General features: G+C 38.1%; 1 long non-coding RNA gene across 2 annotated transcripts; it reads right to left on the reverse strand.

Moving 5' to 3' along the window:
- Positions 1–16181: 16181 nt before the first annotated feature.
- LOC119788246 lies at positions 16182–50740 on the reverse strand. 2 transcript variants are annotated; one of them, XR_005281439.1, is made up of 6 exons: positions 49921–50740; positions 22013–22174; positions 20698–20826; positions 18816–18914; positions 16306–16504; positions 16188–16217 (listed from the first exon to the last, which is right to left on the reverse strand). It is a non-coding gene; the product is annotated as an uncharacterized LOC119788246 (long non-coding RNA). The 2 variants fall into 2 exon arrangements; XR_005281438.1 differs by having other exon boundaries at positions 16182–16504.
- Positions 50741–72089: the final 21349 nt, after the last annotated feature.

The following is a 72089-nucleotide window of genomic DNA, read 5'->3' on the forward strand; positions in this document are numbered from 1 at the left end:
TGAGAACTTATTATCAAAAAATCGCAGGCTTTGTCATTACATTTAATGTTTATTTCAACAACATTTACAATTTGATATCATTATTGATATTGATATCTTGATGACAAAGTTTTCCTAATACCAAGATAAACATTTACATCTTTTGGTTGTATTCTGGTCTGAATAAACACATCACACAATGTTGATTTCCAACCAACATGGCAGTGTTTAGCATGGTGCATTCACTGATCATAAAAAGATTGGGTTTGTGAGTGTAAAATAACCTGCATTTAGCAGGTTATATCAAGGTCAGGTTACTTAAGGTCTCCAGTCAGTTTTTCTCATTTATTTATTTTAATTATTTTGCTTATCAAAAATGAAAAATCTTTTTTTTTTCAGTGCACTAATTTATTGATGACGATCAATGTAAAAAATACATCTTATTTACAAGCCCATGTTCGGCCACCTTGAACCAGAACATAGGCTTGTAAAAAGAGCCAGTGAGAGATCATGATGGTGCATCATATGAGACCAAAAAAGCCTTGTTTGAGGAAGGATGTCACATTTTTTTAAAAAGACGTTAGGCTCTCCTGCATGGTTTTATCTGTTAATCCTTTTATTCTTCCGCTCTCCTCCCTCAGTTGTTCACTTACACACGAATGTGCCCAAACAGCACACCATGTGAGGCTGTGGGAAGAACTCAGGAGGTTTGGCTCCAGCAGCACCAACATGGAGACGTGAGCTGTTGGACTTGCTTGATCTGGTCTGAATGATCCACTTCTGCCTGGTGATGGCAGGAAGGAGGGGGCAGGTGATAGGCTGCTAAAGAAGAGAAGGAGTTGTTATTAAAAGGCGGTCTGACTAGGGTTTGATCAGGAGTGTGTCTTTGTGTGTGTGAGTATATGTGTGTGTATCTTTGCTTTGAATGGAGCTTTTTGTTCCAACGTGACTCACCATGCTCTAGCCACGGTTGGTGCCTGAAGGGAGAGATGAAGGGAGAGCGAACAGTGCAAAGCAGAGAGACTTGATGTGGTTAAGTCATTCAGAGACTGCCTGTTCTCTAGCTATGTCAGACTTCGGCCCGCTTCTCTTATTAATCAATACGCTGAATCCCTGCCCGCCTGTAATCCACACACACACACACACCAAGGATTGGAGTGCATCCACAGTCACGGCAAGGAGAGAAACTTTCTTAGTTCTCAGGTTTCAAATAAAAAAAATATGCTCTTACCAGGACTTAACACAAGATAAGTATAAACTAGAGAACAAGTTACCCAGTGAGCAAAAACAGAGAATGCATTTGGACCAATGTTTGCTCTGGATGTTGTAAAGCTGTTTGATCCCTCTTTATAACCTATAATGCCACATGAGACGCAAACTGAGAATTGCAACAGATTTCCTGTCAATGTGAATATCATTGTAAAGACTTCTACTCCGTTAGCTAATAATAGAGTTTACAGCTACTGAATCTGTCAACACAATAGACCTTAGTGTTATTTCACCCCAGTATAGATCCAGCTGTTTCGTTATGGCCTCAGAGGTTTGTTAGGAAACACAGGAGAACAAACACCATCACCAAGAGCAAGGAAACATATCGAAAAGTCACGGAGGACTTAGTAGAGTAGTTTAAAGCAGTTAGATTATGAAATAAAATCACAAGCCTCGGAGAGCTCATAGAGCTCTGGTCAATTCATCATCTGACAAAATAAAATATTTTACAACTAAAAACCCATTAAGAAATGACCTGACAGCACAAAGTGTCAATCAGAGACAAAACCCAGAGGTTTATGGTAACTTTAGCATGCCCAAAGTGCCCTTAAAGTCAAAATAAGGCATCTAATTTCATAAAATAGAGGCATTTGTTCTTTTCAATTGTACAAAGTATTAAAACTGCCTTACAAATGAGTTGTGGGCTTTTTATGTATATGTAGAGAACTGCAACTTTACCTTTTGAAATACTTCAAGGTATATGGGAGGATGTTCAAAATAAGTGGTCCTTCTAATTGTTAATCAGTCCCAAGATGTGTTAACGTAAGGCCATCCTACGTGCTGGTCCCTGTTTTCACTTACCGGTGTTGTAATTGGTGGAAAAATTGCAAATGCTTCTTTGGGAAAGTAAGCTTGTATTAGGCGATGCAACCAGCAACTTTTAAACAGAGCATGCATGTTGAAAAATAGGCTTGCGCATGCTCTCACAGCATGCGTTTAATAGGCACTCCCTCTCAGGAGCAGATACAGGGTGGTGCATGTGCATTTTTTCTTTGAAGTGGAGAGGGTGGGTCTTTTTGCAAAATCATCCACTATACCTTTAATAAAACTAAAGTGCTCCTGTATAAAAATGAGTTTGACACTCCTGGTCTGCTGAGATCATTGGCGGCAGAATTTGATTAGAGGACAACCAATAATCCACTGTTTGTAACATGTTGAGAAGTCAGAAAAAATTAAGGTGTGCTGGTCAGATTGGAAGAAAATTCTGTTACTCTGCTGAGATGCAAAGGACTACACATTGTGAAAAGCAGATTCAAACACAGCGTCTCCTCTGTGCAACATGATGGCAGGATCTTGCTGTGGGGATGCAGGCAAGAGGTCTGTGGTAACTCTGGAGGAGCAGCAGAGGTTCTCAGGTAAAGTTTGACATACTGTTGACTGGACAAGTATTAGTCCTACACTCTACATTGTTCTTATAAAACTGTAGCACAAAGAAGCTACCTATGAATGAAGGCTGATAAGTTTGAGCACCTTTACACAGAAGATTAGAAAATAAATGTCAGTTTCTAGATACAGTGAATACAGCTATAAGACAGACCTTATATACAGTATGCTACCGGTCTTTCATCTGCTTTTCAATTTTCATTATTTTAATACAATGGCCTGGATAATCCGTCCACTTATTTACTGAATGAGTATTCTGGCTGTAGTGAATGAAAAATCTTTTGGCCTGGTTTAACGCCTACTGTCTAAGTTACAATTTTTCATAACTTGAATAAAAAACACTTGGCAACAAACAAGACAAAATCATGAGTTCAAATGTGGTCTGGAGGGTCTTCACCTCTGTCTTAAAACTGAGGATGGCTGCTTCACTGTATACCACCAGTAATCTAATGTTGCTTATTGTGTGTAAAATTTTAACTTCTACTGTAAATTAATAAAAAAAAAAAAGGCTAATATGTTAAGGTAAAAATTTAATAATCAAAGTAAAAAACTTAAAAGGCTGATTTAAAAGGTTTAAAAGCTAATTTAAAATGGTGACAAGCTAGGTTGAAAAGTTAATAAGCTAAGTTAAGAACTTGATAAGCATTTTTTTTAATTTTTTTTTATTTTTTTAAGTTAATCGGTTAAACTTTTTTAAAAAGTTTTAAAAGGTCATTTAAAAGGGTAAAAAGCTAAATTAAAAGTTAAAAAGCCAAGTTAAGAAGTTATTAAGATCATTTAAAAAGTTGAAAAGATCATTAGAAAAGGAAAAAGGCTCATTTAAATAGTGAATAATCTAAGTTAAGAATTTAATAGGCTATTTAAGTCGTTGAAAACTAAAAGAGTTAAAAAGCTAAAATAAAAAAATTAATAATCTAAATTAAGCAGTTATTGAGTTCATATAAAAAGTTAAAAAGCAAAGTTAAAAAGTTAATTTAAAAGGTTGAATAGCTCATTTAAAAAAGTTCATAGACTATGTTAAAAAGCTAAAAGCCTACTTAAAAAGTTGATAGGCAATGTTAAAATGTTAAAAATCCTATTTAATAAGTTAATAAGGTAAGTAAAAGGTTAAAAAAAATAATTTTAAAAGTTGAAAACTAATTTGAAAGAGATAAAAAGCTAATAAAACTACAACTTTCTAAGTTAAAAAGTTGTTGAGCTCATTTCAAAAGAGTAAAATGTCACTAAGCTAAGCTAAAAAGTCCAAAACTTAGGTAAAAAGTAAAAAACTAAGTTAAAAAAGCTAATTTAAAAAGTTAAAAAGCAAAGTTAATAAGCTAATTTAAAAGGTTTTATAGCTCATTTAAAACAGTTAATAGACCATGTTAAAAAGCTAAAAGCCTACTTAAAAAGTCATAGGCAATGTTAAAAAATTAGAAATCCTTTTTAAAAAGGTAATAAGGTAAGTAAAATGTTAAAAAAAAATAATTTTAAAACTTGAAAACTAATTTAAAAGAGATAAAAAGCTAATAATAAATGAATATTCTAAGTTAAAAAGTTGAGCTCATTTAGAAAGTTAAAGAGTTTAAAAACGTACAAATGTCATTTAAAAGTTAATACGCTAAATTAAAATACTCATTTAAACGTCACTAAGCTAAGCTAAAAAGTAGAAAACTTCGGTAAAAATTTAAAAACTAAGTTAAAAAAGCTAATTTAAAAAGTTAAAAAAGCAAAATTAAAAAGTTAATCTAATTGAAAAGATTAAACAGCTCATTGAAAAAAATTTAATAGACCATATTAAAAAGCTAAAACACCTACCAGTACTTAAAAAGTTGATAGGCAATGTTAAAAAGTAAAACAAATCCTATTTCAAAAGTTAATAAGGTAAGTAAAATGTTTGAACCTCATTTAAAAAGTAAAAAAAGTAACAACTTTTAAAAAGTAAAAAAAAGTTTTAAAAAATTGCATTTTAAAAGTGTAAAGGCTCATTTAAAAAGTTAAAAGTGAAGCAGAAAAGTAAATTAGCTAATTAAAAAAATTAAAAGTGCTCATTAAAAATTTAGGAAATCAGGACTCAGAAAATCTATTTTCATCTCTTTGTCAGTGAAACCTTTATAATGAACCTTCATCATTGTTTTTTTTTAGCTTGATTTTACCTGAAAATATGCTCATGCAGATTATCTCCTTGCATCTTCACCATCAGGTTGGATTTCAGGTTTAAAGCACAAAACAAGACATTTTGATAAGGGCTTCCATCCCAAAGACTACGCTGGATTGAAATGAAATGAAATGATAGATTTACATTTTTACATTCTTTTTAAATAGTTTTTTGCTTATCATTAAATAACTAAATCCAGATTTTTCAAAATTTTAAATCCTCATTAACAGCTAATTTTATTATTGATTTACATTTTTCCACCAAATATTTTTTAAACTTGAGGTTCAGTCTGACATGATGGGGAGCATCTCTGTAGAGGCTTCTCAAGCCCAGGGAATTTTAGTTGGATTAAAGTCTGGACTTTATCTAGCATGTGAATATACTTTGATGTAACTCTTGTAATCAAAGATCTAGTTGGGTTAAGGTTCACTGTTCTGCTGAGAGATGAACCTCTGCTGCAAGTATTGTGGTGCGTCCGATCGGTTTCTTTTAGGATTCCCAGGTTCATCCCTTTTGTCATCAACTAATATTGACTTATTTGTCCGTGCTCATGAGATGCATCCCACTGTATGAAGTGAACGCTTTGTCAACCATAAATTTTGGTTCAGAGCATTTGCTATTAGCTTGTGGCAAACTAAAAAAAAAGAACTTCGACAACTTTAAATTATGCTTTGTTTTGTTTTTTTGTCAGATAAAAAAAAAAGGAATTAGAGAGTGCACACCCATCACATATAGATAAACTGTCTCGCATGAGCTGAGAATATCTACAGTTCCTGCAGAGATACCATGAGTCTATGGGCTGCTTCTCTGAACAATGCTCTTTTTCTAACAAGTCTATGGACTATTTACTACCGTAATAATGAGGTGTGTTGGTTTTCTTTTCGGGTTTTGAGGGGGAGGGATGAACAAAAGGCATTCCAAACTTTTTAGATTTGAGGTGGTAGCCTGCCAAATCAGAGAAAGGTGTTAGAAATGTCTATACTTTTAGAAAACACTGTAAATCTATCCGGACACACAGTGAATCTGGTGTTTTCCACCTGTTGCTTACATAAACTGCCATCTGTCTGCAGAATCCTCCCCTTCCTCAAACACTCATTGTCACCTTTGTGTAAACCTTCACTCCGGGCGCACCCGTGACCACCAGCCTCGAGGCTCTTGGAGAGGAGACCATGCACTTGCTGCCCTCTTCGCCCATTCCCTGCTGCAACAAATACCATGGATGTTTCAAAACCATCTGACCTGGCTGTGCTAATGGGTGGCTATTTTGGGGAGAGGGATGGTAAAACCGTCTGCTCTTCCTGCGAAGCACTGGGGAATAAAAAAGAGGGTTTGTTAACAAGAAGGTCCTCCTGTGTGTGTGTTGGGGGGGTGTCTGTTCCCTGCCATCTTTTCCACTCACTTATTGCAGCGTTGGGTCATATGTCACTGTGGGCCAGAGTGAAGTCGCTGCTGTAACCCGAGAAATCTTGATCTTGCAAAACTAAAACGTTGAGTTTTATTCTCAATCCCTTTTCACCCATATCATTATGAAAGTTCCTGTTTTGCAAAATCCATGTAAGCTTCTGCTCCTTTTGGATGCTGTTTAATGTGTGCATTTGCACAAGGCTCTTCTTGGACATGGATATTTTTGAGTAAAAGGGAAAGTCTTGCTGCAATTGCTTGGCAGAAAACTGTCTGTTTCAGTTGCCTCTTTTTCAAAAACAGCCAAAAGTAATTTTCAGTATTCAAGAGCTCTGAGGAAGAAAGAGGCCTGATAAACAGGTTGAGCAATGGAACATGTAACTAAGTGAGCATGCAGCTCTCTGTTTGCACCCGAAACATCATCTCTCTCAGTGGGACCTGACTAATGCACACCACAAGACGTGTGAAAGTTAGAAGGTGCTGCAGTTGGTACTTTTGAATTAGCAAACAGAAGCAAAACCAGGGATTTATACTAAAACCACACTGTTTAACTTTCTGTTTTTATTGGGATCGTTCAGAATTTTTCAAGTCATACTTTTCTGAATATTTCTAAAAAGGGAATGTATTTCCACCAATAGATAACTCTCGTCATTTTTTCATAGTTGGTCCAACAGGCTGATGCTGACAGCTAACATTCATGTATATCTAGGGCAGATGTCAAGGATTATCGGACCGCGGTCTGGATCCGGACCCACCTGCTGGCTAATCCGGACCCAACCTGATTTATAACTTACCGCAGTGCCTAATTGCACTTGCACCACTTTTAATACTGTTTATACTGTAAAGCCCTCCAGAGCATCCGGCATCAGGCTACATGTGATACAAATTAGTCAATGAGCTGTGTCAGTCTGGGTTGCTGCTGCTGCTACTTAGACACAGCAGGTAAACCTGTGGTAAGCCGGACCATGGGAAAGAAGGAGAAGATGATGAGAAAAAGTGAAAGAAAGTGTGGACTGCTGGAAAAACTGTGGTGAACTGGTGAAATGGTGTGCTCAAAGATGACCCTGCATATTTTGAGTATGTTTGGCTCAACCTGCTGCTGTGAAACAAGATTCTCCACCATGAATATAATCAAAAATAAATATGGATCCAGGCTCAAAATGAGCACCTTGATATGTCGGCATTCAAACCCAGGTTTAAAGCCTTACAGGGCGGCCTAAAGCCCACTGCTCTCATTAAGCCATAAAAATAAAAAAAAGTGTCTATATACCAAACTGAACAATTGTTGTTCTCAACTTAAAAAAACGCTTTAGATTTAGAAATCAAAAATGTTCTTTTTTATATATATATATATATATATATATATATATATATATATATATATATATATATATATATATATATATATATATATATATATATATATATATATATATATATATATATATATATATATATATATATATATATATATATATATATATATTTCTTTATGTAAAAATTCAGTGTATAACATGGATGCATAAATACCACATTTTATTTCAGTGGTAAATTCTGTTTAAAGTAACAGCTCATAATTGTCTGTCTGAAGACCTTTTCTGGTTGCTGATTTTCTTTATTCGGACTTAACAGATTTTTATTTTGTTACCCCGTCATAGGGAATTCACCAAAAGGTATAATGGTCGACTTTATTATGCTGAGTCGACTAACATTTGGACAACTCGAAAGTTGCCCCATACCCCTTTACTTTTGCTGTCAAATAGTCGACTTGGAAAAAGCACAACTTGTTAACATCCTAGTAAAGGGGTGTAAAACTGGTTCCAGAAAGGGCCGTGTGGCTGCAGGTTTTCTTTCCAACTAAGCAATAGCACACCAGACTCCAGTCATCTCATCAAGTCATCAAGTTACGACTGGACTCACTTGATAGGATGACTGGAGTAGTGTGCTATTGCTTGGTTGGAAAGAAAACCTGCAGCAACACGGAACCTGGAACCAGTTTTACACCACAGTCCTAGTATATCAAAGAACCGTTGAAGGCTTTTTAAGACCCTGATTATACAATTAAGAACCAATATAAATTCCTATAAAGAACACAAATATATATATATAATCTTATTCTGAGGTTTTTAACTGTATTTAATAATGTACCACCAGTAAAAACATATCACTGTGATCAGCGTCTTAGCTTCCACCATTTGGAGGGTTTATTTTCATTTTTTAACCTAGCTCAGGTGATACCACATCTTTCTACAACTGGTAAGGACATTTTTATCAATATTATTTAATTTTTTTAACCTACTTATTTGATGTTTTTTATTCAAAGTCCTAAAAGGACTGAATAAGAAGCAGAATTTTTTGAAGGGTTAACAGTAAGGAAGCCTGTGTTAACCCTTAACTTCAATCACAGAGTAGAACCACTCAAATGCAATCATCAGAACAACAGATGAATGCACACAGGGGATTAATTAAAGCCATAGAACAATTCATAGGGAAAATATAAAAAGTACAAATATCGTATGTAACTGCATTAATTTAAGACCTACCAGGAAAATCTTAACACATTTAAGCTTATTATCACCTAAAATTAGATATAAGAGTTTTCGAAAAAACCTAGATCCATTTGTCTGAGGGGGGCTGAGGCTAAGATGCATGCCAAAAAATATTTACACAGCAAACAGAGGTAGGAGGTGGCGCCCCTCCAGTGATCTAACTGTGTGAAACACGCCCTGAGACTTGAGCATGGAAAGAGTTTCTAGTTACAATTAGGCTTACCAGCTAATTGAAAAAAAATGTGGTTTAAATATGTAAAATAGTTGAAATTCAATGTACTGCAACTTTTTTTTTACTTTGTTCATAACTTTGTTTTCATATCAGCCAGTTGCTCAAGTCCCAGAAATGTTTCACCCGTTCTTTTCTCAGTTTGTGTTTCACAGAGGAAAATTCCCCTAGTGAATAATCATTTCTTACTAGATTAATAAACAAGAATTGATCCTATTATAGAAAACAGCCTCTAAGGTGGGGGAGTGTTGGCCTAGTGGTTAGAGCAGTGTGCTTGTGCTCTAAGAAGGTTGCAAGAACTGGTTCGATCCCCACAGCCTGAACTCTGGCTCCCTGAGCAAAGACCCTTAACCCCACACTGCTCTGCACAATGCAGGGTTAATTTCTCCACTGTGAGATCAATAAAGTTCAATTCAATTTCTATGAGCAACTAATTTGCAAATCAACGAAATTAAGACAAAAAGGACCTGCTCTTCACTTCGTTTGTCTGTATTAAACACATGTAAGATTATTGGAGATTTAAAGCTGATCAACCAACCAGGTGCAAATTGACTTGCATGTGTAACAGCAGGAGCAAAGATGTTAGCACTCTTGCCTTCATTAATATTCATAACATATGTTGATGACAAAACGTTGTAAACTCAAATGTATTTCCTTACAACCTGCAAATCGATTGATGGAGCCCTAAACAAACTGTAGTTTTTGCTTCTAAATTTAGCACTTTTAAAAGTCAGGTTTTTAAATCGCAGTTAAAATTCCATACGGCCGTTGTTGCAACTCTTAATGATACAATATATTGTGCCTCTCACAAACAATAATAGTAGAATAGCATTAGAAGGGAAAAACAAGTTGTGTTGTAAAGAGTCGGTGGAGGTACATACAGGTGCTTAGAACTTAGTTTCTCTATGAATCTGATGATGGCTCCTTCCCAAACTGTCATTAGGCGCAGGGTAAAGCTGAGAAAGTCAGCTCTTCCAGGTTATATGATTGATATTTAATCCTATAATCCTATAAAGGAAAAAAAACTGAAAATGTTAGAACTGTAAATTTACAGTCATATGTTTATATTACTGTTTTTATATATATATTTTTTACTATTTTTCAAAAACGAAACTGTCCAGAGAGCTGTTCTTTTTTTTTTTTTTTTGTTCTGAGCTGAGCTGTTCTGAACGAAATGTCTTTTTGTTTTACACTTGTGTAAACAAAATGAGAAATAAATCTGTCTAAGTCTAAAAGACCTGAAATATTTCAGTTAGTGTGCAATGAATCTAAAATATATGAATGTTCAAGTTTTATCATTACATTATAGAAAATAATGAACTTTATCACAATATGCTAATATTTTGAGAAGGACCTGTACATGATAAAGTTTTCTTCTTTTATTTGTTTTTGCTTGTAGAAAAAGCAAACAAAAAAATGTGGTCTATTATAATTGTTATCATTAATTTTTATAATTCCTTTCATTATTACCTCAAATTCCACCACATATAACTTCATTTTTTAAGGCCTCTCTACTCAAACTGCCAAAAGCACACACTTTCTTTATTTAAATACGGTAGTCCGAACCTTTTATTCATTGCACATATACATTGCACACATGCTCTTTTTGGCTCACCATCAACACTCCCACTTGTTGCATACCTTATAATCATATATAAGTTATTTTTTTGTTGTTAATTGGGATCTTCGAAGGTCATTGACTGCAGTTATTAACTGCCTAACATCTCTTTAGAGGACCTCACTTGGAAAATTCTGAGCTGAACTCTAACATAACATATTGTGTCTCTAACAAAAAAAAGATTTTTAAATCTAAACTAATGCTGCCATCAGGCATGTTGTAGCTATACTATGTGACTTGCTGTAAAGTTTTTATCCTGCTCTTATGGTTGGGACCTTTTTCTCGTTTTATACGAGTAGGTTGGTGTTCAAGGCGTGGGCCAGTTCCTCCTACTATTTATTGTTAATATGTCCCTTGTGCTGGAGGTGCAAAGCTGCCAGCATTGTTCACTAGCTCCTCTGGATGCTCACAGCTGTGTGTGTTTACTGTTGATAAAAAGTGCAGATGTTCTAGTTGTGTTTAGTTATTGGGAAGAACTGTGCCTTCTTTACAGAAAGTGCACTTAAAGTGAGCGTACATGTGTTTATCCTGCTTCACTGTGTTTTATCTGCAGAGATCTATGAATCTGTTCAAGATCTGACAGAAATGCAGCAGAGATGAGGCGTGTCGACATGTTTGCAGAGTCTGCTGCTTCCACTGGACTCTGAGCAGTTCCTCCAGGGCAGCTCTGGGGGTGTGGATTACAGGCGGTCCTATCAAGCCTCCTTATGCAGGTCCTCGATAAGGCACATGTCAGGAAAGCTGCTCTGGGGCAGGGCTCACGTTGTTATGAAAAGACATTGCTTTGGGTGGAGCTAGCTTAATTGCCTTTCAAGTGCTTTCAAAAATAGGATGAGTTGAAGACAGACAGTGAGAATATAAAAATTTCCTCCTTTTCTGTTTGGAATTTGTCAAGCAGGTCCTTACAGTACCTTACAAAATTAACTTTAGTCCTTGAACCTTTCCATAATGTCTCATAACAATCACAAATTTATATTTATTTGTTTTTATTTATTTTGGTTGGACAAACGTAAAGTAGAACATAACTGTGAAATTATTGGATAGAAAACATGTAAAATATTATACTGCTAGACCTGCAAGACTGGTACTGGTATAACATAAGTTGCAGCTGTACTAAAAAGTTTACAGTAATTTAAAAAATGCAAAAGGGTCAACAAATATGACTCCTTTCTACTACATTCTATAGTTGTGCAAAGTGTTTTTGCAGAAGGCATAACAAAAATATTAACAAAAATGAATATTAAACAGTCCTCAAACAAGTCCCTTCAATGCTGCAGAGTCATAATAACCTCCCCACCAAGCCACTGCATCGTGTCAGCTTGACTTTTATGATACTCAACCTTTCCAAACAGTTTATACCTCGCTTTGTTTAGAACAGTTAATAATTTGGTCGAGAGGATTTAAAGGATTTTTGTGGTTTGGCATTTTGAGCTTTGAAGAGTCAGACAAAAACACACCACAGATTCTTCACACATGACGAATGTTGGAATCAACACAAACCAGATACTGTACGGCGAATTGCTGAGTTTAAACTGGACTACTTCGAAATAACTGCACTGGCTTATACGTGTCATTTCTCTCTCTCAGACAGAAAAGCTGACGAGTGAAAGTGGTTCCCTGGCAAACAGCAGCAGGTTACATACCCCAGCATATCAGCCATTTGTGTGTGAGATCAGTGCATTTTAAATGCATGGAATGTCTGACTCATTATCGCTGCGCTTGTCTGTGAGTCATTCGTATCTGAACAAGGTTAGTTAAATGCTTTGCACTTCTCCATTTCCCCACTGAGTTCAGAGACTTGTCTCTTTGGTTGACACTTTGCATAGAGAATGGAGGCCTAACTAGGCAAATTTACATAGCAGTTGAAGGCTGATAACCTGTGGTGTATTTTCAAGAACTGCAGAAGCGTCCTTGTTGGACGTTATTCTCTTTGTGTGTGAATAGGTTTTACTGTGAACTCAGCGTTTTAACTGCAGCTACTGGACTTAAAAGACCTAATAATTTTGTCTACTTTTTTATTTTTCCTGATTATATTTTTTGAAAGCCTGTCCTGTGGAAAAAAAGGCTTTATTTTAAACTAGGCTTTGGCCATCGTTTCCAGATAAACAATTGTAGATAAATTGAAATATGACAAATATGCAAATGTTAATTCAACCCCTAGAAAGTCTATTTTGAGCTACACTAGACTGAGTTCAAATAACACCTTTGTGTTAAACAATTAATAATGTGAGAGATGTGCTAAAAAAATTCTTAATAGTATATATTAAAAACTTCCTAAACTATATAGTTATGCTGCTATAGGCTTAGACTGCTAGAGGACATAGGGATCACTTTTCATCACTTCAATCGGTCTCTATTCTCCCATTGTGCAGTATTTGTTGGTTAAATAATAATAGTAATAATAATAAAGAATTGAATAATAATAATAATTTAAAAAAAAGGATTAACTTTATTGATCTCACATTGGAGAAAATTACCACTGCATTTAACCCATCCTCTTGGGGAGCAGTAAGCTGCCATTGTGCAGCGCCCGGGGAGCAATCAGGATTGAGCGTCTTGCTCAGAGTCTGTGGGAGTGGGGCTCGAACTCAGAACCTCAGCATTCCAAGCTCTATGCCCCAACCACAAGGCTGCTACTCCTCCAACCTCTAATTTTATGCTTTCTCTGACCCCATCCTGGAAATAAATATCAGCTGTTCTGCTTCCCAAAAAACATTTGTTTATAGATGTTAGAGTGCAGGCTCTTTTTCAGTGTAGTCCTGTTTCTCTTACTGTGACTAACTGTGCGTGCTCTCTTTCATCCTCTGACATGGGAGATGGCTCGGAGCTCGTCTGCTTGGCTGTGTCTTTCCAACACAGGGCAACCTGTGGAGCTGGTTGAGAGTTACCTTTTATCTTTGCTTCTTTTTCTATGTCTGCTTCTGTCTCTTTGAACCCCAGCTGTCCTCAGTAGGAAGCCGCTCACACTGCTGCTGGTCTCTTCCTGTTAAAATGGAGTTTTCCACTCCAGTGTCGCTGCATGCATGCTTAGTGTGAGGGATGGCTGTCGAGTCAATGAGTCGATGCAATCAGCTGGTTTTCCTTAGATTTAAAAATTTTGATCAAATTGGTCTGTTTGATCCGGTTGAATTGTCTCTGTAAAGTGCCTTAAGATTACATGTGAAATAAACCGAATTGAATATAAATAGTGTCATAAGTTCAACACATACTAGTGTCACTGTCCATAAAGATTAATAGACAAATATAGCTGAGTATCATCAGAATAAGTGGTAATTAATCTCATGTTGTGTGATTTATTGCAGCCATAGTTGCCCTGGAGCATGCTGACTCATTCTTCTCCTGTCAGCATCACTGAGAGATGTAAGGCTGCTGTAAACAGGCGCTGTCAGGCCATCCGAACACTATTAACACTTGGCCAATTCAAATGAGGTGTCTTGCCTGAGGTCACAATGACTGAGTTGGGATTCAAACCGCCGACCCTTCAGTTGCAAGAAAAACATTTGCCCCTACACAATAACTACAAAGTCTGATGGCGTTGTTGCAGCGTATGTGTAGCGGATATAGGAGTTATCAGCTATGTTAGCATTCTGGGTGCTAACTGTTTATTTTAAAATCACCACTTAACATTTGACTGAAATAAACTCTGATGATTAACACAAACTCTTTGGAGACCTAACAGTCACATAAATGAATTAGACTAAACGTCTGTTAAATTAATCTCATAGTTTCAACATACAACACCAACACTGGAAATTTAACACATCTGATTTAGTTATGTATGAAAATATTTATTGGGGTACAACTATTCCTGATTTTTCCAACATTTTAACAGACTTTAAATGTATGTTGGTATTTCCGACACACAGTGTTAAATTACTTTGTTAAAGAGGTTATCAATCATAATTTTTTTGGCCGATATTTGTAATGCTTATTCTGCTGAGACAGAAGATGGCAAATTCTAATTTCCTGTAATGAACATAAGATATATAGAGAGCTTTGGATATATTCTTATATAGCATCCCAATTATCTGTTATCTGTTTACCTTGGTTATCTGCTGAAAGTTTTGCTCTTTCTTGCACCTTAAATATTATGATCAAAATAGACTCTATAAAGGTGTTGTATAGATGTCTAAATTTTCATATTCTAGTGTTTCAACAGCTTCCATGAAGTGTATAAAATCCAAAACCCTGAATGCTGCTTCTACAAACATTTGTGAGCAAATGGGTAGCTTGGTGCTAAGTTTCATTAAAAGAGGGTTATTGACTTGAGCCATCATAAATAGGTAAGGTCAGTTTCTTAATGCTGGCCGATGAAAATCTTAATACTTTAGCACAGCGGTCCCCAACCACTGGGCCGCGGACCTGTACCGGTCCGTCGGTCAATTGGTACCGGGCCGCACAGAAAAAAGTATATATATATATATATATATATATAATTTATCGACGATCAGAATCTGAGTGATGTTTTATTTTGAAAAATATAAAAAATTGCGGTATTCTCTCCCAATTACATCAGTCGGTGCATCTGTGCCTCTTGACAAGGGTTAATTCAGGTCAAGACACATCGTATCTATAACATCCTATCTTTGTGAAGCGGGATTTTCTGCGGTTACAGCGACCAAAACAAAGCTACGGAGCAGACTGGACATCAGGAGCACACTTCGTGTGTCATTGTCTCCGATTACGCCTAGATGGGACCGGCTTGTTGTTTTATTTTTATGCAGTTTGTATTTGATTTTATGCCAGTCGTATCATTTTACTTCCGCCGACTGCCAACCCTCCCACCCGCTCGGCCGGTCCGTGAAAATATTGTCTGACACATAGCGGTCCGTGGTGCAAAAAAGGTTGGGGACCACTGCTTTAGCATACCTGGATTTTACACAATGTTCACTCGTAGCTCTCTGGGAACAGCTGTGGACGACTTTAACTCCAGTATGACTGATCAGCAGTGCAAAAAAGCAGGGTCCTTACAGTAATACATGGGATGAAATGGATTTGACTAACTTAAAAGGCATCTTTGGGGATGAATTAGTCTAGAGTTTGACTTTTACGTCCAACATTAGTTTCTGACCTCACAAGGCCCTCACATGGACCCATCCTAAAACTTATGGAAAGCCTTCCCAGAAAATTTGTTTTAACTGCAAAGGGTGACACATAGTCCATCCCATTTAAGACTATTCATTAAAATTGGGATATTAATGAAATGCTTCTTCCCTCTGAAACAACTTCTACACTGAAAGGTGTTTGTGCAGTCTAGTATTCCTTGCAAATGAAACATTTGCTGATCAGGAAAAAAAAAAAAGAGTACCCAACAACCTTCTGATTGAACAAGGCCTATATGGTGCTGAATAAATACTTAGTCTGGCCTCATGCCAATGTCTTGGTGCAGCTTTTAGCTGCAGAAAATAACCCCTATATCAAATATGGTTTTTGGTCTGGTTATGTTCCTGCATATGGATCTGAATTCTGTCTGACATCTTATTAAAAAACTATTTAAAAGAAGGAATGTTACATAACTGTCACCAACTCCTCAGATTTTTTTAAAGACATGTTAGGGGAAACTGAAAATGGTAAACAGTAATGTTATTCTGAAAAAAGAATGCACCATAAGTTTGACTTTAAAAAAAAAAGATATTTATTAAGCACTTTGGTCTAAAAGCAGAAACAAACAAAATCAGACTACATCTGCATTTTATTCTACAAAACATTTATCATTATATCTTTGGCTTTATGAGCTCACCAAATAGGTATGGTCATCACCCCACAGGCCCGCAGTTTCTAAGTTCTCCCCTTGTTTTTTTTGGTAGTCATCAGCATTCAGAAAACCGGCCCTTTGCACAGCTCTTCAGAAGGAGCCCCAGATAACTTGCTTTAGCATACATTAAATTAATTTAAAGCTCCCCAGTGGACTGTGGCCGGCTGCTTCTGGTGGTGCCTCCCTGTGAAAGGATTACACAGACACATACACAGTCATATCTTCTCATATATTTCTGCTTGGTTTGAGTTAATGAAGTTGGATAAGCTGCTTCTTCTGGGTGTAAGATGTTTTTGCTTTATTTCCCAGAGAATCTCCTCTACATGCAAATGAAACACAGTATTGTCACTGAATCTGCAACATAATCAAGTAGAAGATGAGCTCTGACTCACATGCAACACATTTTCCTGTTTATTGCCATGGTACAGATGTACAAACTTCCCTTGAAAATAAATATTGGCTATAAAAAAAAAAAATCAATTTTAAAACTTTTATTCAGTAGGGAAAAAAAATCCCACATGAATAAATAATTATTTTCTTTAACAGTTAGTTGCACCAACAATTTTCACAAGCATTTATCATAGAAAATGTATTCTGACTTTCTCTAAACCTCAGAATATTAGGGGACATAAATGCCTCTTGTCAAATGCGTAAAGACCAGTAAGCATGGCATTAAAGTATGAAAGAAGGATGTTGAAGATTTTAAGTTCAAAGAAAATTAACTTTCCCAACAACTATTGAGACATTTAAAGCAAGCCAAATGGTAAACAGTATAAAAGACAGGATTTTCCCAACATTTTTTTTTACCAGTATTCAAAAGGAAGAATCTTTTAATTTATGATTTAAAATTCCTTCAGTGAGAATGTGTAATTTATATTCAGCAAAACATTCATTTCATACACAGAGATTTTTGAGTAAAATATCAACTTTGTCAAAGTAAAGTCTAGCATTAAATATAGAGGCAGTAATGTGATGCTTTGGGCTGTTCCTCATCCAAATGGCCTGGGATCCTGGTTAGCGAGGTTGGTATCATGAAACGGAAGCTGCCAGAAAACTGAAAATGACTCATCACTGGGTCTTTTAGGAAAAAGATCTTTAACATGTGGCCAAATAAAGACAAAAGTGCTTAACCAGACATCAAATCAACATTCTTTCATTACCACCAAAGCACCCAGGCATTATAATGGATGACCTAGGACTCTGGATGATCTTGACAGATTGTACAATAAGAAAAATAAGAAAAAAGCGTCCTTTCTATGTTTGAACCAACCATGTCAAATGTTCTCGCCAAGTGCTGCCCTATTGAGAAAAGGTGATGTATAGAGCATTAACAGCAGGGGTACCAATAAATGCTGACATCTGCTGACATGTTATGACAGTTAAAGTGATTTCGTCAGAACCAAATGGAAAATGGTGCCTTAATGAATGGAAACAGAATCTAGATTATGTCGTTGACGTAAATATGCTCGGTTCTTGAAAGGGCGAGTAAAACATGTTAATAAAAAAACCCACTGTAGCACGTTACACCCTTTAGGTTTGACATTTCAGGTCTGTACACCCCCTACCCACCCACACCCGTCACCCGCACAGATGTAGCGCTGCTTTTCTCCAACTAAGCATCTGATTTATTGACAACATTCCGCCACAGCTGAATGTTTATAAAGGCAGGGGGATTTTGTTTTTAACTCAAGCATTTCATGCACTTTTAACCACGAGACACAGCGTGGCAAATGGAATGGAGACCTCATGACTGCCGACAAACAGGACAGGCGGAGAGGCTCCGTCTCCCTCTGTGGGACCCTTTTGTCCGATAAGAGATCACGCACCACACCCGATTCAAGTCATGTGCTACTCATTACATGATGAGCAACGCAGGACAACAGGGATGTGTTCTGTGACTTATGTGTGTTTTTGAGCTTCTTTCTGAGCCTTTTTAATTTTTTTCCTTCCCTCTTCTTCTGTTAATGCCTCCCAGCATATGGTCGTGGATATTTCTTTGCTGCACAGCCAAACCATGAAAGCCTGTTCTGGACCGGAGAGGACGTTGCTATGTCCCAGTGAGTGGGTGAACGCGGTCCAGGTCAAGCCTTTTCAGTACTTTAAGACCCAAGCTGCTCTCCAGAGAACTCCTTTCCACACCCACGCTCCATTCTATTAAACTTTGGACCACATCAACATTCCAAAGACCCTATGGCTACTCATGCATACATCCAAATATATTAGCAACAAAAGCAATGGAAGGGATGGTAAAAGCAATTTCAGAAATACTGTCATAAAACTTATTTAATGGTTAGATTGGTTGTTCTTAATCTACTGAAGAGTTTGGAGTTAATTCTGCTTGTTTTACTGTTCATTAGTGTATATTTAGGGGTCTGAAATGTAAAAAAAACAACAACACAAACCCAAAGAGAATCACATGTACTCAAGTTAGACCCCAAACATATTCATACAGTACATCTGTCAGATTTAGGTTTAAGATTAAAGTTTAATCTCACCAAAATGTTGCTTCTAGCTGGATGTAACCGTCAAGAGTTCTGACTCAGATCTGATTTGTAGGAAGGGAGCTTCTGACCTCAATAACGTGGAGCTTATCACTAAAGATAAAACATCAGGGAAAACAAGCTGAAATATTGCTGTAAAGCTTATAAAAAATTATTAGAAAATATTTGTGACACACTAAATAATTGTGAGCAAAGAAAAACTTCTTATTCATAACTTTAGAACTTAAGTAGAGGTAATAATATCATCCAGTTAATTGAAGTCAGATGAGGTTATATGTTTTTACAAACAGCCTTAAGATTCACAAAACAAAAACAGTATTAAAAACTATTTGGAAAGAGTGTTAGATTATTCATTCTAGAGTTTTTATGCTTCATTTGGTTCTTCATGATATAGATTGACTCTAATCAAAGAATGTCCAGACTTCCAATAGAATGTTTTAAAACAGCAGCTAAACTTTGTGGCTCAGAGCTAAATAGCTGCAGCGTTCTCACAGTTTGTGAATCATTTGAATCTTCCCCTTCAATCCATTACCAATTCCTTCTGCCAAGTATTTCACTTTTCAACTTGGCCAGTGAAAAAGTCAACAACTTTTTACTTTTAAGGATCTCAAAAATATAAAGGCTGTCAAAAGTCTACATACGCCTGCTCAGTGTATTCTGAAACTACAGTTCAAAATGATTACAAAAAGCATCTAAATGCATCCTGCAAAGTATTTTATTTTAACTTTTGTTGACTAAATGTGTTTGGGGTTTAGTAACTGTTGATTTTCCTACAAAGTAAGTGGATTTACATGTGCATGAGATTGTTTATCTAAAATTATTTTATGTATTAATCATTAAAAAACACGAAAACAGAACTTTACAGTAAACTTTTCTGCATGTGCAATTAGTCAAAAAGCAGAATAAAGCCTTATGTGACGTTCAAGACAATGCGCTGCAGAAGCAGCTAGTTTACATTCAAAGTCGATGGTTGACGCACGTCAAGCTTCTGAGTTTCCCAGCATCTGACGCGCGGAACGCGCTGCAAATGCAGCAGCTGGAAAAATTTAACTTTTACTGCTCGTCGCACCAGATCAGCCAATCAGACAAGCTGATCTGGAAGCTGACAGGGAGACAGACACAGCTCTGCTAGTCCAGATCTCTATTATCACTCCTCTGAAACTGTTTATTAACGCCTAAATTAACTTAAAATGTCGAAACCTGCCGGCAAAAATAGTTTGATTTTAATATTCTGCTGCCTGCAGTTTTTTGATTATGTACATGAAAAACGCCTTCCAGCTGCATTGAAAAGTAGCGGACATTTTAATGAATAATGTTACATTCAGACTGGAAGCAGTCTGAATGTAACCAAGAGGCGACCGGCCCAGCAAAGCTGCAGCAGCATCGGACGCATCAGGACACACTTTACTGGACTTCTGACCTTAATGTGCATCTAAAATGAGGCATCAGAAGCTTTTTTACTGCTTCCAGTCTGAATGCAACATTATTCATTAAAATAAGCCACGATACTTGTTACAGGCAAAGAAGGGATAGGGTAGTTCTGCCCAACGCGCATCAGACCCAATTTTCGACCGTGCAGCCAGAGCAGCAAAGATGCTTCAGCCGTGCATCAGAACTAAACTTGTACAAGCATCAAAAATGAAGCAGCATACACATTTTTGCTGCTTCTGCTGCGTGTGGTCTGAACGTAGTATTAGATCCATGGTCTTCATCAGTATATTTACCATATAGCACATTATTACTTTATTATATTATAAAATATCAGAAAGCTGCCCGTTAAACTATTTGCTTTGTGATTATGTCTTTTGACAATAATTCACCTAATGAACAAGAACAGCCTGCTCTCAACTACAGATATATACATATAGATACTCACCCTCAGCATATGCACCCTTTAGGACATTTGGTCACAAACACTCCCACCAGTTTTTCCAGGCAGGTCGTTCCAGCGGATCCAGGCCTTCATCTCAAACTACCACCCCTGGATGGAGCGCCTGTTGAAGGACTCATGCTTGGTGTGAGGGATTGCAGTATAATCAATGACAAAGAGCAAGCAAATATCATCGCCGCAGGCTCATCCAGGAGGAGCATGTTTTGCAAGTCTTTGACTAGATGCAATCAAATGGTTTTCTAACAAATCAGAAAATCATTTGATTGCATCTAGTCAGTATTGTCATGCATGTTCAATTCAATTCAATTCAGTTTATTTATATAGCGCCAAATTCACAACACATGTCATCTCAAGGCACTTTACAGTTCAACCATGTTGAGATGACATGCATTGTGAAATAGCTCTATATAAATAAACTTAATTGATTTCAATATACCTCTTTTCTACATTGCTAATCAATGATTTTCTCACCCACCCTGCCTGGTAAAGATTAGTACACCATTAGTATACTAATAAGTAGTATACTATCATTTGGCCTCTCAAGGTACTTAGGGATGCCTGAGCGAGGGAGGCTGAGTAAAAAAGCATGTCACACTTTTATGATTTGTATTTGTGAAAACTTTTCAAAGGCATGTATCATTTTGTTTTCCACTTTCATAAATTATTTAGTAAACTAGGAAGGGGAGTGTTGGCCTAGTGGTTAAAGCAGTGCACTTGTGCTCTGAGAAGGTTGCAAGTACCCAGTTTGATCCCTTCACCCTGCAATGAGCAAGACCCTTAACCCCACACTGCTCCACGGGTCCCCCACAATGGCAGCCCACTGCTCCCCAAAGGGTATGGGTGTTCCGAGATTAATTTCTCCAGAGTGAGATCAATAAAGTTCAATAATAAAATACACAGTTTTCCTTTATTAAATGAATTCCCAACAAAATCTGTATTCCGTCGCTGCTGTAATGTAAGAGAAATGAGAAACAGTTTTTATATTTCTAGACTGTTTTAGATAAAAGCATATGGATGGCACATGTTTCAGATTTCATTTTTGTGAAGAAAAAAACTCTTAATTTTCCTTCAGCTCGACATCATGAACTACTTTGCTTCGCTGCATACGACCTGAGTATAACACGCTGAAATGCTCTGCATTTCAAAGAAAGTGTATCTTTCAATGTTTGTAATGAATTTTTTGGATCCACACATTAATCCATTGTTTCCCACATGTGCTTGCACCTGCATGCCTACATGCTGTGGGTGTGTCGTTTAATACTAATGTGTGTTGGTGTCAGGAGTATGGGTTGTGACTCACTCTGACTGGGAGCTGAGGCCTCTGGCAGAGAGAGCGGTGGACCTGGCAGGTCTCAGCAGGGCTCTGTAGCAGCTCTGGAGCTTGGTTCAGCTTCTCCCTTGGTTGCCGGTTTATTCCGCCTCAAACCGAGGAAGCACTCACAAAAACACCACCCACTGAGGCCTCCAGCATGAAAAACAAGACAATGTCATCAAGTCTTACTGTTAGCAGCCGTGTCAGAGCCATAAGAGAGTCAGGGCCAGCCTGGGGAATTAAGGTATGGACATTTACCCCATATGATTAATGGGAGTAATGTTATGGTTGCTGAAGGCCCAGGGGAGCATGCAGCAGTGTGGCACCAATTTGATCCTAAAAACAAAATCTGCTTCCAGCTTCTTTTTCTCTTTCGATCCAACAGCAACGAGTTGAATTAAGGCATTCAAAGCATAAAGTGTCCTGATGAAAAGATCAGAGATTCACATGCTCCTCCTGTCACATTGAACACAGCATCTTATAAGAACTCCACACTATAAATGCATTTGCAAATTACACCCCACAGTTTTTTTTGCACAAAACCAGAAGTTTGTGGTCCTGTCATGTGTTCTCAGCAGAGCCGTGACCGTGCCAGACCAACTGTTGAGGCTGACTTTACAGCAAAACCCATCAGCTTTGCACAGTTACAAGACCCAGAAAAAAAAATTAAAATAAAACGCACATGATGCCTGAGCTGCATCTATCAGCTCATGAGATAAAAACATCTGCTGGCAAAGCGAAGCATGCGCAAACATGTCTATCTCATATATCAGGCTTATTTCACTGGATATTGGAGAGCAGTTTTTAGAACACAGCCAAAGACATCTCTCTCTCTCTCGCTCGCTTCATAGTTGCTCATAAAAGGGGTCCCTCCATTCACAGGCCCATTGTACAGTACTCATCCTCAGCAGCACTTTTATCTTCTTTTTATAAAGTAGTTGTCCTTTTTTTGGAAACCCTTTAAAGCAAGAATATGAGGCAAAATTTAGACAACAGACAGTTAGAGATTTGGCATTTTGTGGTAACTGAAAAGTTATCTTCACTTCTGGATTTATCAGGAAACCCACAAGAAGGATTTCAATGGTTCCAGGTTTTTACCAGGTTCTGCCCAACTCTCCGAGCAACAAACCTGGAATCAAGTTATCTAGCCAGGGATTTTTTTTTCTAATCTGTTCTAGTCCAATTCTGGTGAGGCTGTGTAAACTCCCCCCTTCTGAACCGACCGTAGGGGAATCCGGCTTAACATGTTGTGTTTTCAGAGATAGTGCTTTTAAACTCTGTGATGCATTCATGGCTACAAGGTCTCCCAATCTTAAAGACTTGGACCTCATTGCAAAAAAAAAAAAAAAAAAAGTACCAGTGGAGGTATGCAAAAAAATGTTTGGCTAATTTGAAAATCATTGCTGTTATATCAAAAAGCTTTTTCTTGTTGAAAAGGATTTAATGAAATCCACGCGTTCAATATTTTTATTGAAATGTAAACCTGATTTTTCTGAGTAATTTGTAAAGTGTTTTATTGTGTCATTTGTGAGATGCCTGTTTCCCTTCTAATCAGAAACACACTTCTCGATTGGGTGGAATGACAAACGGCAGTCCTGTCTGTGCCATAAGCAGATTTTTTTTTATTTTTTTTATGTAAACTTAACAAATTCTGTAAAATGTTTTCAAGTAGAGAGAAAAACCCCAGAACTTTGTTCGTGGATCATTTGAATGTGAAAAAATATTATGGGGGATCTCTATTTTAACATCTGTGTATAATTCTGATAATATAAGGATTGAGAAAAGAAAGAAAAATCAACAAAATTGTGTTTGAAATTCTGGTTATTGTTCCATTCTTAAACAAGAAGGGTTCAGTAACCTTTTTTTTAAGCCCAAACCCCAATATGACCTTATTGTGCCTGATGTATGTAAACTTCTGACTGAGAGCTGTGTTATTTCTTGTCTTGCTCTAAAACACTGGTAATTGAAACTAATTAAGTTTATTGTGACATTTATCAATCTGGAATAATTCATCTTAATATGAATTACTGAATTTAGCAACAGAAGAATAAGACTTGTGATTAAAAAGACCTCAAAGAAAAAGGATGTAACAACTAAAGGGTTGAATGGACTCGACAAAGGCAGAAAGAGTGAGAGGAGCTACAGGAAGAGGGCCTAGATAAAGATAAAATGAGGTGCAAAGGAGGGTGAGTAAGAGCAAGGTTACGGCCTGGACTCTGACCCAGATTATAAATAAAGGCCTCAGCAAATCCGATCCGACCGTGCGACTGTGTGGTCCTCCTTTCTTTCAGCTTGCTGCGGACGCCGTAAAACCACACAGCTCTGCTCTCCCTGCAGAACTCTGACGAGTCAGAACACGTTCTTTAAATGTTGCATGCAAATGACGAGGTCAGAGGATCATAAGATCCAATTAAAGGCTGCAGGAAAAACCACACGCTATCACACTTAAGAGTATAGAGAGAAACCTGGAAGACAAAGGATCATATGAGGCTGCCTCATGGCTCTGATCCCTCTTCACTGTTCTGAGCGAATCCGTGTTTCCTGCAGACAGAATAATGGTGTAACTCATGGAGCATGGCAGAGCATTTCTGTATGAACCCGTAAGAGAACAAGCTCTGGGTACAGAACTGTTTGGCAGAAGCTGTTGGCGCAGGTTTGTTTTTCGCTTTAGTTGGTTTGCTGGCAATGCCTTCGCTTATTTGGTTATTTACTGGCCAAGCAGGAACCTGAGCCGAGCCAGAACAAATCAGAACTGTGGGTGTTTTTTCAAGCTTTAGCTGGATTATTTTCTGATACTCCAGCATTAACAATCTATTTAAAAACTGCACATCAAGGAAAAACTCACAAGATCACAATGGCATGTCACACATAAGCAGCAGCGATTAGGAGAACAAGCTCCTTATTGTCTAAAGATTTCTGATCGTTGTCTTTTCAGGATGGGCCGATGCTGGTGTGCATTTCTTGAATTTATATTTGTCCGCTGTGGATAAACACGGACCCCCGCGCACACGTACACACTGACACCTCCAGGGTTAGGTGAAAGATACTGAGAATGCCTTGGACTAAATTAAGCTCTCTGCTTCATCAAAAACATCCTCCCTGGCCTGCAGCAGCCGGGACCTCTAATGGGGGCCACAGGGAAACTTGTGGGAACGCTGGTGGGTCACCTCATATGCTTCTTTTTTAAAGTTTAAATCACAGATCTTCAACGTAAGGGTCACTACAAGGGGGGGGTCATAACATTTTTCACCATAGGGGGTTTGCCAGTCATATTTATTGGCACAAGTAATGTACACATGAAAAAAAATGTTATAAATAAACGCATTACCTATCTATCTATCTATCTATCTATCTATCTATCTATCTATCTATCTATCTATCTATCTATCTATCTATCTATCTATCTATCTATCTATCTATCATTAGTTAAGTATTCAGTCTAACTTTTGTTCCATTTCCTTCATCATTTAGTATCTTTTTTAACATATAATCCACTAATTTCAATGTGTCACTTTATTCTCTTTAAAAGTTTGTGTTGTCTCTGCCACTGCAATCTAAATTGCCTTTTTCATGTACAGCACTTTTCCTGCCACTGAGCTATAAAAATAAGCCTGCCTTGCCTTGCAATAATTAGACAAGTGGAACAAAATTACGTTTAAATTGAGGAAATGAACATTTAATTTACAGTTAAAAGAATATAAACCGGACTCCCCATAGTGCTTACATGCTAGAGTAGCTTCAGAGTCTAAGCAAAGAATAGAATATTTGTTTTGTATCAGAACCATCTATCAAATTAAACCGCCATAGTCTGTTCGCTTTACATTGTTTACCTTTGCAACCTAAATTCGAGCCAAGTATTAAACAAATGAGAAAAGGTAATGACACTTAAAATAATCAAAAGAAAAGAGGGAAAGCAACTTAATCCTGAGTTTTGAGATGCACAGATAAACAAAAAACAAAAACAAAAAAATTAATCATTTGTGGCTAAAACACTTTTCTGTGAAATGCAAAGGATGAATGTTGCCATACTTTCTTATAAAGAAAACAAAGAAACTTTTAAATATCTAAAAAATCTTTATCAGCTTGACTGAAAATATATTTATGATATCTAAGATACTTTTCTTCAAAGTCAAAATAACACAAATGCTGAGCAGTAACAATGGGAATACATAGATTTCTAGACATCCAGATTGTTTATTCTAGATGTGAAGCATGTTATTTTGTTTAAAATGGTCATTTTGACAACAAACATTTTTTTTTCAGATATCAGGAATACATATTCAGTAAAAATAATACATATCAAACGGCTGGCCACAGCCTGTTGTGACCACGATAATGTTACGAGTTTATTTCTTAAATTGTAGTGGATAAATGCATCTATTTAGGTGAAATCATCTGGCAGCAGGTGAGGATGAAGTCTAAAAATGTTGTTCTATAACACAGAACTTGTTCCTCATCTCATGGGGTTCTTCAGTTTGATTCTGTTTTCTTTTACACAGTAAATACTTATTGCAGCTGCTTCAATGTTATCATCCCAATAAATGGCCGTTTTAAGCGGTTATCTGTCTCATAGAACGGCTTCAGATGATGCCAGTAGGCTCAGTAGATTGTTCTCATCAAGTTAATCCTAATCCTAACCCTAAGGTAATTCCTTTCCCCCGGCAGAATTAATGAATCAATTTATATTTAATCTGAAAATAATTTCAGTAGTTCTTTGTGTACTGGAAAAATAAAGAAATAAAAATAAAATGATCCGCATGTTGTTCATATTAAACAAACTAAAAACAAATTATTCTCCTATCCTGTCACTGAGTCGTAAAATCCTCTCCCTATAAATATGTAATTCTCTGTGAAATAATGCCAATAATTCTTTAATAAGATCCTGGTTAAACAAACATGTAATGTTGGATTTTAAAACCTAATATGTCTAACATTGGTGAATTATTATTATTATTATTATTTTTTTTTTGTAATGCTCCAAGCAACAAAAAAAAATCCTCTGACTAAATCAGGAATTAAATTTACGTGATTGGCTGTAACAAGAGCGGAGACAGAGGACAGTTTACTAACAAAAGCTCTGGGGAGAATGTTACTACGGTGACAGAAAAAATGTTTTGGAGTAAGCTCTCTTTGTGAAACGGAAAACTCAGAGTTTCCCTGATTTAAGGTTAAGAAAACTTAAGTTTTCAGCAAACCTGCTTGGCGAAATGGTCACCCGGCGTTTTGAATTGTCTTCCTACTGAAATATGCTTTATAAAAAACTTGTCTTGTCTGTTACGGCAGGAGGGAAACTTTTTTTTCTGGTGGATATTCATTTACCATCTAATGTTTTTTATAAAGACTCGGTGAGCCTAAGCTTCTCCTCTGAGCTGTGGATTTCAAACAATGACCTCTGAGAAGTTTTTACCCTCCATACCATCCTGCTGACTTTGTAAAAAATTTCTTTCAGGCCTGAGGTGGTTTGAAAGAAATGAGCCTTTGTGTTGAATCATACTTAGAGCACAGGCAAAACAGAAAGAGATATATTGATAATTAGACATTCCTTGAAGCTATCTTTCAATTGACAAAGTAAATATAGTAATTTACAAGATAAATGCTGCATTTATCTTACAAACAAGTATGCCAAAAATAAAAGCTAACCTTTATTAAAAAGCAGTAAAGTTGCACTGATATTCAAAGCCTCTTTTTTAAGGGTGTACTAGCCAAGGCAGAGCAACAGGTAAAATCATTACATAGTTAATAAATAAAAAAACTGGAGATTGATTTATTTTAAAGCTTTTCACAAATGCTTGAAAGGAAATGCACTGTGGGAAAAAAACAAAAAAACAACTGGGCATATTCACCTGGATTCACACCTAATGTGACCCATATAGAGCAAAGACGGGAGGAGGAGGAGGAGGAGAAAGAGGAGGAGAAGGAGAGTTCTGCACCACTTCGCTCCAGCTCCACTTCCACTGGTGACCCTGTGGCTATAAATCTAAAAGTGGAAGCCCTCTCTATAACTTCTTTCTCTCTGTTCTACATCTTGGCAGAGCACTGTCATTTTAATCTTTTCTTTACATGAACTCACGGTTTTCAAAAGGAAATTCAGGAGGCATAATGGCCAGTCCATCACAAATGTTTCAGGTCTGTTTTACGTAGAATTAAACAAATATCCTTTCACTGACACAACAGCTCCCTGTTTACCTTTTACTTGCCTGTTTGCTTATTTCTTACTTATAAATTAAGTGCATGAACAAGAACAAGACCAGCTTTACTTTTCTAGCCAAGCACTCATGCATACATGTGTTGATAGTGCTCTTTGTGCTTTATTAGCAAGGTTTTCCTACAACATTTCCTGCAACATGAAACTGAAGTAGCCCGACAAAAGAAAGCCACATTTCCAAAAATGTTGAGCTGAGTTATTGTTTTGGTGAAGAGCTTGTTGGGGAACAGAGCTCTTCGTCCCAGAATGAACTGTGTCAGCATTTCTGAACTGTTGTCCCAGAACAGTGACGGCTGCATTCGCAAACCCAACTTCATTGTGGTTCCAGTGAATGATTATGTCCATCAGCAACAGGGTGCTCTGCATTCCAACATGTATGATCTGAGGCTTGAGCTTTGCTTTTATCAACTTTTAAGAAGAATGCATTGATTCATCAGGATCGCTGGTTAAGTCCCTGCTGCCACAAATAGTTAGCTTGCTATTTACTTATTCAGAACAGGATTTCAACCACATGGATGGAGAGAATGAGAGGGCAGGATCTAATATCAGTTTGGATTTGAAAATCACTAAATGCTAACATTGTGACCATCTCCTGAGCTGCTGGAATGAAATCACCCTGGTAAAGATTAACAAGACCATAGGTTTATAAACCAGCCTCCATTTAACACATTTCAGCATAAAAACTACAGCTCCTTTGAAGCTCAATGTCCAGCTTTAGGTATATGGTTGAAAATTATTTTACATATATAGACAGCAAAATTCATCTTCTTTTTTTGATTTAAAAACATGTTGGATTTGAAAATGAGTGTCATTGTATATGTGGCCTTTAAGAAAAAATGTTTTTGAAAGACCTTTTATTTCTTTGATGGGCTTTCATATAGTACATTGTGAGTAGGAAATGTCTTACTCTCAGTCCACAGTGATCAGAGGATTCACAGATGTCAATTCAAAAATTTAGTTTCAAATCAATTTCAAAAACATTGTACAAATTTTACACTTTAGATACATATATATCATCTTAATGTCTATCTAGTATCTAAAAATACTATATATAGTATATACATAATCCTGCTAAGCCAGAATCAATGGCGTAAATATCGGTAAGCAGAGATAGCAGTTGCTTAGGGGCCCCGGACCTCTTAGGGGCCCCGTCACTGACACCTGGTTGGTCTCCTACGCAATTTCAGACTAGGACGTCTTTTTCCAGCTGTACTGGTGCGAAAATTTCTTCTTAAACCCACCTGATTCTGGTTTGACTGACCGGACCTTATTTATACCACATGATGGAGAGCCGTTTAAACACCAATAGCAAAGCAGATAGTGGTACTTTTAATTACTATGTTAATAACTGTGTATAGTTCATTAGACGGTTGGTAAAAAAACACGTTCATATAATATGTTTGAAACCGAATAAAGATCTTAAAAGAACGATGTATTTGAGTATTTTATTTTGTACACTACAACTTGGAATTATGGGTAATCCAGAGCGTAGATTAAAACCATAACCGTTACATACAATGTGTTAGTGATGATGGATACCAAATAGAGGTACTTATACAGATTCCAGAAAAGAAAAAGCAAAGAAGAGGTGGGGGAGAGGGAGGGGAGATGTGGTGTTGTACTTCGTATTGCGTCCACCCAGATATTGTTGATTACTGGCCTATTGTTGTGTCGTTACGCCATTGGCCAGAATGATAACTGTACCGTATTTTCCACACTATAAGCCGCTACTTTTTTCCCACGCTTTGAACCATATGAAGGTGCAGCGTATCTGAGGTTTTTTTCCTAGCCACCCGGGAGCTAGAAGTCAGAGTTGGAAATTAAAGAAGCAGCTAATTTTCAATTAGCACAAGCACATGCTAGCAGCAGGCACAATTGAGAACAAATGTCCTGAATTTACACCTTTTGATTATTTGCCGCATTAAACTTTTAGGATCCCCTAAAGGTTTTGTGGGGGATGTTTATATATGTACGTTTCCCGTTTTTTTTTTATAAGGTGGGGCTTATAGTGAGATGCGCTCTATAGTCTGGAAAATGCGCTAGTAAAATTTGAACTCTACACACTATCAATCTGGAAAGTCTCCTGTGGAAAGTGTTTGCAAAAAGGAGGGACAATCAATACAATTCGTCAAGCTGATTGGGTAAATCACCAAGTGGCACCTGCCTCCCATGTTGAGCTTTTGGCCAATTACATCTGCAGTAACAGCTGTGATGTATCACGTTCTTGATTTGTTTCAGAACTGGCGGAGTTAACTGATAAACCAAACTCTTGACAAATTCGGTCATGAGGAACACACAAACATCTTTCCCATCCACAAAGGAACAAATTGCAACCTTTTGCTTGTTTTTCCAGGCTGGTGCTTCACTATTTTTTTGTTTGACACATTCCAGTATTCAAGGTTAATGCAGCTGTTTGCTTTGTGAATTCACAAATCTTATTCGCAACGTAAAAACATTTCACTTCTGCATCAGAAAAGATATTTTCTTCTCAGTATTATCATAACCAAACAGTGTTTATCATGAAACAGATAAATACTGATTATCAATTCCAGTGGTTAAATCACAAAACACACACAGCAAGACAATAATGATAATTAACTTTCATTTTTAGTTCCGATATGATACCAATATGACAGCAGGAGTTTTCACAGATTCTGATATCAACATGAACCATGCATACTTCTAAGGCAGATTTTGTGATGTGGAATTTTATAAAGGTCATTTTTCTCAATAGGTATGAGAACAAGTGACCCATTTATTAGTAACCAATGGGTCACACAAGCTTTAAAAAGAAGCTATCAGCATCTGAGATTTTAGTTTCTTTAGTTTCTAGTTCTTTATTATTAGTTGTTTGCTCATATTGCCCAATATAGGATTGGGACGTAAGTGAGTGAAAGGCAAGATAAATATAATATTTGATTTTAACTGGTAAGAGACTTTGCAGAGAAGATTCTGCTTGGTGATGCAGGAGCAGCTAAAGCTCACTTACTTTTTCTGTACAAAAGAAAAACCAACATGCTCCAACTTCCACATGGAGCAAAGAAAAGGTAGAAAGATAAATGCATCACCTCCATTTACATCAATGTAGCTGTCTTATTTAGTTTTTAGAAGATGCTTTCTAACAAACATCATATACATTATAGTCTTCACAACACCCACATCAACACTAGTGAGAGAAACATGTTAAATCGTCATTTAAAACAAGGATAAAGGTTTTACTAACTATCACATGTACCATTGAAGGAAAGATTAGCTGGCTAAAAAAATCTTCCTCCAACAGTTTTCAGAGTCAAACATAGCTTTGCACTCTGTTCGGGAGCTGCCTATTATGGATCGGTGAAGGGAGCGCGGATGTTGGGATAGCGACCGAGGGGAATTTGGTGCACCGACAAAGTTAAGCCAAGCTGATCCTCCAAACTCCATCACCCTATTACTCCCCCAACCTCATCCTCCCCAGCAGCCTTGAGAAAAAGGGGACTGTTTATTCTCCTGTGTGGATGTGCCTTTTAACTGGTTGATTTATGAAACGGCTTAAAGAGCTGCTGAGGCTCTGCTGGCAGAAAAAGGAGGATTGTCATTAATTTAGCCCTCTTTAAAACAGCTTTGTCCACCATGTGCTTCGTATAGTCACAGGCAGCAGTCCGTTTTATTCTGCTGTAAATAGAAGTAGAAAACGCTGTAACTCACTGCGGGTCAGAATTGATTTAATTTACCAATGTTTGTATATCTGTGTCGACGGATGGATGAATGGAAACGACCCTGATCCCCTTTTAAATCCAAATAAAAGTGGGTTCTTTAGGAAGGCCTGCTAGTCGACCCTCAGCTAGAATACTAAACTGTCCTGGATCTACTGTGTCATGCTCCTTTTTACCACACCTACTACTGTTTTCATTCAGAGAAGGTATGGTTCAACTGCTCACCTTTGGATATGAAGTAGTTCTTTTGAGGCAGTAGATTAATAGCTCAACATTTTTAGAAAAAAAATGTTTTCTCTTTTTCTTGCCAAGAGACGATTGACACCATTCCCCGCTCTGCGCTGAATGTGCAGCATCAGTCTTACAGCTGGTTTAAAGCCTGTTTAAAAACGATGAGGAACTGAAATTACTGCATTCAAAAGACTTCATCTGCAACTATTTCCATAACTTATAAATTTATGTTACAATACATCTAGCTCTTAAAACAATAAATGACATTAGATTCTTGAGAACAAGACCTGATTTTAACTACTGATATTTATAAAAACAGAGATTCCCCTATTTTTTCAGTCACACAATCACAATTGTTTGTAATTGTGATTGTTCCTATGTAGCTTCCACAGAAATATAGCCAACCAATACTTACAACAAAACTAAACAATGCACCATAAAACATACAGCTTCCCTTTTTGGGACTGGAAGACTATTTTCCGTTGTGTAAACCTGAAAAACTAAGTGTTAAATATAGGCACAATGACTTAAAGTCAGTTAAAAAAAAAACTAAGGTAGTTGTAATCTTTAACAATGCTAAGTGAATTGTCAGAACTTATACCATTAAGTTGAAGGTCATTTCCACAGGTTAAAGTTCTACTAACTTTCATGTTTTTTGTTGTGAAATGCATAAAAACAAGTTGGCTTTAGAGGCTCAGTGTTCATATATTTCCATTTAACAATATAAATGGCCGCTAAAGAGATGCTCCAATTAAAATAATATTAAGGTTTCTCTACAATGAAAAAATATTTTATTATTTAATTAGTTTAAGTTTAAAGTTTGGGCCAAGTGGTAATACCACTTTTTCCAAATACGACATAAAAATTCAGGAGTCCGAGCCACATTAAGATACAATTCAAAGTTTGGGGAAAGCAAAACTCACAGGATAACTTCATTTTGAGTCTGCTAGACAACACGGACAGAGCTGTTCAAATCTCCTGTAAACTTGTTTAACTCTCAGTCTGACACATATGCTGCATTTCATTAACCACTAACCTATGAATTTGAAACTAGGAAGTTGGCTGGCATAATCAGGGAGGTGATAATATTCCAGTTTCCTGCTTGTGGACACTTGTATTCTCCCCTTGTTCTTATAAGGCCACTACAACCACTCTTACAACAAGACGATTTGAATATAAACAGCATTAAAACATCATTTAAGCAGTAAAAACAGTACACGTATGACTTAACTTCACATAAATAACAAAGAACTCCTAAAAACTGACAAAGTAATAAAGTTTTACTACTGTGCATGTCAGTAGCAGCCATCATGAAGGTGGAAATCAGGTATGTTTGTGTCGCTTTGACTTTCCGACTGTTGGCCCCTCGGGGAGTTCCAGATGACATATCATACTTTAAGTTTAAAAATTCCATCATCGGAGCACAAATAACAGCTTTTTCTTCAGGGGAGGCCAAAGGGGGGCATCAAAACTAACCCCTTGACCTTCAACTAGGGTTGTCACGATACTAAACTTTTCAACTCGATACCGATACTAAGGAAAATATTCGATACTCGATACCATTTTCGATACCACAAGGATAAAATTTCAACAAAAATATTTTGATTAATAATTAAAATACAATAAATAAATACAATAAACAATATTTTGAGGTTGTTTGCTGTGCACAGTATTTAGCAAGCTTGATAAAAAACTTACAAAATTAAAATTAAGTTTTCCTTACTTGGCTATGCTTTGCACACATAACAATGACACTGGCCAAACCGGTTAAGAAACAAAAAGAATTCTCAGCAGCTGCAACTGTTACAAAAAAAGTCTGAAACTGAAAAGTGCACAGAATTATTCAATCACAGTGTTCAGAAAGTGCATTTTCCACTATTCTGCACTTTAGATGAATGACTGTTTAGGTAAGACTGGTATTCGATACTTTTAAAAAATGAGTATTGTATCCGGATACAACATTTCAGTATCGATAATTTTTTGAGTATCGATACTTTTGACAACCCTACCTTCAACAGTATCAAACCGAGACATTCTATACCAAAAGCTTGCCCTGCTCATACAACCGGTCTCCAGCTGTCAGTGGATCACCAGCTTCTGGGCTGACACTCAGCTGCAGCACCGACATCCCTAAGAGTGTCTTCTCTCCTCACTCCTCTCTCTGTACACCAATGAATGCCCCTTAAGTCTGCTGATGATACTAATATCACCACGGTGGCAGTGATACACACTTAGGACAGTGGAGATGATGGAGGATCTTCATAGAACATACTGCCTCCCCTCACTTTCCTCAATACCATTGTCTGCTGTGGGTCTTCTCAATACCTCAGTGGGTCACTGATACCGATATTGACCCGATAAGTTATTAGTATAAATCATCCATTCTTTATATGAATTATTTTCAGCTGTAGAATTCTAGAAAAGCCTTGATCAAGTGATATTACCAAAATTTACAAGAACAATAAGTATGAGAACAGCTGACCCCTGTAATATTAACCAATGATTTACAGAAATTTTAAACAGAAGTAGAGAGTTTCCATCAGCGTGACAATATCCACAATTTTAGGCACATGCCGACATAACTGGGCTAATATCAGTCCAATATCCGATTTTATTATCGGATCAGGTTACCCCTAAAATTAACTCAACCAAACTGAGCGTAAATGTAGAAATTAGTTTTGAGGGGAGATTCTATAGTGTTTTGTTTTGTTGTTTTTTTTACAATGAAAGCAAATTTCCACCATTTCAACATTATACTCCTTTTTCCTAAAGATTATACATCTGTAATTGAAAAAACGATTCCAAACCATTCTAGCCCTCCACTGTATTATTTAGCTTTATCAGCTGCATAACTTCTTAGACAAAATCTGAATGACTTGTTCTATTGTTGAGTTCATCAACGGTGTCATCAATCTGGGTCTAAATTTTTGATGGACTATGTTGCTGTTTTGCCTCCAAACTTCTCAAACACAGATAGCAACACAGAAAGCTGACTTTAAAGGACACACCTTCACTCACTCACATAATAATCAATTAATACAACAGATAAAATGACAGATTTCAAGTTGACGACAAATACTGCAACTTTTGAATAATGCAAGATTTCAGAGGATCAAATCTCTCATAGAAATCATAAAATTTACTGATAAATAAAAATACAAATCTGTAAAACTATCATTTACAAATTTAAATTAATTATAGGATCAGTTTTAGAATTGCAGACAGTTAATTAACTTTATTCCATTAATGTCCTCCTGAGTTGAAATGAAAGTCACTGACTTCTATCAGAGAAATGTGAGGTCTCATTACGACACGTCTTGATTTTAATCCTACCAGAGCCTAAATTTCTCACAGACTGGCCAGAAGAAGATCTGTCCTGAGGATTCAGGCTTAGTCTCCAAAATAAAACTAATGTGTGCTAAGGAACTCCATGGGTTAAATATCTGCTCCAGCTTTTCTGTCTCTACCTTTTTTGTCTGCAGTTGTTTGCTCTGGATTTGACTTGCTCCTGTGGTGATGAAGTGCTGTTGGCCCACACCTTAATGGTTAACTTACCCAGTGGTGAAATGTGACTCAATACACAAACCTAACAGCTTTACTCAAGTCATTTACTTCAGTGCTTTTGCTTTATCCCATACGCAACCAAGTCCCTCCACAAGTTGCTTAATCAGTAAAGTTCACCTCTGCCTAATCTAATCTCAGTATAAATCCATATGCAGTCTAAAGGCCTAAGGGGTTTGCTAGAGAGCATAATTCAACAAACAGCATCATAAAAATCCAACACAACAGAGAAGTTTAGTAAGTTGGGGGAATGTTTCAAGCTTTCAAGTTTTTAACATTTTACTGCCCACTTTGTATTTCATCTTCCAAAAATAAAAATAAAAAGTATAATAGCCAACCTACCAACACAGATGTTAATCTAAAATGTCAGGCCAGTCAATACGGGCGAGAGAGGTACCAGAAATCTTCACGGTAACTCTGGAGGAGCTGCAGAGATTCTCAACTTATTTAAGAAAAACAACTATTGCCGTACTTGTAAAACCTTTGCTGATTCCAGCATCTAATTCAATTTTTAAATCTTCGCAGAAAATGTAATTCAATTTTTTTAAAGGGTGGGAAAAGATGTTAGTCTCTAGGAGTACAATGCACATCTAAAAAAAAAAAGAAGAATCTAAAGCATTGACTCAGACTGAATCCAATTCAGTCCTCAGTGTTAAGATTTTTAAAGAATGATCACTATGAAACTATGAATAATTCTCCTTCCATCTCATAATAAACACGTCACAACCTTAATAAAATACACAAACAGTTGTGACTGTACTGGTAAAATACAGGTTCAGGAAGTTATATAACCACATCTCCCAAACTACATATTAAAGAGTAATATTGTTGAAAAAACTGTGCTGTAAAAACTTTTGCATGTAAAGGATAAAAAAACAAACTTATATTGTATTTTATGAGTCCTTGAATCCTTTATATCAGCGAGCATGTGTAGAGCTTGTAATAAACAACTTTTACAGACATCTTTCTGATTTTTTGTAGTCGCCATAAAGACATTAAATAGTGTTAGGAATCTAGATACTTATTACGTTTTTGCAAAAGAGCATTGAAATCTGATCAGTGCGAGTGATGTGACATAATGACCCCTATTTTTACAATAAAAAAATAAGCCTAACACATATTTTAGATGCAAATGTAGGAGTTATTTTTTTAGAGTCTTCCAGTCATACAACCAAAAACAATAAGGAAGTTGAAGAAAGCTCTTGAGGCCTGCCTGTCACAGTGTGGCTCTCATCAATCTTACTCCAACTCAAAAACTGCTCCTTAAACAAACATGCATCCAGGCCTGCAAAAGCTAAAAGGATACAAAACCTTGCAGTTTTTATCCCAATGACTGGTGGTGCTGCAGCATTAGGACACCAAAAGAAAAATTAAGAAGCACTAACTGATGTTTTTCCAGTGTTTTGAGTAATCTTCAGTGACAGTTTCGACAGAAGCAGAAACCCCCCTTTTTTTGGATTAGAAGAAGGTCTCGGGAAAGATGGGATTCCCATCTTTTTTGTAAGGTCTTCAGAGCCAAGACTGGCACAGAGGCCCTCTGAGCCGGGGGACGTTGGCTCGGACAGTGATGAAAGAACTCCAAATCAGCCGCAGCAGACTGAGGAAAACATCAGTACAGGCATGATGCCCTGTTCTGTTCCTGCTCAGATTAAAATCTTTAGTTTGATATCTTGGTAAAAACAAATGCACCACTGAAGTCTTTGAACACAGGAAGGATTTTGCAGCCAGAAAATCACTAATGAGGGAATATTACTGCCCCTTGGGCAAACCAAACAGGATTACAGCAGATGCCTTAATGAATGCATCACATCAACTTTGTTAAAGCTACAGTGTGTAATTTTCAGCGACATTTAGCGGTCAGACTGCAGACTGCAGCAACATGAACATCTCCCTCCCACCGCTTCTCCCCCCCAACAATACGGCGAGCGTTACGGGACAAAATGTCTTCCACGACGTCGGAATCACCTACCTTCTCAAGTAATGAGGTTTGTTTACATAGATAATTTTACAGATAGTATTTCATTAGTCTGTGTAGGGTATAGATTTGATAATAATAAATATACCCGTTATTTTTTTTCTACATCGTTGTGACGTTTTGGTGAGCTGCTTTGCATGGTGATATAAACAGACGAAGTAATTGTAGTCATTAGTTTAACAGCGAGATTGTGTTCGCTGGAAGAATACCGGTATATATTCCCCGTTTACAGAGTCCAAGTCTTGTTTGTGGCACGGGGGTTACAACGCGAGGAAGAGGGAGAGGAAGAGGGCAGAGAGGCCGGGGTGGGCGTGCAGCCAGGGCCAGGCGAGAGAGAGGCCAGCGGGGGTTGACTAGAGCAGAGGAGGAAAGAATTGAAGATCTCCAAAGGAGCCGGAGAGAAGTAACCGAGGTATATATCCGTAGCTCGCTAATATGCAGCTTCATATATCTGTCTCTCTCACACACGCCACTATCAGCTGTGGTAATTTTATGAAGCTGTGGCCTTACCTGTCCAACAGAAAACTGGCAACTTGAGCGTCACTTTGAAAACCTTTCCTCCATCAGTGACTTCCATCGTGTAAATGCCGTGCCAATGTTGATCCGTGTTTTTTGCCGTTTCTTGTCACGCTTGCGTTTATTCTCGTCGTGTTTCCGCTTCTTAGATGACGGGGGTTCGGTGTCCGCCGCTTTTCGTTGTGATACAGAGTAGGCATGATCCTCCATTCGTCTGATGTTTGGCCACACAGTGCCAAACAGTTTGCAAAGTCACTCACGCCTGCCGCCTTGTTCACCTTTCTTGTTACTGAAGCGCAGTATACCTGCTTCTTCTTCTTCTTTGGTTTCAGGCAGACTAAACGCTTCTCAGGCATAATACTGCCATCTACTGTTCAGTAACGTCTCAGTTAATCTCTCTCAACTTGCCGTAGTTACTTTCGAGCGTCATGGGAGATCTCGCAATCGCTAGTTTGTTGCTTCTGCGCTGCCGTAGCGCAAAGATGTCAGCCTCCATGGCTGCGAGACCCGCTCCTATGTAATTATAAATAACGAATTCTAAGGCAACGCAAATATTATGGTTAAAAGGCTGAGCTCATAGGTGATGATAAATAACATAGTTATGTATAATATATTCAATTTCTGACTTTATATCCCTGTAATTATTACACACTGTAGCTTTAAATCTGAAAACAAGAACAGGTGCTTGATTGTGTCACGATGCACATTCCAGGACAGCAGGGGGCAGCACCAGAAATCAAGATTAGTATCTTAGAAATTTTAGACTTAGAAATCTTTTAGAAGTTTCAAACTTATTTCTCAAAACTTTAACTATTTAAAGGATTTTATTACCATTAGCTATCAAACAGGAGCAAATATCACCAAAAAAAATTGAGTCATTTTTTCATAAAATAAGTGCATTTTTTCTTGAACTCAGGAGGTTTTTGAGACACTTTGCCAATGGAACAAGACAATTTACATTTGAAATAAGAAAAATAATTTTTTTTTTGTCTTATTTCAAGTGCATATTATCTAATCATGTTATCCATCCAATTTCCATGATGGAAATACACCTGATTTAGGAAACTTAAACTTATTTCTAGATCGTTTGTGCAGTGCATGCTTGTGTTATCATATCTATTCTCTCATTCAGACACCCTCCAATGTAGCTGGTCATCCTGTCCTCATCACTGAGTCAGCACCGAGAAGCTAGTGACCAACTGGTCTCTCAAAGCCTCCCTTAACCCCTTGAACCCTACGGACCCACCGGCGGGTCCAGCTGCTACGTGACCTCGTAATTTTAACAAACCCCCAGTATTGATGTAAAAAACATATTTGGCACAGTTTGGTGACATTTATGGATAAATGTGCCAAAATGGCCCCTCTGCCTAAGAAATTTCTCACTAATACCATTCTAAAATAAATATGATTCATCTGATTGAGTCCAAATTTGGTATATTTTTATATATATATATTGTATATATTTAGATTTGAAAGTCTGTACTACTTTTTTGTGCTATAAATAATATTTTGGTAGTGTTTTGCAATGTTTATTTCAAAGAAAATTTTGGCGAGGTTCAAAAAATGCAAAATATTTTGTATTTTGTCCCTAATATTTCAGGCAGGGTCAAAGCTACAATGGTGCTGACACCAGAAAACCATTCTATGACATCTTACCTTTACAGACGTACCAAAAGTTTCTTCTTAAATCTAATAGCTTTGAGGTTATAAGTTATTTACTTTTGTGTGTTTTTGTCAGGCAGAAATTTATTTATACCCCCTTAGGGTGTAAGAGGTTAACTTCTGATAAAAGTGGAATAAAAAATCCTTCCCCTCAAAAAATCGTAAACCCTGCTGCTGATCCAAACAATTAGTCCTGGCACTTTCACGGCATTTGTCGAATTTAATCTGGGGGGTGCGAGTTTATACTTTTGCAACAGAGAAGTTCCAGGAATTGTGTTGCCTTTAATGTTTGAATTTTGCCACACAAAAAAAGGAAAATTCAGTTTCATGAAATCAATTTAAATCACATTGTGGACAGCACATTCACTTTCATAACTAGATTCAGGTAATCATTTTTAAAGGATCATTCCTGACATCCCTAGGCAACTAAATAGATCACTGTTTTTCAGAAAAAATCCCAAACAGTTTGAATCATATTTACTATGTGGTTAAGGAAAACAATTTGATAATCACACTTTACAAATACAAATAAACCATTTATCTTTAGTTAAAGGATTAATAAAAAAGACACAACAGAGAACAAAACGATCATATCTACTTGTGCTTCTTATTAGGGCCAATAAAAATATCTTATAGTTACCTTACTAACCCAATTAACTTTATTGAAGTATTCAGTTTAACAAAAGTGGTTATTTTGTTCAGTTGATTCCATCGTTTTACTTTAACATGTCCTGAACTGGAAAATAAAACTCAACAAATCAGGACTTTTTATCTAATTCGTGTGGACTCAATAAGTCACAGGTTCTACCACATTTATTTACATAATTGGTAAAATATGTATATAATATCCTTAAAATAAAGGGTTGTCTTAGAGACTTGGTATTCCCACATTTACATTGAATAGATTTAACCCATATTGGGAGACCAACCATATACCCAGTGCAGATATCAGCTGAGTCTAATGGATATTAAAGAAACTAGTTTGGCAGTACACCTAAAGCCTAAGTGGTTCCCAATGTTTACTTTCAATTATAGTGCATCAAAACTTTAAACTGGGTGGTTTGTCAAGCTGATAATAGTTGGACTCATTTTCTACACTTATGCAAAGGTTGGCTCAATTGAGAAGTTTGGATCGTCTTCCAGGCTTGTTTATTGCAAATGTTCCTCAAACTATTTCATTACTCTGACTTGAGATGACCAAATAAAGACAAGCGGATATTTTCTTACTGTCATTTCTGGCTTATGAAGGTCAACACATGTCATTTTGCTTACTCTGTGCGTTTTCTAGTTACTCCTTAAGACAAAGAAAATAGAAATTGGTCTTTGTGGCTTTTTATTTCTAATGCCAATAAAAAACAGAAAACCATGGGTCATAATTACACCTGTCTGGAAACTGATGATATTACAAAGGCCAGGTTTAAACTAGTGTTGCACCGATACCGATACCAGTATCGGACGGGGCCCCGATACTGCCCTAAAATGGTGGTATCGGTATCGGCGAATACCAAAAAAATAGGGCACCAATACCATTTTGAGAGCCATAAGTTTATTCAACTATTGTCACCCACTCCTGGTGGGCAATTAAAAGTTCTACTGGATTCACTTTGTATTAGATGTTTTCCTGCTTCACAAAGGTAGGCAGCAGCTTGACAAAGCCATGATGGCAATTATTTTACATTATCATGGTATGGGTATCGGCCGATACTGCACAGCCAGGTATCGGGTATTGTATCGGGGCCAAAAAATGGCATCGACGCAACACTAGTTTAAACATAAGAATGAGGTTAATTGGTGAATTAGAACCAAGCTAATGATTTGAGTTTCTGTCAGATTTTCTTAAATCTCGGAAGCTATTATCTGAAGAAATTGACCACATTGAAAAAAAGGCGAGCCGCAGCTAACCACAGCTCACTGGTATTCCTCTCAGCTCAAACAGAATGCAGCAGAGAGGACAGTGTGGAGGGTAAAAGTGGCCTCCTTGTCATCCTGACTCGAGAAGTGGTTGAACGGATAAAAACATTCAATGCCCCAGGTTTGTTTGGTGGGTCTTGGCTGTGGATATCCTTCTTTGGCAAGCTAACGCTCTGCCAAAACAAAGACTTGCTTTTCCTCTCCCTTTTAATACAAACACACTTGAACTCACTTCTTTCACTCTCTGGCATGACTGTATCTGAAGCATCAAACATTTATCAGCCAATCGCCCCGCGGAGCTCATGGTTTCTCAATACAGGGGCACTTAGGCCTTTAGTCGAGCGCTGCCTTCAACAATTTTTTTTTGCATAGTAAAAGATACAGGGTTGCTGAGAGCTGCCAAAAAGAAAAAGTACGGCTGACAACAAACAGCCACAAAACAACTGGAAAATGCCCCTCACTGCAGGTGGGCAAAGGAGTAAGGCTGAATACAGAATCAGGTGGAGGAGCAGCTCACAACTCTAACTGCTGCATTGCTGTTTTTGCAAAAATAAATAATTTTAACACAACCATCAGCACTCTTTTGGTGGCGGGAGGGGGGGTCACATATTCAAACACAATCAAATGGATAAAGAGCAGAAGATGCAGCATAGCTGGACTGAACAGAAAACCAAAGAGCTGTTCTGCAACAAGCAAACAATTGTGTCCCTGGGTCCGACACACAAAGCAGGTTTACTGAAAAACTCAAAGTTTTTTAAACCTGAAATCGGGGGAAACTCTGAGTTTTCCATTTCACAAAGTTTCCTAAACCTCTGTTTCTGTTCAGAATTTTTAAACACATTTTTATTTCTTCCTTAAATTCTGCTTTAAAATCTCAAATTAGAGTGGTGTAAAATTGGTAGTTCCTCTTGCCTGTTGTCATGGTCACTCATCTGGTTCTGCTCCACGGATAATGGCTTTTCATGCTTGTTAAACACGTGCTCAACTCTGAGTGGACCTACTCAGAGTTGATTAAACTAACTCACAGCAGCCATTTTGAAACCATAGCCTTGATCACTTCAGAGTTTAAGATTTAAGTAAATTTACAACTTTATTCTGACTAGAGCATGAAAGAAAGGAGAAAAGCCTCCTCCTCCTCTGGTTAATATGCAATATTTATTTTGACCTTTTCATGCATTTCCAGATCTTCTCAAATCCATCTCCTGAAACCTGATAAGTGGGTCTTTGTAATGCATGTCTACCACTTAAATTTAAAGAATGCACTAGCGAGTGGAGCCAGTGCTAATCTCTTAAAGGTTTGCAGGGAAACATCTGTGTCTCTCTACCATCAAAAGTATTCAACTGTGCAAGCAGGAAATCATCTTCAGCATCACAAGCTAGGACAAAAACAGCAAAAGATTTTAGATTGAAAGGTTGTGTTTTATCTTTTGGTGTTTCTGAGCTTTAAATGCAATTATAGAGAGGGATTTGTGTGCTTCTAGTAATACAGACTACCAAATTAAAAGTTTTTTTCTGGCTGCTCCCGAAAATACAGAATTGCACCATATTTTAAACATATATGTGCGCTGTTCCATATCAAACAGATATTTGATGCCCTGGAGTCTGCATCTTAAGGTCAGTTCTAATGTATTTATACTTGCTGATTATACAAGAAGAATGTGACTAAGACCAAACAGAAAATCCATCAGTCATAGCAAGTTCTTTTTTTTTCTTACAGCTAATTAGTCGACCTGTTGTTTAGAGTTGCAAGGATACGTCTTATAACAGCTATTTTCGACAGAAATTAAGCACACAAAAAATAAAAATAAAAAATTTGAAGACTGAAAAGGTAGATTAAATATTCTTGAAGCCTTACCAATTGTTGAAATGTGTTATGTGTATTGATGAATACCGATAACAAACCTGGTATCCTTTTGTAGTGCTTACAGAGTGGTCATAGTAAAAAGGGCAATGTTGTAACCTGGTGAGATTGCAAGAATATCGCAGTGCAGTACACAAAGAAAAAGAAATGATGAACAAACTCCAAAATAAGGATAACTAAGAAATCTACTAATGTTTCTGGGGTAGGGGTGCTAAGTAAGCAAACGGAATCTATAAATGAACATGGAGAAAATGTAAAATCAACGTAGAGCTGGCTGGGGTTTGAAGCCAAAACTTTCTTCCAGAAAAATAATAGTACTAACAGTCCAAACCATTTCACCACCAATAGGCCTTGTTGGATGATGATAAAGTTAAGATGATAAAGATTCAAAAAAGAAAAAATGACCGAATCTTCTCCTCTTTTCATTTCTGAAGTATTGGCAGTTGGCGTCGCTATCTAATTGGCTAAAAGCAGGTCAGGGGGTATAACAAGGGCTACAGGAGGAATTCACTCAGGGGAAGGTCTGCTCCAGTTTTTCTCGTTGTGTAGCTTTTGTCTGTAGTGTTTGCTCTGGATTTGAGTGGTTCTCCTGGTGTTGGAGCCCTGTCAGCCCACACCCTAATGGCAACTGTTAGAACTGGGATGGCGCCTCCACTTCTAAGAGGAGGGTATGAGCTGCTGCTCTGGGTGTGTCCGTTTCACCTGTTGAGTCAAGTCAAAGAGGCATACTCATTCTCCGTTCTGTTGCTTGATTAAAATGTTATCTAAATTTTGGTTTGCCTTACACAGAGGTCATGATCACATCAGAACCACAGGTGTTTGGGTGTTATATCAATAGCAAGGAGAATTTCTGTTGACTTTAACCACCGTTTTGTCATGCATCAGACAGGATGATACCTAATTCTACACACTTATACACTGAGGGGTTCTACTGATTCAGCTGCTGAACACTGAGCAGACAAAAAGAAGACAGTGTGCGTATAGTGTGGGTAGCCCTTTTGCCTACATTTACTCATTTGTCATCACTCTGTCCAACTTAATCATCTGCAAGCTCATTGCAGAGACTCATTCATCATTTCTGCGATGGATTTACACAGGCATGACAGTGTAAGCTGAAATGTTAAAGAAAGGAAGCTTTAAAATGTCACTCTGAGGCGGGTGTACATATTTAAAGAGTCACTTCTTCTTTTCTAAAGCTTCTTTGATTATATATGTTGTCAGTAGTGCCTAATTTGGAACAAGAGGAAAGAGGCCCACATCGGTTTACTGTAATTTACATCCCTGACCGCAAGCAGAAGCTGAATGAGGTAAAACCCGTGTTTGAGAATTTACCCTGGATAATGCTTCTCATTCTGAGTTTAAACCAGGAACTAGGCCAGTCTGACCTCCCACACTCTGCTGTTCCAAGAAATGACAATCCTACTCAATAAGGCTAAACCCCATCCCCATGCATCTAAATAAGACTATAAACTTAACCTAAACTTATAAAGTGATCCACAGTTTGAATTTGAATGTTTTTAGTAAAATAGCAATGCAGTATTTCCTAGATATAGTCATCAGTCACAAGACACGGAACATTCAGGGGAAATTTTGTGTGAGTCAATGCAAGTGGAGTGCATTTAGCTTTGCCAAAGAATCAATTTATCAATCGTTGTGCCTTATGACTGTTAACATTGCCCCCCAGCTTGAGAGATCCTGCTTTTATGAAAGAGGTAAAAGCAATACCCAAGGCTCCCCCTGTTCCAACTTTCTGACTTGTTCTCGGCCAGCGTCGAGCTGGAGCTTTGGGGGCCGATGTCGGCCCAGTGACAGCCTTGGGGGAAGCACGCAGCCTGTCCTGTGATAGCCGTATGAGGTTCCACATGCTCTGATGAGTAATTCCTCCTCATCACCATGTGGCTCATGGCCCTGAGTCATCATCCACACTTTCCCTCACGCCCTCTCCCCTTGTCAGTGAAGACGATTCTTCCTTCCGCCAGTGGCAGCAGTTCCACAGACAAACTCCACCAAACAGACTCCCTCTGGTGACTCACTTACCAGTACCGAGGCCTCCACACCACCCACTCTCCAGCCATGACGGCCCACCACACCACACCACACCCAGGCCTCGATCACAGTCCTTCAAGGCCTGCTTGTCTCTCAGTCTTCCCCTCCTTTATGTCTGTTTTCCTTGTTCTTTTCCTGCCTGTCAGTTTTCTGTCTTCCTGCATGACTTCTCTCCTGTCAGTGTGTACAGCCTGCATTTCTATCTTGCCGTCTTCCAAGACTGTGCAGATGTGCGCTGACGGCTACCAGCAGACTCAATTTTTCAGAATATCTGCCAGTCTTTCTTTCTGTCTGTCTTGGAGCATTTCCCTTGGTACTTTATGGCAATGTCAAAACACAGAAGGACACAGTGTGTCGGCTTCCCTGTCTGCATATTAATAGGCAGCTTAGGCAGATGTATAATGACAACACAGGTCAATAGTGGCAGAGAGAAACATTTGGACACTATGTAGGGAAATTCTAGTCATTGTGTATCCCCCCTTGGATGATTTGGCAAACATTTGCGACTCCAAGCTTTTCCTCACTCCCGTTTAATAAAAAGCTTGTGTTTCTTCTTGCATGTGTTGTGTTACTCGATAAACTCTGTATCTTCTAATCTCCCAGCGTGACGTCGATGACCCCTTCGTAAAGACCCAGTTTCTTCTTGGCCGTGCAGCGCGACACGTCCCAACAAGTTGCCTGGAGATTCTCTGCATATTGCAAAGGGAGCCTTGGTGACCATTGCAAGAGCAATAAGGATTTTTAGGGGCATTATGACTGGGTTAATAAAACACAGCTGCCCCTAAAAGTCCCTCACTTTTCTTGCTGCCTTTTCATTTTTTTTTTCTCTCTCTCTCTCTCCTCCTGCCTAACCTAGCATTTGTCTCTCATTCCAAACTTTTGAGATCAAACAGCAATGCTTGCCGGCTTGTCAAACGTGATTTTGAGCATATCTGCTCAGTGGAAGCAGAATAAAGTGGCCTCTAATTACAGAGTACGACCTTTTTTTGACGGGCTTGTGCATTTCATTTAAATAAAAATTTTTAAAAACAACGTAGCTTGCTTTCCAGCATTTGTGAATTGTGTATTTATAATGACACAATTTTATTGGAATTTGCAGTGACGTTTTTAAAGGGGGGAGTTTAACGGGTTCAGGGGAGAATTTCCGAGAAAGAACGCTCCATGTTCTTTCACAGGAGAAGTAAACACACAATCCTGCTGCTCACTTTCCATACAATCTTCCCCTGTCTGCTTTTAACTAACAACCTAAACCCACTGACCCATCATAAAATATTGAAAGTACATTTAAAATACTCCTGAACTAATAATGAGAGAATGTGATCGTATATGGGGGGGCAACACCCTGCAGCAAGTGATTAGATTAGTCAATTTAGGCCTTTAAAACAATGTGAAAATGCCACTGAGAGCAGTTTGGCAAGCAGCAGCAGCCAGCACTGTTTAATATCAAAACTTGAATGACCATCCCAGAGCTCCCTGTAGCCGTGCTGCTTTATTCAAACCAGGATATAAGACTCGCTCTCTCTGGCCCTCGGCTCTTACACTCGCCCAGGTTTGCAGCATATATGGACAGCTCCTGGCTGCTCTCTTTTATGTATTTATATTTTTAACCTGCTTTCTGCAACGTGTCACTGAGTTTTTATGGCCCTACGCTGGAGGCAGCTGAAGATTGCGAAGCTCTGACGATTGTTTTAAAACCTGCTCCACGTGCTGCTGAGAACGGTGTCGTATGTGTATGACTGTTAATAAGCACCGGGATGTTGCTGACGGTGTTGAGGAATTCAATTAGAAACCAGTGTCAACTTTCCATAAACTTCGGTCCACAGCAACTTATTATAGACTCAACAAGTTATAGCAGGCTTGTAAAAACAAACGACCTGCCACCGATGTGTTATACATCACCTAAAATAACCGGTGGTGATTAGTATTAACAGTCCAATAAAGAAAAGCTGACACATCCCTGCTTTTGTGCTGTCAGTGGGTCCTGTTTCATTTACATGGCTGCTTTAGGTGGGCTGTAAGAATGCCTGTGCCCGCCTTGTGTTTTTAAAAATACGAATCCCATACTTCAGCGAATGTCTCACCTATGTGTCACTGGCAGCACCGAGATGCCACCCTGGTCTAGCGCTCTATTAATTACATAAAGCATCTAGTGTCAGGATGCTGAATTCATTAGCGTGGTATGCACGGCATGCCAGGGTCAGGACAGATATAGAAATGAGCCTCGAACCAGACCTCTTCCCCCCTGCTTGATGGGCTTGTTCAACATAACGTGCTTTGTAATTTCTCTGAAACGCTCCCCTTTTTTTATTATATTTGATAAAAACAGCTATATGTGTTCAATTTTGAAATAACAAATAGTTTTTACTTAGTTTTAAATTGATCTGCTCACAAAAACTATCCAACTTTTAATTGACAAAGTCTCTAAATTAATCTCCATGTTCTTATACGATAGGATTTGCAATTGACCTAAGATGTAATGTAACATTTTTTTAAACAATCAATGAGGTGCTGCATAGATAATTGTTGGCAAGATTTAGCACATGGAACTAGAATAATATCGCAAAAAGAATATCTTCAATTGGATTTTCTGAGACTAAGGTCTGATTTGACTCAACATGCATTTAGGTATGTAACTTATCCTATTTAGTTAGATATATAGCTTATCGAGCTTATCGAGTATATATATATATATATATATATATATATATATATATACTCGAGTTTAATTCATTGTCAATCTAGAACCCAATAGATTTCATAATATCACGTTACCTAATAATATCTTCTTAAGTAACTAATATATTACTAATATTTTAATGTATCAATATATAAAAAACACAAAAAACACACGAAACTACATTAAATCAGTTTTAAGAAATTATTTATTTTTGCACTCCTTGCCAGGCTTTTATTTAGTTGACATCAATATCATTATTTTATCCCATTACTGAAATGATGAGTTTTATAGTGATATAGGTTTTACTTTCTTCATTTAACTTTAATATACAAGAACATTTTTTTTTCTCTTTGCAGAGGCATCAACATTAAGATCTCCAAGGACATATGATCTAGCTATATGTTAGCTGACTGCTTTTACTTTGATGCACTATTTTCAAGTTTAATTGAAATTAGATAATGATAAGAGAAATATCTGATGCATAAATAAAGAGATATGTGCCTAGATTTAAAGAATAGGTGTAAGCCTAAGGTTGGTGGAATCAGGCTAAAATGAAAAAGGGATTTAGGTTTACTGTATGATAAACTTTGATTGGTGCAGCTTATATGTATATGTTGTTATTTGTTCTGTTATCCCTTCTGATATGCTGCTCCATAGGTAATATAGCCTTTTGTAGTAGCTTATAGTTTTTGATAGGGCTACAGATTAGGGTCAAGACAAGAGCTTCAAGCCTCAAAGACTTGAAGCTCTTCACAAAAGATGAGCGATTATCAGAAGGGTTTGATAGCTGTGATGTCAGTTAAGAATTTAAATTGTTTTATTAAGGGCTTTTTTAACATGCCACTTTTAAAATTGATAAATCTTATTATTTTAATCTTATTTTTTATTTTTATTTTTTTCACAATTTATCCTTCTGAAGTTGCCTGTCTGATATTGTGGAGGGAGAAAACGTTTTAGTCGAATGAAAATTATTTTACATGTTAATCTGCCGTCAGTATAAGTATTTCTACTGCACAACCCTTTTTGTTAAAAGAAAAAAAAGCCTACAAGTAATGCAATAAAATATCTAGATGGAGGTTTATCTTATGCAGTGATGGATATTCCGCTACAGTTAAAATTAAAATGTTAATTTGGTGTTTGGCCTCTGTGGCTTGATTTAAATTTGGGGGACGCAAAGAACTAAAAATCGACATGTTGGTTTATATATCGTTTCTTTGTTAGAGTAAAAATAATTTCATCCGAATACTATTGGAATGGACTTTAGGTCTATCTGTTGCTCTTTTCCGTTGTTTTATATATAAATAAATATATATATGAATCCGGATCAGAGCCGCCTGTCTTGAGCGTGATGGGCTCATGAGCCAGAAACTGGGACTTTGTAGGCCAGTTGAATGAAGTGAGGACTCACCTTGCCCGCAAAGACCCAGCCTCTAACACACACATCTTCAGCAGTCAGTGCGACGAAACTACAACAGTTTTTAACCCCGGAAAGCCGCATCTGATGCAGAGATATGAGCGGATCAATGCATGCTGCCTGTTGGTGTGTTTGCGGTTACCTGCGCTCCGGACAGGTGTCAGCATCCCGCAGCCGATGGGGGCCATCCGGCGGGTTGAGTGCCCCCCCCTGTCTGTCTGCCTGCCAGAAACTGCTTCTTTGATATGAAGTTTAACTTCACCGTCCAGCTCCACCGCCGCCCAACTAATATGTGATCACTTTGTGTTGGGCGCATCCCAAATTTGTGCAAGAATATCCCTTTTGTGGGTGGAGGGGGGAAAGTCGGACAGTCCAACCCCTGGCCTGTCCTTTTTTCCTCTGTGTCCAAGAAAAAAAAAACATGCAACAGTCTTGCCTTATGCCAGTCTCCTATCTCCTGCCCTCCCTCCCCTTTAAAGAAAAAAAGATCTGCGTTCCCGTCGCCGTGAGATTCCCTGCGAGCACCCAGAGCAGTCCTCCAGTTTCCATGCTGGAAAGCTGGAGAGAAAAGGGGAAAGGGCTGCTCCTCTTGCTGCTGCTACTATTGCCATGATAGAAAAATCCAAGCAGGATATTCGTAAACAGCTGGAAGGAGGTGATATATGGTGCTGCGCCCTCACGCTGACTGGGCCCTCCCCAAAATGGACCGGTACTTTGCGCTAACCTGGTTATTTTCAGCGCGTCATTGGCTCGCATCCAATTATAGGCTTCCGTCCGAAGGCGCGGCAGTTGTTCTGAAAGAGGACTTGAAAACCGTCAGGAGCAGTAGGCAGAGTAATGTCCGAGCATGTGCTTCTCAGCTGCACATTCCTGCGGTACGTGGGCTCTCCCCTGAACAAGGGCCACTCTGGCCCCCGGGGCTGCGCTCCGCCGCCGGTCCTCCTCCGCAGGCGACTCCTCTGCGCCTCTCTCAAGGTGTTCCCCTTATTTTATGATACTGACTGTGTTCATCCCCGGGTTCATCGCACCTCTCCCGTTATCTCACTCACCAGAGAGATGTTGGTGGACAGCGACACCTGGCGGCGCCGACGCTGCAACTATTTAAACACGCAGTGAATGTTTTGACTGTCAAATAAACATTAATACACAAATTAGCCTGTGTATTTTGTCTCGAAGAACCAGAAACTATTCAACATCTCTTCTATTCGTGTCCAGTCACATGTTGCATTTGGCAGAACCTGCATATTTGGTGAAATAACAAAAATAATATAACACCTTTTGAGATGGTCAATATTGTTATAAGTATGGGAAGATATAACATACATGTATGTAAATGGAAAAATCAAAAAACCTTCAGTAATAAGTTTCAAAAACGGAACTCAAAATCTTCTACTCCTCTTTATCTCTGTTAGCTGACAAATATGGACATATACAAAAACTATGTAGTGACATGTCAAAATTTCTGGTTTTTGATCAGCAAAATGCTAAAGTTAATGTGATGTAAGGGACTGTCTTGTAGTAGAATGAGGCTGTCTCTTTAAAATTTTCCTTTTTTTCTTAAGTTTTGTATTTTTATAATATACGTTGTATTCTTTTTAATGAAAGAAAAAAATGTGGTGATTCCTACTTTTTATTTATTATTTCTCGCTCGCTGCAATTTCTTTTTTTTTTTTTTGTTTGTTTGTTTTTTGCAGCATGTCTTGCAAGTCAATGACTCACTGCAATCAACAGGTTTTCCTTGATAGAAACTTTTACCCAATCTGACTGTGCTGTCTCTGTAAAGGGCTCTTAGATGACTTGTGTAGTGACTTAGCGCTATATTGATAACCTGTGGGCTGCTCAGAGGTGCATTGGATAGCACTGCCACGTTGCTGCAAGAAGATCCGGGTTCGATTCCCAGACTGCCTCTTTTGCATGGAGTTTGCATGTTCTCCCTGAGCATGTGTGGGTTCTCTCCGGGTACTCCGGCTTTTGGCTTCTCTAAATTCCCCTTAGTTGTGAGAGTGTGTGTGAATGCTTGTTTTTCATGTTTGTCTCTGTGTTGCCCTGCGATGGACTGGTGACCTGTCCAGGGTGTACCTCGCCTCTCACCCGTAGACAGCTGGAGATAGGCACCGGCACCCCTCACAACCCCAGCAGGGGTAAGCGTGACAGAAAATGGATGGATGAATAAACTGAAATTGATGTATTTTTTTATTTAGCTGATATGAGATTCCAACCTTGAATCCCGAAGCAGTAAATTATCATATTTAATAGAAATAAAGGTTTGAAAACATCTGTTTTTGGTATTAATGTGTGTATTTTTTCCCTTTACTTAACTAAGCAAATAAAATCAAAAATTGTTTTAATAGTATTCTTATATCATGTATATAAAATTATAGTAGCTCAGTTTTACTGAACAGTACTTTAAACATAAGTGTAATTTCTATTTTAACTTTTAAAATAGAGGGATTATACTATCGGCTAACTAGAGCTGCAGCAGGAAAGTATTCACAGTACTTCCCTTTCTTCTGTAGTGGATTTTGAAAACCTCACTCCAAAATGGTTTACATTTTCCTCCCCCCTTAAATGTTTAATAATCTAGTTCTTCCGATGTACCCTGAAATCAGCCAAACAATCTGTACCTTTTTTGTCACAAGTAAATATACCATAAACTGCTGTGATAGAAACACAAAAAACACACTATCCATGTATTTTCAATATCCGTCAGCAGTGCCTTTGTTTTGTGACACTTGTAGTTATAATGACAAGAATGGTCTATTTTAGTATAAACAGACTAGTAAGTTATGTTTCCTCTGCTCCAATAATATCTTTCTGCTTAGTTTTTTGTAAAAGTCAACCAGGCAGGCATGTCCATCTGGCCCCTCTACCAAAAACACTTGATCCCTGGCCTGAATCTGCATTGGTTGACTTCCTGGATTGGTCTTTTTCAATAGAAGCTCCAACTTTGTGACCAAGACGTTGTTCACCTCTTTGACTTGGGCTAAACTCTGATTTGTTTGTTTGGTTAACCCTTTTCTCTATGATAAATATAAGCTAACGTCTCTCTGCCAAGATTTATTTATTTTATTTTTTTTTAGGTTTAGAGCACATAATCATTTAGGCTGTAATTTCTCCTTACTATGACCATATTCTCCAACACAATGTCTGATCTAATATCTCCAATCTACATTTTTTTAGACTTCCAGAATATACACTCATCGGCCACTTTATTAGGTACCCCATGCTAGTAAAGGGTTGGACCCCCTTTTGCTTTCAGAACTGCCTCAATTCTTCGTGGCATAGATTCAACAAGGTGCTGGAAGCATTCCTCAGGGAGTTTGGTCCATATTGACATGATGGCATCACACAGTTGCAGCAGATTTGTCGGCTGCACATCCATGATGCGAATCTCCCGTTCCACCACATCCCAAAGATGCTCTATTGGATTGAGATCTGGTGACTGTGGAGGCCATTTGAGTACAGTGAACTCATTGTCATGTTCAAGAAACCAGTCTGAGATGATTCCAGCTTTATGACATGGCGCATTATCCTGCTGAAAGTAGCCATCAGAAGTTGGGTACATTGTGGTCATAAAGGGATGGACATGGTCAGCAACAATACTCAGGTAGGCTGTGGCATTGCAACGATGCTCAATTGGTACCAAGGGGCCCAAAGAGTGCCAAGAAAATATTCCCCACATCATGATACCACCACCACCAGCCTGAACCGTTGATACAAGGCAGGATGGATCCATCCTTTCATGTTGTAGACGCCAAATTCTGACCCTACCATCCGAATGTCGCAGCAGAAATCTCGACTCATCAGACCAGGCAACGTTTTTCCAATCTTCTATTGTCCAATTTTGATGAGCTTGTGCAAATTGTAGCCTCAGTTTCCTGTTCTTAGCTGAAAGGAGTGGCACCCGGTGTGGTCTTCTGCTGCTGTAGCCCATCTGCCTCAAAGTTCCACGTACTGTGTGTTCAGAGATGCTCTTCTGCCCACCTTGGTTGTAACGGGTGGTTATTTGAGTCACTGTTGCCCTTCTATAAGCTTGAACCAGTCTGGCCATTCTACTCTGACCTCTGGTATCAACAAGGCATTTCCGCCCACAGAACTGCCGCTCACTGGATGTTTTTTCTTTTTCGGACCATTCTCTGTAAACTCTAGAGATGGCTGTGCGTGAAAATCCCAGTAGATCAGCAGTTTCTGAAATACTCAGACCAGCCCTTCTGGCACCAACAATCATGCCACGTTCAAAGTCACTCAAATCACCTTTCTTCCCCATACTGATGCTCGGTTTGAACTGCAGGAGATTGTCTTGACCATGTCTACATGCCTAAATGCACTGAGTTGCCGCCATGTGATTGGCTGCTTAGAAATTAAGTGTTAACGAGAAGTTGGACAGGTGTACCTAATAAAGTGGCCGGTGAGTGTATATCCCCGTTATACTCCATTCATCCAGCCTTTTAATATACATTCTTAAGATTATCACTATATTGCTCTTGATATTTCTCTTTTTAAATCTTTCTGCTTCAGTCTTGCATGGTCATACCACAGCTTTTCCCTATTTTTAGTAGAAAGAGACTAAAGCTGAGGCTGCAAGAGTTAGCATCCCTGTCCACATAACTGAAAAACATTATCCAACATACTTGATTGTTTTACTCAAAGAGGATCTACAATCTATTTCTTAGATGCTAATCAGGGGTCACCGACCTTTTAAGGCTTAAAATTACTTCCTGGGTACTAAGTCATAGGACGGGCTGACGGGCCTATCCTGACCCCCCCTGGTAAAATTGGTCTACAATCACCGCTGCCTGTTTAAATAGTTAAATAGTTTGTACTTAAAATATTTTTCCTCCCACTGGCTGCTTTTATTTTGACAGCTTGCCCAAAGCTCCAGGGGCGGATCGAGAAAAATATTTATGGGGTGGCGAGAGGGGGGCAGGAATTTTTGAGGGGTGGCAACATATGGCATTTGTTTACACTGAATTTAATCAAAGTTATCACAGTTTGGTGAGAATAGTATGTACAGTATGTGTTTCATGTGAAACAGTTCATATTAGAAATACATCGTACAATGTGATCTCACTTAATGGGAGATAGAAGAATGATAACACTACTTCTAGAGGGGCATTATCACAGGAAAGGTATTAAGGTAAGACACAGGTGCTGAGTCGCAGATGTGTGAAATTGACTGTCAGAGAGGAAGCTTTGCAGCATTTGCACAAGAAGAAACTATAGAAAGAAAAAGTTATCCATCAGAGATCTATGGACTGAGCTGCACTAAAGTGAGCATTATTGAATTGAGTTATTGAAATAAATAAACTTTGAGTTATAATTCTAAAAAGAAAAGAACCTGCAATTCTATGTATTTCTATTATATTTGTTGACTCTTTTAGGATAACCTGAGGGACTACATATTAAAAAGATGTTTCTGTCCTTATTCTAGAATGTTCTGTTATGGGCATTGTCATTTTAAAAAATCCTCTATGTTTGACATTATGCTTGAATATTTTCTCAAACAAGATAGAAAAAATGATAGCTATCCTCTGAATCCGTTGTAAGATCTCTTCTGTCTTCTTCCTCCATAAATCTATTTATGCTCTGTTTTTTTTTTTTTTTTTTTTGTTGACTGTGTTCTTTATTGGTGGCTAGGAAGGGAAAGAGTCTGTTATAATCAGCTGATTTTTTCTAAAGCCCTTTCTGTGGCACATAGCTTTATAAAAAGCACTAATAAGCCCTATTAAGCTAAATCGACCAGAGTTTGTTTCCCCCTCTTGGTTCTGATCTTTTGTGCAGGTCTGATTTAAGCCCAGCAAAATCTGGTCCAGACCAAATAACTGGATCGAGTCTAACTTGCTGAAATGGTCTTGATCCCCTTCCAATTGGACTCTGGTGCAGGTTGCTTCAGGAATCATTAAAAACTGGCCTCAGTCTCACCCAAATTCAAAAAGCTCAGAGCTTTTGGGCTTAGCAAGCTACTGTTGTTTTAAATGTAATACGGAAACTTTACCTGATCCACCTTATGTTGCCTAGCAACATCGCTACCAGAAGGTGTTGAATCTTCTTGGGTGGTATAAGGTAGGTAATGAGGTCTTTGAAGACAGTAATACTTTAGTTAAATACTGTTTATAAATGTCTGTATTTGATTGTAAAACTGAAATACAAAACTATGAGAAATCTTAAAAAATATTCAAGGACAATTACATTTCAAAGCATATATTTTTCTTTGAATAACTTTTTATCTGATCAGTAAAAGAAAAATAACCCAAATTGAACAAAGAAGAAAGTTATTGTTTAAAAAACAGCTAATCTATTTAAAAAAAAAATGCATTCCGTGTTCAGCAGTTGGGATTAGAATGTTTGATAACACCTGGCATGTGATGTCACAAAGAGACTGCTGATGACATCACAGACTTTGGAAGGGATCTGAGCATAAACCCACCCAGTGTTCTTATCTGTTCCCGACCTTTCATCGAGACGGATCGCTTTTGAGAAGCACGTTCGAACCTTAGCGAAACCAGCCAGACATCGTTCTCAGATATCACACGTCTTTTAGGTAGATATTCTGATTGATAGAAAGTTAGCCATGGAGCAAAAACAGATTGTTTTTGGAAACGAAACCTCTCCAGCTAAACTTTCATGGGAAGACATGGTTGACCTCCCCATCCAGGTCGACTATGATGCCATTATTTTCCCAACTGAAGATGACAGCTCTGTCACCAGCAAGCTGCATCTCAGCAAAGCAGAAGATGGTCCAGAGATCCAAGGGGAAGCGGTTTCTTCTGCTACCATTGAGACTCCCCCCTTAGCGGAGTTTCAGCTGAAATCATCTCTCGCTGCTGACTCAGATGAGGTGCAGCAAGCATGTCAGCCATCTCCGCGGTTAGAAGAACCAAAGAATCACCCCAGTGCGGGTCTTTCTTCTGAGGCACCGTACTCACACCATCATGGTAAGCGTTTTTTTGGTCAACACAAACATGCAGTTTGGCCACATTTTGATAACCCAGTTCATTATGTGTCTCCCAAACCAGATAAAAAAAGGAGAAAGCCATGGCACACGGGCACCAACAGAAAAACTGATGTTGACCGCTCCAAGTTCTATCAAAGCAACAGGATGCCACGCCATGCATCAGCGGTTACGATGATCCCTCGCTTGATGTGCATTGAAGAGGCTATCAAACAAATCAACGATCTCACTCAGCAGGTTACTGCTCTAAAAACTGAGCTGCACGAAAGGACTTGTGATCTGCATGAGGAGAGAGAACAAAGAATCGAGTTTCAGGTTGACTGCAAAACTCAGATGAAACAAATCGCAGAACTGGAAAAGAGTTTAGAACGTGAACGTAGCATGAGACTCAAAAGTGAAGAGAAAGAGGAGAAGCAGGAAACATTCACTGTAACCCAGCCTAAAGGTGCGTCAAAGTTACCACGCATTCCCACGGTTACAGTGTGCGTCAGTGTCCTGCATGAGCTTGCCTTCCTTAAGAGGCAGGCTGAGAAAAACGCCTGTAGAGAAGGGAGGCTGGCAGAGGCTTTTGTAGAAGAACGAGAGCTGAGGCTCAAATATGAGGAACAGCTGAAGACTAAAACTGAAAATGACTCCAGACTCAAGGAACAGGAGGAACTGATCAAGTCTCTGAAGAGTCAAGTCTCACAATTGACAGCAGAGTTGAAACTTTCTTTGAAAAAAGAACATCATGAAGCTTCCTCACAAACAGAGGAGTCCATGAAAACTGAAGCTTCCAGTCAAAAAGAGGCACCCATGCAAAACAGGCCCCAAAGAAACAGATGTGCACTGCAAAAAATATAAATCTCAATAAGTTATTTTTTCTTAAAATAAGTGTGTTTTTCCTTGATTTGAGGAGATAAGTAAGACACTTTGCCAATGGAACAAGACAATTTCCTTTTAAAATAAGAAAAAAATATTTTATCGTCTTATTTCAAGTAAATATTATCTAACTATCTTATTTTAAGAGTGAAAATACTCATTCCATTGGCAAATCATCTTATTTACCTGCTCAAATTAAGGCTAAATATACTTAATTTAAGCCATTTTTTACTTATTTCTGGATTGTTTTTGCAGTGTGGTTCCACAGTTAGAGGCCCCCACCATGAAAACAGGAGACAGAATCCAAACGGAGGCTTCAACGCAAACCCAAGCGTCTACATAAATGCTTGCCATCATCTGCATACAAGCCACCATCGAGACGCTGGGCTGTACAAGAACCAAGGCCCCCCCACACATGGAAACCACCATCCGACCAGAGGCCTGCAGGCAAACAGAAGATTTCCTCCCTACAGAGGCTATTAGACAAACACAGGCCACCAGCTTGAAAATGTTTTTTGGCCTAAATAAAGGCCACAGCTTTTAATATGCACATTAAAAAAGACAAAAAAAAGCAATAATAAAAAAAAAAAAAAAAAAAAAAAATGTATCCCCTCCTTGTGTCAATTCATATATATGTGTAAACAAATTATATTAAGAATTGATAGTTTCAGAAAAATATGTTTATTACTTTAATTGAACACAGATGTTTGTTATTTCATTGCTTTGTTTCTACTGTAATTAGCTTTGCAAAGGTTATTTAGTTTTTCAACTGGGGCAGACAAAACATGGTCTGATTTTCTTCCTGCTCCCCTTTGCTCATGGTAAATGTGTGACAAATTTAAGAAGACCTTAGAGTCTTCTGAAAATAGAACAACTCAACAGTGAGCTACGTTTGAAATTTCACTGTATTCTGTTGCTCTTCTTTTTTTAATTGGGTTATAGAACATTTCATCATTTAATCACATATAGCATTTAAGCATTTATAGAGATTTCAAAATGAAAATGTCTAAAAGAAAATTATGAATTTAAAGAAACAACAAAGATATGTGTAGGATGTATGAAGTTTAGGTGAACGTTGACCCTTGCAATTCATAGGTCAGTATTGGTAGCCCTTCCTGTGACTCAGTACCCCTGAATTAGCCCTCTACTGTAAAAAGGTTGGTGACCGCTGATTTAGATCTACCGTGCCATGGTAACCATGGCTGGTCACATGATGAACTTAACGTGCCCTCCCTCACTCTGCCTTCACTGCACTGATGTGCCCTTCTGCAAATAACCAAGCTCTGCCTCAGAAAAACACTATGACTACTGATTCCAGAAAAAGTAAACATCTGGTCCGTTATCTACGTTCTGCTGCGGTGTTAGTTTGTGCACGGTGTATTGTTGCAAGATGAGTAGAGTAGACTGACCAAGTAAAGTGAGCAATGAGCATCCTCTGTGCTTTCCAAATTTGCTCACACCGCCTCTCTCAAGTTATAGCAGCTTCTCAGCAGCTCAAAAGTGGGTATGCACTATAATACGCCGGCCTGGCTGAACTGGAGAGAGAGCAGATCCAATCGCAGTAAAATAATTTATATTACAGTTGTCGCATCCCTGCCGCTAGCAGGTTGACTACACATGCAAAGCGTGTTATGGGGAAGAATAACGTCAGGTTTTTACTGTTTGTTTCTCCTGTCATGAGCAAAGTGCATTAGCACTAGAAATCCTGGAGAATTCCAGTTTTCCTGCAAGCCCCCCTCCCCTCTTCAAGTTTGTGTATTCACTCTACCTTGCTAACTGTCCTTGTTGTAATGCAAATAACCTGTGATAGGACCAGCCCTTCTGCATGAGACTTAGGCCCCGTCCACACGAAGACGAACCCTGGCCTAAACGCACAAATTTTTCACCAAACCAGCCTCCCATCCACACGAAGCCGGCGTTTCGGGGGTCTGTAAACGATCATTTTTTTATTCAGCCTTCAGAGTGGGAAGATTCTGAAACGCCGTTTTCGAGTTTCCATCTTTACACCCTAACCGCATTTTTTTTTTTACACGCATGCGTCATAGCGTCGCCTCTAAACACGCAAGCGCGACACATCACAACAACAATGGCGCCGTTGCTCATGCTACTCACCCTGCTGTCGGGCTTACAACAGAATCTTCTTCTTCTGGAATATCTCCAGGAAGAACAGAGCAATATCGACGACATAGTTCAGCACCTGAATTTAACTGAACCACGATCTCAAAATCAGCATTGCAGCTATGCTGGCGACATTGTGCTTTCATTATGATTTAATGTCTCGATAGATAGTTAAACAGTTTTTACCCGTTTCATCCTGTGTCTCCTCTCCCCATCACCCCTGGCTCCCTCGCTTTGCCCCGCTCGGTTTTCAAAACTAATCAGTCTCAGTCGCTCTTGCGTCATCTTGTGCTGCATTCACTGCATTCCGACATTGGAAATTAGCTGTCGCAATTCTCAAATTATCCATAATTTATAAGCCTCGCCACCCCTACAGCTAACTGGGGTGGCAGCAGGGGTGGCAAGGCTGTCATTTAGGGAGGCAGTTGCCACCCTATGCCACCCCAGTAGATCCGCCTATGCAAAGCTCTGCTCTGATTTTGTGTTTTGTCATTCTCACATGGCCTCGATCAGCTTTTTCACATAGTGAGATCATTTTCCACTTCAGAATAACTGCTGTGAAGTTGGTTACAAGTTGGATATTGGATATTCAAGCTCCGTGTTGTCAGCGGGATCCAGCTCAGAGTTGATCCGATTAAAGGACTCTGATTTCAGCCAGCATCTCTAAGATGCTGTGGTGGAGTTAGGGACCGTCAACACATTTTTTTTACCAAGCACTCTTGAAAAACAAAAATCAATAAATTCCTTATCTTGTGATCAGCTAAGACAAAACCAATACAAAAGCATGCATATAGATACATTTTTTGTCAAGCACATTTGTTTTCTATTCCATTTTTAGTCATTTTAACATTTTAAAGAAATTTCTAAGACAAAAGTTGTAATTTTTCTTCAATAGCTTCCAGGTCATGTCAACCACTGACTCAAAAACTGTGTCAAATTGTTCTACTACATTAGCCTGATGGGGCACACTCATCTTTATTAAATTTAAAGCTTTTGTGTATTTTTAAGTTTATTTTTATAATTAAAAAAATATATAGTTCTTCAATAGCTTCCAGGTCATGTGACTCACTGACTCAAATTCTTTGTGGACTTCACATCATGTCCTCTCAGGTGACTTTAGAGAGACACTTCAGATCAACCTGTGAGATTGGTTTAAAGTTTTCTATCTAAGGAAAACCAGCAGATTGCATGGACTCATTGACTTGAAATCAATCCCTCACACCAAGCATGTTTGTAGCGACAGTGAAGAGGAAGACACCTCCAGCAGAACCAGGACTAGGATCAGTTTTAGCAGCCATCTGCTTAGGCCGACTGGGGTTCAAGGAGATAGAAGCAAACATAGAATAAGAAGCAGAGATACAAAAGGTAACTGTCAACCAGTTCCACAACCAGTCTAAGATACACACAGCGATGCAGACGAGCTCTGAGCCAACTCCCATGTCAGAGGATGAAGAGAGCACATCCAGTTAGTCACAGTCAGAGGAACAGGATTAATCACTGAAAAACAGTCCAAGCTCCAACATCCATAAACAAAGGTATTGATTGCACATGCACAGCTGATATTTCTCTCCAGGATGGTATCACAGCCAAACAGGAACAGATAAAGATACTATGAAGCAAAAAAAGCATAACATTAGGTATTGAACTAATGAATCCTGCAGAATGGTAGAATAGAGATAGAATCATGAAAAGGGTTATTTATGTCCTCCAGTAGTCTAAGCCTATAACAGCATAACTATAGAGATAGCTCAGGATAACCTGAGCCACTCTAACTATAAGCTTTATCAAAAGGAATGTTTTGAGCCAACCCTTAAAAGTAGACTGGGCGTCTGACTCATGGACTAAAACTGGTAGTTTTAGTCAGGAGAGGAGCCTGATAACTAAAAGATCTGTCTCCCATTCTGCTTTTAGAAATTCTACACTGCAAAAACAATCCAGAAATAAGTAAAAAATGGCTTAAATTAAGTATATTTAGCCTTAATTTGAGCAGGTAAATAAGATGATTTGCCAATGGAATGAGTATTTTCACTCTTAAAATAAGATAGTTAGATAATATTTACTTGAAATAAGACGATAAAATAGTTTTTTCTTATTTTAAAAGGAAATTGTCTTGTTCCATTGGCAAAGTGTCTTACTTACCTCCTCAAATCAAGGAAAAACACACTTATTTTAAGAAAAAATTACTTATTGAGATTTCTATTTTTTGCAGTGTAGGAACCACTAGTAAACCTGCAGATTGAGAGCGAAGTGCTCTGTTAGGAACATAAGGAACAATCATATCTCTGATGCAACATGGAGCTTGGTTATTTAGGGCTTTATATGAGAGAAGCAGGATTTTAAATCTATTCTGGAAGCCAATGAAGAGAAGCCAGGATAGGAGAGATAAGATCTCTGTTTTTAATTTTCATCAGAGCTCTGGCTGCAGCATTTTGGATCAACTGAAGGATTTTTTTTTACATGACTAATGGGATAACTGAAAAAGCATTTATTTAAAACTGGCAGATCTGAGTAGCAGCGGCTAAGGAGTCTGAGGCTGGAAAGTCTGCAGGGGAGAAACACAGGTTAGTGACCATGTAAATCTAACGTAGGAAGATTATGAACGTGAGTCACTAACCTGGTTTACAAGTTCACTCCATGCTCACAGAACAAGGAAGGATCCAGCCGGTAGGGTACCAACAAGATGCGGCGGGTTGAAAGGAAATACTGTTATTTCACCACATTCAATGCCATATGTCAGCACAAGGTCCGAAGTATGATGATGAGAATTTGTGAGACCTTTCACTTTTAACTCATATTTATTTCTCCACCACCTTGGGAGGTAGGTCCCATTCTGACCTGGAGGGTCTCCAGTTCGGATTCTGCACAGATGTTTCTGCACGCTAAACCAGCCACTACGACGTTACATGAATTTCTTTTCCTCCAAAAATCTTAACCCTAACCCTATACCACATTTTGCTGCTTTGCTTCAGTTTAATCCTCTGAAAACCTCCAACCTTTAGCTGCACTTGTCCTCATCTAACCCTGACAGGGTTTCCTGTCCAAACTGTTTCAAAATCTCACCCCAAGGTCTGGTGAAAAGTTGGCAGCCTTGTGGAAGTTATTAAAGAAATATCTAAATGTTTTTTTAATTATAAAATATCTTAAAAATATACAAAGGCTTTAAATTGAATAGAAATTGGTGTGTCCCATCAGGCTACTGTATTAGAATAATTTAATACAGGTCTTGAATCAGTCGGTCACATCATCTGGAAGCTATTGAAGAAAAATCCCAAAGCTTGTCTTTAAAATATCTTTAAAATGTTTTAATACCTTAAAATGGAATAAAAACAGGCGTGCCTTACAGATGTTATCTATTGGCATGATTTTATAATAGTTTAATCTTCGCTGGGAGGGAGCAGCTGAGAGACGCTGTCCGAAATCGGAGTCCTTCAGTCGGGCCAACAGTAAGCTAGATCTAAAAACCAACTTCACCGCGGTTTCAGAATAAACTAACTTTCCCGTCTGTCTATTAAATTAAACCCATTGGCAAAGCAGAGTTCTCGTGTTGTCTATTCCCACTTTTTTAAATGTGTCACATAAGCAGCGGTCTGTTTGAAGCCTTTCAATAGATTTAATTTCCACGCAGACATGGGCGGTTTTAGACAGGGGCCAAAATTCCTAAATTATGAATGTATGTTGACCTAATAAAACATAGAATTTTAATTAAACGTAATAGAATAGAACTTTTTTTTTCTTCATGTCTTAAAATATTTGAAGCCCTTGCCCTGTTTTGTATTTCATGCTTTTCTATTCCTCCATGAAAACATGCTGCCCCCTGGAACATTTGTTCTAGAACCGCCTCTGCACACAGAAGCATTTCATGATGAAAGCAGAGCTCAGCTGAGTGTCTCTCTCTCTCTGAGTTGAGAATGATGAAGAAAATAGAGTCAGGTTTACTGATGACACCTGATGATGTCCCCGGACAGGTGGTCCAAAACGAAGACACTCTCCGTTTTCCCCGGCTAAAGCTGATACCGGAAATGTCTCCGATTTTACCGTTTTATGAACGAGAGGCGAAATGTTTTGTAAGCATGTCAGACATCCCAAGTTCCAAAAACTAATTTCAGGTACAACGGACCGCGCCCCATACGTACATACTTAAGGCCAGCAACTTCTCAACAACTGTTTATTAACTAAAAGTAATTTCTTAAACAAAAAACAGAACAGTATTGGTCTTTTATTTTCAATACTTTCAGTCTTGTAGCCTTGAACATCAGTTGTGCTTTCTGTTTTTCAAGGGACTTCAGCATACAGTGCACTCCCCACGGTGTCATCATTCCTCACCATGGCCGGTTACTGATAGGTCTTTTGGATCTATTTCATTATTTTTCTTAACAAATTCTGTTTCACTAATTATTCAAAAACAATAAGGTGATAGCTTCAGTAGTACTGAGATAGGATCCCAGTTTTCATCTGCTAAATGTTTTTTTTTTCACAATAAATAAAAAAAAATGCTCTAATTTTTAAAGATGAATTTAACAGTTTTTCTTGAGTTCTAATTCAAATTTTATAGAAAACAGTAGTTTAACTTAAATTAAGTCAAACAAATATGTAAAATTCCTAATTTACAAATATATGTTGACCTCATAAGAAATAGAATTTATATTGAACCTAATTGAAAAGTAATTTCACTTCATGCAGCTCTCTTAATATATTTGAATCTCTTGCCCTGTTTTTTATTTCATGCTTTTCTGTGCTACCATGAAAACACGCTGGCCCCCTTTTGGCCCCCTGGTACATTTGGTCTAGATCCGCCACTGTTCCTCACCTTCACTAGACGTGGATATACTTTAGTATATTCTGCTGTAAAATTAGTCTGATATTTTCAGTTTTTTACTCGAGGATTCAACCTCTGCCCTTTCACAGGATGCACAGCTTTGGGTGGTAACTAGGTGACTGTCAGAGAGTTACCCAGAGAAACTTAGACTGATCCAATCAGCTCTCTGATCAACCAGTCACCTGGAACGCTGGTTGATCAGAGCATCGCTTTGGACAGACAGGCTGCACAGGTTTCAACAGCAACCTCCTCCCCACACCCCGCGCTCTCTTGTTGTTCCTGCGCAATCAAAGTAGTTTTTATCCACATATGATGCATGAATTATTGCCTGCTCTCACTATCATTAAAAGAACACCACCTTGCATTGTCTAAAATCTGGGATAATTTATCTGACTCGCGGACATCAGTGAACAACTATCTATATCAGGCAGACTCCCGGAACTTCTGGGAGACTTGGAATGTCAGAAACATCTATTACTGTAGCATTTTGCGCTGCTGTTAACATAGAGATGATTAACAGAGCGCACAGCTTGTTGGGCTGTAATGATCTTTATGGATCTCAGCTGCCATTAAAACACCAAGAAGAAAAAGAGCGCACCACTTTTTAAACCGCCGCAAGAAGTAAAAGTTCTTTATCACATCCTGACACTACGGATGGGGGGCTGCCCTGTGTTATGGTGAGTGTTATCCATCAGTTTTATTTGGATTGGGCTGATCCTGGGATGAATGTTTGCTTCATCTCCAATTTAAAAAACAATCACTAAAAAGAAGTAAGACGAGACCAATGTTTACTGCTGGTAGGAGAAAAACTCCTTATAATGTAATCTAATCTGGTACACTGGTTCTCCACAAGATTTCATTTTAAGATGTTTTAGAACTGATTTGTGACTTTTAGTTTATATCTTCACATAGGTAGTTATTATAATTAGTTGCTTTTTTTTATTTATGGTTGCAATTGATGACCATAGACTTGCAGGCTTAGGGGTGCTTTTCTTCTGCTTGTAGAATAGTGTAAGATTGATAGAAGAGGAGAGAGAAGATAGGAAGATGGATAGAAGACTCAATGAGAGTAGGGGAAATTTAATTAGAGGTGTAAAACAGAAAGCAGACAGAAATCAAAAGAACTATCAGAGGGTACTTTCAAAGAAGAGGAAGTGTTATTATTGTGTTATTTCAAACAGATCCTTTAAGCCTCTGAGAGTTTGGTCAGGTCCTCGTCTCTATCCCTATCTGTGACGCACTCAATAGTTCAAATACTCTGACATCCAGGATGCTTTTTGTTTGGTTTATTTGCACCAGCATGAGTTATGACAGCGCAGCAAGGAGGAATATAGCAAACAATGTGAGATCAGTTAATTAATATAGGAAACAAATTAATTCTGAAAAACAAAATGAAACAAAGTGTGATAAACTGAAGCGGTCAAACAAAATTACGGAGAGACAGCAAGTTTGTGGCAGCGTTGTGACGCTGGCACTGCCACGAATTGACTCGACCCTGCTGGAATTACAGCAGCCCCACCCTTACTCTCTTATCAGTGAGACAGGTGAGTGTGCACCTATACACTTACTTCCGTGTTGCACACACCCACCTCCATTTGAGTCTCCACCTCCACAACACATAACCAGGCACATTATGCACCACATTTACATTTGCATCAACTACAAAACAAAAAAACACAAAGGCTCTTTAACAGCCAGTGCAGGCATGCCCTCTGTCACAACATTCTACAAAAAGGTTGTGCCTTCTCAAAAAGAATATGACTTAGCATATCACACACGTGTTCAGCAGCTACTTTAGGGTCCTCTTGCTATAAAAACGACAGACATACCTGGAGAGTAGTCTGTAGGTCTAACTTTGGAGGATTTGTCCAGCTCAGATGGGGGAAACATGTCGCCCTGACAACTGTTAGATATTTCCTCCGCTATTTTGTGGAGTAAAGCTTAAACTGGCTCACATCCCTGTAGGAGCCATAAATTATTATATGTACATCTCGTGCTCCTTTGATATTTTTTCCCCGCTCTCTGGGTGTATGTGCATGAGCATGTGACGTTGGTAAACACAGTCTTCGGCATCTATGGGTGGCACCATGGGTGTGGTGTCATAGATATAGTGGTGTCATAGATATACCCAGGTGAATTGCTCACCTGGGTTCAACGTTTTAGACCTGGATTATGGCGGCTGGGTGAGCTTGGGGAGAAACTCTCCGTTGACCGTCTTATACACCATCATGTAAGCGCTGTTTGCTGTATCCATGCACGACTCATCAATGTAAGTACAGATTTGCATAAGAACGTGAGATGGAAAATAAAAGGAAATCATAGCGTATAATGGTTCAGCGTCAGTAGCTCATACCCCTTGTCTTAGCCGGCTGCGGCGTTTGAATTTGAATTTGAGTTTACACGCCACAGTAATCATTATGCTGAAACATACTATTGTTGGCAGCATCACGCTGTGGGAATGAAAAAGATCTACAGCAGGGTCAGGGAAAGCCTGTCCGGGTTCATGGAAAGATGGATGGAGGTGAATACACGGAAGTACTGGATCTGAAACTGGCTCAAAAGTCAACTTTTCAGCATGACAGAGACACCTAAAGGACTCGCTGTGAGATATGGGTAGAGGAACTTTTTTAATTACTTTTAGTTTTGTACTTTTTACTTTTACCTAAGTAAAAATTTGATATTATATCATAAGAAAAAGGAAAAATTTCTGGCTACTTCACCAATTGTGAGTAACTTCACTCAATGAAAACCTGTTTTAGACCTGCTTTACACTTTGTTCTTTTTTGTACTCAAACCTTATTGGTTAAAGGTTATTTTCTATCTTATGAGTCATTTGGAGGTTGAATAAAAATACAGTAAACGTTATACTGTGATTTAACCAATTCTCCATAAAGCAACTATTGACTTTAATTGAGTAATTACTGTATTTTATATTTGTTTTCAAATTGTTTTTTGAAACTCCAGAATTTGCAATTAATAGTTTGTTTAATTTTACATCATTTTGTAAAATGATGTGCAATTTAAAGCTATGATGATTATGGCTGATGAATAGATCAGTAACTCAGTCCTTGAGTAGCTTTTTTTATCAAATACATCTTTACTTTTACTTGATTCATTTCTTTAAAAGCTTTGGTCCTAAGATCCCTGAATCTGGAAAATCAAAGATCTCTCCCTCTGTATGGAACTTTACTAACTGGACCACTGCAAAAACGAGCTAGAAATAAGTACAAATTTCTTAAATTAAGTATATTCACCCTTAATTTGAGTAGGTAAATTAGACAGTTTGCCAATGGAAGGAGTATTTTTACTCTTAAAATAAGATAATTAGATAATATGCACTTGAAATAAGAGAATTCAACTGTGTTTTCTTATTTTAAGTGTAAATTGTCTTGTTCCATTGGCAAAATGTATCTTTTACCTACTCAATTCAAGAACAAATGCACTTATTTTAAGAAAAAATGACTTATCTAGATTTAGATTTTTGTGTACCAGCGTGTAGAAAACGTTGTCTACCAATAAGCAAAAACTTCTGACCAAAAAAAATAGATAAAAAGGATAGAAATTATTTAGTTATTCCCTTAAAGAACAGCTATAAATCTGGTAGCTGAATGTGAGGTGAAGTCCTCCTCCACCCACATCCTGTAGTGTGCATCACCTTCTCCTCTCCCTGCAGAACATTTGAGGCCCTCAAGCGGCTGATGAGGCGTCAGCTTGACCACAGGCAGCACTCTCAGAGGTCTCCTCAACCATGAAGGTGGTGATAGATGCCGTGAAGACGGCGTGGAACATCGGGTCCTACATCTTTGACCTAATCCAAACCAACGCCATGGACAGGCGCATTCACAACCTGGAGAATGTCATCATTATCCACCAGTGTGTGATCGGGTTGCTGTTCACCAGCGTGGTGGCACTCTTCACCTACATCATCTTCAGGCGTCACTGACTGACTAGAGAGGGAATCTGATGTGGGGTATGATGAAGCAAAGTAGGAAGGGTTTAAGGAGGTTGGCTGGTCAAAACCAACATGGACGTCTGCACATTGTTTACCGTTTTTATAGCAAGAGGACCCTAAAATAATGCAATCCACACAGGAGGTTGCTTTAATTTTTCATTTTTATTACAGGATTTGTTTTTATTTCAGGGTGAACAAAAAGAAATTGTCACCACCTTTGTATTGTCCGGGTGTTTTATGTGTTTTCTTGAGGTCTGACTAAATAGTTTTATCCCAAAATACTTAAATTTAGCCTTAAAAGATTTGAAATAAAAAAAAAAAAAACAGTCAGACTTGTTATCTCTGGTTTCAGAAGCTAAACCTGTTGACTAATATACATCCAACACGTACTTCTCAGGTAATATTTTCCAGCATCCAAAGGAAATGTCTCCAAGGGGCCTTTATTTTTTATTTTTTACTAAAATGCAAGGTTTGTAAAACCAAAATGACATAAAAAAAAATCTATTTTAGTGTGGCTATGAAAACATTTTTCATGATCCTTTTGTATCACAACCACAAATATCCAATTTGTGGTTGCAATTGAATGGCAGTTTATGTGATAGACCAACATAATGATGAGCATATATTGTCCATAGAAAGGAATGAGGAAATGTCTGTGCATGACTCAGTTCAAGCCATTAACCTTGAACCTATTTAAATACTTGAAGCTCTGTAAATTCTACAAATAATAAAACATGTTTCTGCTTTTGTTGTTGTTTGTAAAATCTAAAGATGTCTGGTCAGAAGTTCCCAAGCTTTCTGGCTTCTGACCTTTAAAATAGTACTAGAACTGACTCATGACCCAAACTAATAGGGGCAATGTAAACATTTATAAAACATCGTTGAAACATAGGACTGATAGTGATGAAAACAGCATAGTCACCTGGCTTAAAAATCTAACATTTTTTTCCTGCCAAATCAGATTAATATATACTGGTATACCGGTATATATTTTGAGTGAAGTTAAACATAGTTAAATATAAATATAATTCAATCATCCCCTCTGGGAGCTGAACTTCATGAAACAGAAGCTGTGAAACATGCTTGCAGCCAGCAGTATCTCGGTGTGAGCTATTTTATCAGTTATCAGTACACATCTAAGGACAAAAAGTCAAACTGATGTCACTCGGTTGTGGAGGTTTAAGTGGATTGATAGAGAAAGTCGAGATTTTCCAAAATTCATATTTCAATATACAAAAAAAATTGATAAAAATAAATTGTTTAATTGTCCAGCTTTAGGACTGCATAAAGAATGTATTCTCTCTTTCTAAGTGATTTATTTTGTCTTTAAACACATAAATATACTTAACCATTACCATATTTATTGATTAGCTAAACTAGAATAAATTGATAAAGGACTTGTTTATCCCACAATTTAAATAATATAGCCATCGCTTTAGGACTTCAAGGTCTGCAGATCAGTAGTGAAATAGCCCTTTATAATCTTGAAATTTTTACAATTATGCTCTGCACTGTGGTGGTCTACTGCTCAAAATCACATTAAAATAGATTCAGGTGTCCTTAGGTAAGATTTAAATCGACTGTGTGAATACCTTTGCAAGGTTTACTATGTACTGTCTGCATCTTGTTATGGTCTTAAATGTTGGAGCTGTTGTGATAGAAAAGTTAAATGTGCTATCTAGAATATCTAGATCTATTTTACGTACCTTTTCCCCCATTAACAGTGTATAACTCATAACCAAGACTGTAGGTGCCAATGCTGTTAAAAGTAAGCCACTACAGGTGCTGGTCATAAAATTAGAATATCATGAAAAAGTAGATTGATTTCAGTAATTCCATTTAAAAAGTGAAACTTGTATATTATATTCATACATTACATACAAACTCATATATTTCAGATGTTTATTTTGTTTAATTTTGATGATTACAAATGACAACAAATGAAAATCTCAAATTCATCATATCAGAAAATTAGAATATTGTGAAAAGGTTCAAAATTGATGGCCCCTGGTGCCACACTCTAATCAGCTAATTAACTCAAACCACCTGCAAAAGCCTTTAAATGGTCTTTCAGTCTAGTTCTATAGGCTACACAATCATGGGGAAGACTGCTGACTTGACAGTTGTCCAAAAGACGACCATCGACACCTTGCACAAGGAGGGCAAGACACAAAAGGTCATCGCTAAAGAGGCTGGCTGTTCACAGAGCTCAGTGTCCAAGCACATTAATAGAGAGGCGAAGGGAAGGAAAAGATGTGGTCGAAAAAAGTGTACAAGCAAGAGAGATAACCGCACCCTGGAGAGGATTGTGAAACAAAACCCCTTCAAAAATGTGGGGGAGATTCACAAAGAGTGGACTGCAGCTGGAGTGAGTGCTTCAAGAACCACCACACACAGACGTATGAAAGACATGGGTTTCTGCTGTCGCATTCCTTGTGTCAAGCCCACTTGAACCACTGACAGCGTCAGAAGCGTCTTGCCTGGGCTAAAGAGAAACAGGACTGGACTGCTGGTGAGTGGTCCAAAGTCATGTTCTCTGATGAAAGTAAATTTTGCATTTCCTTTGGAAATCAAGGTCCCAGAGTCTGGAGGAAAAGAAGAGAGGCACTTCATCCACGTTGCTTGAAGTCCAGTGTAAAGTTTCCACAGTCAGTGATGGTTTGGGGTGCCATGTCATCTGCTGGTGTTGGTCCATTGTGTTTTCTGAGGTCCAGGGTCAACGCAGCCACATACCAGGAAGTTTTAGAGCACTTCATGCTTCCTGCAGCTGACCAACTTTTTGGAGATGCAGATTTCATTTTCCAACAGGACTTGGCACCTGCACACAGTGCCAAAGCTACCAGTACCTGGTTGAAGGACCATGGTATCCCTGTTCTTAATTGGCCAGCAAACTCTCCTGACCTTAACCCCATAGAAAATCTATGGGGTATTGTGAAGAAGAAGATGCAATACACCACACCCAACAATTCAGAAGAGCTAAAAGCCACTATTAGAGCAACCTGGGCTATCATAACACCTGAGCAGTGCCACAGACTGATCGACTCCATGCCACGCCGCATTGCTGCAGTAATACAGGCCAAAGGAGGCCCAACTAAATACTGAGTGCTGTACATGCTCATACTTTTCATGTTCATACTTTTCAGTTGGCCAACATTTCTATAAATCCTTTGTTTTTATTGGTCTTCAGTAATATTCTAATTTTCTGATATGATGAATTTGAGATTTTCATTTGTTGTCATTTGTAATCATCAAAATTAAACAAAATAAACATCTGAAATATATGAGTTTGTATGTAATGTATGCATATAATATACAAGTTTCACTTTTTAAATGGAATTACTGAAATCAATCTACTTTTTCATGATATTCTAATTTTATGACCAGCACCTGTACTTATGGTGAAGGTAATCACTCTCTATCTGTGCTGGTGTTTAAGATTAAACAAAACCAAAAGGAAAAAAAGACATTATTTTAATATAACAGCTGAAGAATTCTGCCATTGATCCTGAAGTTAAGCCTCCACACAAATGTATTTACTAAAAATGAATCTAGTTTTTAGTGGAGATAGAGTATTTACTTATCTGCCTGTTTAACTCAAAGCTGTAAATAAAA

Source organism: Cyprinodon tularosa, unplaced genomic scaffold (genome assembly GCF_016077235.1).
Source record: "Cyprinodon tularosa strain WSP-4 unplaced genomic scaffold, ASM1607723v1 ctg312, whole genome shotgun sequence".
Classification (NCBI taxonomy): Eukaryota; Metazoa; Chordata; class Actinopteri; order Cyprinodontiformes; family Cyprinodontidae; genus Cyprinodon; species Cyprinodon tularosa.